Here is a 70867-nt window from a genome sequence, read left to right as displayed (position 1 = left end):
AAACAAACAGATTTTCACCAGCCATTCAAACAAACAGGCTGCAGTAGATGCACGAGGAATACACACACACGCACTCTCAGAGAGTCTAATACACTCCTGCAAATCAAAGCAATGAAGTCATTATCTCCTTAAAATAACTTTAATGACTGATGGTTGCTTAGTGTGGGGTTGATGTGGGGCACCACTCTGCTGTGGTGCTGCATCCCTGCAATCTGTATCAGTGTGTAATTAATGACTGTATTTACCTCTGCATGATTAAGAGTCCCAAAGGTGGCAAACCCCTTAAGATCAAAACATGGCCTGTAACACTTTCCCTGCATCTCGTGATAGTTGGTCTATCCATATGTGATGTTCAAAACAAACTTTTTTTAATGCACACTTTACTCACCTTGGTGTTCCCTGGCATTTAATTGCACACACTCTCGCACTCCAGCGTACAGGGACGCAGTGGCTTCCTCGCTGTCCTGTGTGGGCTTTGATCAGCTAATAAAGGGACATCTAAGGAGGAATCTGTTAATTGAAAAGAGTGAAGTTGTGAGAAAAGGCTGTTCCCTCCGGGGCAGAGGTGCTCGAAAGGGTGTGTCCATTTTGAGTCATGTCAGGCCCTGTGGCGGCACCACGAACAAAAATGATGTAGGGATAAGGGGCAGAGGGTTGGTGGGTGGGGTCAAACACCACCTCCTTGTTGCTAGGGATGTCTTCACTTAGTTTGTGTTGCTAGGCTGCCAATTCCCTCATGTTAAGTGGAAACGTTTCCCCCCTTCTCCTCCGTCCAGGCGCCTCGTCGCTCCCTCCCTCTCCTTCTCCTCTAAACCAAAATAACTTCACCAACCATCTGTCACTGGGCTCACAGGTCTACTGTTGCTTAGGAACAACTCAGACACTCACATTCATGTCTATAAGCATCATCATATGAATATATCTTCATATACAGTTATACTAACAATAACCACTGGTTAGAAACATATCTCTGCCTGTGACTGGTATATCAATCAAATGTACAGCATTCACAGCAAATCCTCAATCAGATGCCCCGAAGAGTGTGAAGTTAAAAATCAGCAACAGGTCCTTCAGTTTATGAAGCTTTCGAAGGGGAAAAACTTCTTGAAAGACATTGAATAGTGACGTGACACATTTGGATAATTACTTCCGAAGAGCAGCATGTTCATTGAAGTTTCCTCTTCCTTGACTTTGCAACCACTTTCTCCTCATTTGTTAAGTATTTGAAGTTTTGTAGTTTAAAGCCTCAGAGAGAAATTGTTTGGTTTTAACCACAGCGGAGGATTTACATATTGACAGAGAGATGAAGTGTAAGTACAAGCTACTTTCCATAATCACACTGCAATGAATAATACAACAGAATCAAATTACGCAGCATTGATTTACACGCTGCCAATTAATTTGCAGCAACCAAATCCAAAGACTAATGAGATTATTTGATCTTATTGTAGACAAAAGATACTCCTTGTTCTGTTGTTATCAGCCATTAATAAATAATCTGAAAGTAAACCACCTCCAGGCTTATGAAAGATATTTGTGGATGCTAATCATTGTTTGTACACATGCCTGTCGGTTGGTGGATGAAAGCTGCTTACCCAGACATCAGGAGCATCCCAAATTGAATTTCATGGCCTTTGTTTTTAGACAAACAGCAGATTAATTTGACATGCTCGACGTCTAGGGGAGTCGTATAAAAATGTTTGAGGCAGTTTTTTATTAACCTGTAGAAGTTCAACACTGCAACTGTTCAATTTTGAAATCCATGTAAGCACAACTGAGGAATTATAATAAAATAGGAAAAGGCTGTTTCTCTGCTGTATCTTTTGCAGCAGCTATAATCCTTTGGGATGAAATTAGATAATAAATATTAAATTGGTTCCCAGTCAGCCAAGATAGTTTAATAATTTCTAATTTGGTTATCGAACATCATTTCAGTGGTTTTAAGGTTCCTTCCTCCTCACATCAGTTACGTTTTCGTAAAAATCTACACAGATATTTTCACAAATTTAAAATTTTGAAATTTCACCTAGCTAGCCTAGCCTAGCCTAGCTAGAAATCTTATTTGTCAGATTATTTTCCCGTAGCACAAACTGGCCACTTTGGGTAACTCTCAAACCTACTGGCCGAGTATATCTCCATCTAGTATCAATCTGTGCTGAGTAGATACTTTTAGTCATCAGAAAAAAGGAGAACATGATGTCAGAATTCCCAAACGAGTTTCCTGTATGGATGGAAACCAGCTAAAATATTTATAAGTAATCTAATAATAAAATCATTGGAGTTATTTTAAATTACAGGCAGAATTACATTAAGACAAAATAACTGCTGACCTAAACAAATACAACAATACTACAAGTTTTTTTTGAGCAATTTATCCCAAACTGATTGCTATATGTAGAGATAATATTTGGTAATGTAGACTGTTAAACCAATAACACAACAAAAGGTAATTCAAAGGTAAATATAACATTATGGCATTTAAAGTATTAACATATTTTTCCACAAATCCAGCCCGTCAATACAATACTAATCAATAAACCCTCACATTATACATTCAGAAGGAGGTGAATGATGAGGGAGAATAACATTAGCTTCATATAGATAGAAAAATACTCTATTATTGTAATAAGAATAAATAATGATTTGAAACTTTTCACTTCATTCATGAAAGCTTTCCCAAGGCTCATATTGCTTTACAGATGAGGTTGCTGGGGTTTCACCTCCACCTGTTAGTGATAGTTACGCACAACACTTGAAAGACAAAGTGATATTTGAATAACACATTCCAATAAAAACACAGAGTTGTCTGCTGTTCAGGGGTTTCATTTCAGCCGCTGCCTAGGAAACCGCAGGCACAGTGAAAGCAAGGGAGCTAATATTTCTGATAAATATTTGCTATGGTTCAACCTTTTATTAATTCATGTCTTCAATTCTAAGTTATAGCTCGCCGTGCCTATATTGGTCTCTCTCTCTCAAGGCTCTCTATAAGTTACAGCGATAGTCTCCTCAGCAACAGGCGTTAAACTCTATAAATACCTCTCAAAGTTGCAGATGACAATCTGCGACTCATTCTGATTTTGATTGAACTGAATGTTTTCAGGTTTCATGAGAAGCCTTCAAAGTTAATGTAGGCTATGTCAGAATAAAGGCTTTCAGGCATTATTGATATACATAAATGCTCCTTTTGGTTTCAAGGGGCACTTAAAAAAATCCATGTTTATGAGTCATTTAGCCTCACTCATGAATGAAGCTAAATTAATTAAGGATTATGAGACTAACAGGAAGTACCACTTGTTTGAAATTCATTCATTTGTTGAAGGGTTTTTAGGAAACGTCTTACTACATAATTACACCACTGCTCCAGATAAATAGAAAATCTAATGCTAAATGTTTAGTTTGCATTAGAAACAGATCTAATTTTACTCCAGTGGCAGAGTAGACTAAGTAGAGTGAATGCTCAGAGATTATTTCTTTCTTTCGCTTTTTTTAACATCACAGGAGCAGCGCATTATCTGAGGCCATCTGACTACCTCCCCTGGTGGGGAGTGGTGGTGTGGTCCACGGGGAGCTCATCATCACTTTAAAACGCACCAGAGACTTGGCACAAAAGAAGCGTTCGCAGGCGAGCACAGGCGAAAAGGGACTGTCTCTTATTACACCAAAGGGAAACACGTTTTGCAGCTTTCACGCTGTCTAAGAAGACTCACTAAAAGTCAGAAAAACGTGGACTTTGAGTTGAAGAAACTTACTTTTGGCTGCACCTGGTGCGACGCTGTTTGACAGGAGCAACAGTCCGGTGGTGTGGATGTGGTCATTACGCACATTACTGAGGCAAAACTCGATGATTACCTGTAGACCTGGACTTTGAAAAGCCTACCTTGGTTTTGTTTTCTTCAGCTTATTTTTGTCTGAACAGTCACATGACGCAAACTGTTTGGGCAGCTTGGAGTCCAGGTTTTGTGGTGAGACTGTGTCGCGCGTCTATTTGCTGATAACCCGCAAGGAAACATGAACGTCTCCTTCTTCGACGTGACCCAGGGCGCACTGTTTAACGGGAGTCAGACCCTCGCTGGGACTCTGGCGACATATTCTGGCAATGGCACCGACAACGTGGTCACCGGCGACGGCGGAGGGTCCCTGGTGCTGGTGCAAGACGAGCGCAAACTCTTTGTCATGCGTGTGGTGCAAATCGCGGTGCTGTGCGTGTTGTCGCTCACCGTCGTGTTCGGTATATTTTTCCTCGGGTGCAACCTGATGATCAAATCGGAGAGCATGATTAACTTCCTGGTGAAGGACCGGAGACCGTCCAAAGACGTGGAGACGGTCATGATCGGGCTCAGCTAGAGCATGGTCAAGATCTGCATCTGCATGTACTTCTCAAAGACGCTCTCTCTCCGTGTCCTCGTGAGGAAAGATATGCAAAAACTTCACATTTCCTTCCGAAAAACGACCACAGGAAAATAGTCCAGCGACTAATGTTTGTGCGTAAAGTTTATGCGTAAAACACGGGCAATTGTTTACACGTGGGCCGATCTGTTGAATCTTTTGACTGAATTTGATGTTGCCAACTTGAACAAAGTGAAGAAAATGTTTACAAGCTGTTACCTCATTTTTTTGTTTAGTTTATCTTTTGTTTGTTTTTGTTTTTTTTGTAAATTTGAAATGATTGTTAGTGTGTGTTTTTAAAACAGTCAAAAAGCATGATTGTGAATTCTAATAGTTCCACGTCTGCCAGTGTACAATGTGGACGTGTTGGATATTTGCGTATTCTCTATACAAAGTATTTTTCTTGGTCTCGTTTGGTAAATACACTCTAAATACTGAACTCTTGCACGTCAACGAACTCCGTCTCAGCTTTATGGAGTGATTCTGGTCCTGTTTGGCATGCTCGCTAATTGATCTGTAAAGTGATTTTTGGACCCGTTTTGCACTTTTAAAATCACTGATGCTGCATGAATTATTTTGTACCAAAAAAATTGCAGCATGCAATTAAAACATTGAAATGACCACATTAAGCATTGTCATCTGTTAACATGACACATCATTTCAACATAGCTATGTATTCCACAATGTTTTGATAGATTAGGTTTCAGAAAATTACTTTTGCAGAGATATTTTACTTCCAATATTGTGTTTAAATCTGTCTGCTTAGAACTGAATCATTACTACAGCAATCTCTCATACTTGTGAAACGTGCTCTGATCCATCCCTCCCTTCACGTCTAATCAGATGTGATCTGACGAAAGCAAAGTAAACATATTAATACACCACAGTAGGTGCACTTTGATAGGATACTTGTTAAAGAAACTACACAGAAAATGATATTGTACATAATTGTAGCTTAAAATGAAGATAAAACCTTTGAAGCAGTAAGATCACGTGGCACTATCACACTTAATAGTTAATTACACAGTAAAAGCAGCATGGCATTTATTGCAGCTTTATAAAGAGAGGCGATGAGAGGCCAGGCTGAGTTATCCATCTTGTAGACAACCGGCCCGAGCTCATATTGGCTTCACAGCATTTAATCTGATCTCTCTGAAGAGTGACCAGCTGCAATCAAGAAGCATTCAGGCTCACCCTGACCACTTAACTTCCCAGCAGCCCCCTCTGCACCTCAAGAGTTTAAGTATGACATCCAGAGAACTTCATGCTCTTCTTTCTTTTGTGACACCAGAAAGTGTGAGAGAGCACAAATGTGAATAAGCAGTGAGAGAACCTATAAAGCCTCAACGCAGCTTTAGAGTGATTTCACAGAAAGCAGACATATAACGACATCCATGAATTGTCATTGTGCTTTAAGATATCATTACTCTTCCTGCCCCTTAGTGTCTGCACATTGCCCACACCTCTTTCTTTTCTCAAGAAAAAAAAACAAGTCTCCTACCTATTTCTATTTCAGAGAGACATAAAACCCACTGAAAGTTTCATTCTAGGTGTCAGATATTAGGTTTCCATTGTGTCCAGCTCAGCATTTTGGTTCGATTTCACTTCTATTTCTTCTCTATTTCTGTCTGCACCCCCTCCTCCTTCTCTCTCATGTGCCCCACTCAGAAGCAACCAATGTTCTCATTATTATTTCAGTACTTGTTAGGAGAGCTGGGGTAGATGAATCCTTACAAACACACCCATGCATCCACACATGTGCCCATTCACCATGCACACATTGGACACTGATGTGCGACAGACCAGAAAATTCTGACCTCAACCAAAAGTATCTCAGATAAACAACATGAATAAATAAAACTTATAAGATAATTAGACTTTAACGGCTGAGAACAACTCTACAATCTATTTCAGACACACATAGCGTGCATGCTTATGAAAAAAATTCAAACATGTTGACAGGGTAACTACTACAACCTCTACAATGTGATGTGCATTGTTATCACTTTTAATTTTCGGAGCATGGTTTTCAAAGATCAATGTTTAATGCCGGGAATATCATATTTTCATATATGAAACTTTACATTATACGCATTTGTATAAACAATAAGTCTGGGGATTTCACACAAATAAAAATTGTATACCAGATTTTATATAGAGAGGAGGTTAAGAGGTCAAGGTCTGCTGCAGTAAATGCAATCATTTTGGTGAAGAGACAATTTATTGCCTCTTGTTGTCTCTTATTTAAACAATGTATTGTATTATCCTTGCAAGACTCACCTTTTCTTCCAAAGCCAGTAACGTAATCCTCAGGGAAAGAAGAAATAAAATTGTGTGGTATTGTTCCGGTTTACCAGTGAATGCTTGTTGGAAACAAGGAAGCTGCAAGCTGTTTTTGGAGAAGATAGTTAATTGTTCAGTTATTAACTTGTTACACTGAAACTCAGTTTAAAAGATGTTGTACAGTAGGTCAGGCATTGCCTCAACAAAATCCCCACAGGGTGAGGTTAGACACTGACACTGACAGAGGTCCTGGAACATGGCAGGGTTTATACATGCATATTGTTTTGTTTTTATCAAGGGTTTCCAGACTTCTGAATTGGTGCACAGAGCTCTGATTTTTCAGCTATTCAAACTGATCTGGTGCTCATTGAGGCCTGTTTCCCAGCTGGAAAAACAACTGAGTCAACCAGAAAAGACAAGAATGGGAATGTCATCTTTCTTTGACAGCTCTAAAGATTTTTATAAGCTGACTTACAGAAATAACAACTCTTAAATTGGCACATTTCTTCAATCAACATGACAAGCGTTAACTGCTCGTAGCAGCCAGCACTGCTGACCACATCTGTATCCACTGAAAAGGGGGATTAAAATTTCATGTATGTCATATGACATTATGACTGCAACCATAGAAACATAGCAGCTCGCATCCTTTGCTTGTATACTCTGTTGCAGAACAGTGACTACTTCAAGGTAAACAAATCTGGTAACTTGATATTCAGCCTTTAACAAGGGCTCAGACATGTTGTGCTCTCCAAAACTCCTGAAACTAAAACTATAGAGTTTCTGTAAAGTCAATGTTTGTCTGCATTTGCAGTGCAAAGTGTTTCTTGACATTTTGACTATGGACTGGTTAACAATATATAACACATACAGTCTATGCGCAACTGATATTTCACTTGCAGTATAAGTAATATAACAGTATAACTTACAATTTATTTTGCATTAACTAAATATGAGACAGAAACCCAGGCTGCAGGAGCAAAAGGCTGATATGCCATCACAGCCTTACTTTACACTGCACTAAATGAACATGACAACTATTATTAGAATTGGCACTGAACGTTGCAGTTGAACACATTGCTAATGCAGAATTGTTGCATTCGAAAGCATTCAGGAGAATGCGGGATTTGAAAAAACACTAAAATTGGAATATCATGACCAAAATGTTGTTGGAGAATGCATTGAGCAGTTCAAAATGCATAATTTTTATCTGAGTCTTCTGTGTAAGAGTTGTTGCTTTAATACACAGAAGTCTCTTCCCTTGACTTGGCTGAAAGTCAATTAAAATTAGTCACCATTTTGCCTAAGATCCACTTAAAGTTCTTATTTTCTCACTTTGGAGGCATTACAAGTCGCCCACTACCACTGAGCATATGCTAAAGAGTTAGCATGGATCACGATCTATGTGACCACAATCTGTTGTGGACACATGGATTGTTATACTGCTTCTCTTCGCCAGTTGAATGATCTGCAATAATCATGGTTTATTCTTTTGAGAAGGAAGACATGTACTGTTGGACTACCTGACAAGGAGCCATTGTTATGATGAGTCAGACTGCACCAGCAAAGGTTGAGATGTAGTTAATTATGATAAGTGCATAGAGAGGATATTAATAGTCTAATGTTGCAGTGGTTGTGCAAGAACATGTAAACATGTTAACCCTTCACCCCAATCAACATGTGGGTCGTTGTGCAGGTTTGCTGTTTTTCAAGCTCTCTCTCAATGGAGTGACTCTACATTTGCTTGTCAGGAAGCGTCACCACTGACCTTTTGCAACAGAGACCTTACAGAAAATAATGAACCATGCACTGGACATGAAATCATGACAGAAATAATGGTGATTAAACCAGCAGTGGCATTCAGCAGTTAACTGTAATAAAGATAGCTCTCCCAAGAAGCTTGACTTTGAGTGAAAACACCTAATATATTGTTGTGAAGGTCTCTTGTTGTGCTTAGCTTTTCATTGGAAAAGTTTGACACGATACAGATTTGTCTGTGTAGGCGTCACTGTGAGAAAGCCATCTTTAATTCCCTCAGTATTTTTGATTAGAGGGCAAGATACACAAAAGATCTGTTTTCTATGCCGACGCAGGTCCCACAAGGATTAAGTGGCCTTTCTCAGCTCCATTCAATCTGTTTCTAATGGGATGTGTTGTATTCAAAGGAGGAAGCAATAACAATACATGCAATGAAGTTAAGGAATGGAAGCGGTATCTCATATCTCCCACAGGTGAGTGGATGTAAACACTCTTTTCTTTCTGTCCCTTCGGTCCACACATGCACACACATACACAACTGAAAGTGTTATGACTTGGCAATCATTTCAAAAGGTGTCACCATTGCCCCCACCTGGCATCTACACTTATTATTGCATATATTTGTATATTTGCCTGTTAAAGTTGGTTCACTTATGTTCTCACTAGAAACAGTGTTTCCCAAAATGCCTTGTTTTCTTAAAGCAATTATATTACTTTTTGTAGTTGCTGTGAGACCCCTCACAGGCTTGAGCCCATTGAAATTGGTTGAATTTCCAAAAACATTCAAAACACTATAAACATACAGGCATCCATGCACGAATGCACACACATACACAAACCTTTCCTCCACATCACCCCAGGAAAGTTGTGCTGCATCCATTTCAGCATGGAACCAATAGCCCTTGCATTTGAACTCATGACATTTTAAATAAATCTATTATGTGCAGGCAAATGACCAACAAACAACACAATTGTCTCATTCTTTCCATTACCCACAAATCCCTGAAGTTGAAAAGTTGGCGATTACACACACACACACAGATACAACTCAATTAACGCATTTCGAACTATCCACAAAATTACACACCTACATCATTTCACACTCACAAATGTGTTTCTGTGCTGCATATATTCTCAGTGTGAATGTGAGCATCATTTGCCAATGTGACTGTTGTTGATTTCATAATAACACTGAGCTGTCAGTTATAACCCTAAGGCATTCTTCAGTTTTTGGGTGATATGATGTGTCGCTGTGCTTTTTTACCTGCCTGGTCCTGAACAGTGTGTCCTCACTCCAGCAGCTCTGTCCCTTCCTCTCCTGACGCTTTCTATCAGTCTCCGCTCTCAAAAATGTCTCTTTCTCAGACACTACAAACCGGCAATGCCTTGAATTGAATTGAATACAAATACATGTTGTCATGTAATTATGGATGAAATTAGGAGATGATGAAGAACAACAAGAAGTTTGGCGGTGACAATACCGCAATGTTTGGTTTAAAAATAAATTAACGGGAAATGTGGCTCAGGGACATAAAAGGAAAATTAATTTGCCAGTGAAAATAGGGAATAACAAAAGCTTTATAGTTAAAAGAAATTAATTATCCTCCTTCTTATTCACATCTTAAAGGATGAGGGCACTTATTTTAACGTTAATTGCAACCATAACCTCAAAGAGGTAGTACTTTTACACTTTTAAAAGGAGGGACTCTTAAATCCAAACCCTAGTCCATTTTGTCATTACAAACGATATGCAAATAAATGCTTAGTATTCACAGGTTTAGCTCTCACGCGTGCTATTTTGTGTAAAGAGCTTAATAATATTCAGATGGAGCAGATGTCGGCAATAAAATGAAACAAACAGAGAGAAAGCCAGTGGTAGTGTGATCTTTAGCAGCACAGGTTGCCCCACAATCTGATTCTGCACGGAAGCTTTTATGCATTGAGAAAAAAAAGGCAGGTACATCAGTCTGTGATGAACTGTTATTGAGAATGACACGTTCTTTCCCCTGTGCCCAACCTCTCATTGAGGAAATCATAAACTATTCTAAATTAAATTATCTAATGAGCCTCCAACCCGAAGGAAAGTTTTAGATGGAGCATAATTCCGCAAAGGCTCATTGTCCGTGCAGGCCTTCGGCAGTAAGAGTAAATCTAATTCTCATGAGGGATGGCGAGTCATACGTTGCACTAAACCATCTTTCATCTCGGTTTCTGTATTTCATCGAGGATCAGGTCAATCCTGCATCTGGATACACACACAGATCCAGTCAGAGGGATGTCACATCAAAACAGAAGGAGGGAGCTTGGCACAGGTTGTGTCTGATTAAGTCAGCATTCAGAGAGGAGCACTGTAGAGAGGGAGTTGAGACACAATGACACCAGCTTGGCTGCCTTAGATGGAGACGATCGCCATGGGACTAATCAAGCCCACAATAAACGAAAAGCAAACATCCAGCAGAATGGGAACTTATTCTGTCTAAGGCGAATCTCTCTAATGACCACGTCCTCTCTAGGGGATGGTGGGTGTCTCATTCCATTGATTTCCACTGACAATCACTTGTATTGATCATAAACTGGTGCACTGTTCTGCAGCAACATTACAAACCTTTCCCATCGCGTACGACATACCTCCCCCAACCACTTACATTTAAATGGCCAAATGCAAGATAATTGGTGTCTGTGGCTAACTAGTTTATTATGTATTAATAAACTCAGAGTGTGCACAGAGACGTGTTAATTGGCTCGAGTTGGTGGTAGGCACCATACAAAGCTTGCCCATAGCCGGGGGAGGAGGTGGTGGTGGCGGGGAGCGTCTGTCAGTCAGCCCTCCTCCTTAGGGAGAAGAGAAAAAGAAGAGAGTGAGAGGAGATATATTCAAAGCCTTATCTCACAATGCTTCTCTGGCTCTCTTTCTACCTCATCCCTACATGCCAGACAGTGGAACGGCAGAGAGAGAATAACATCCAGCCTGTCTGCCCTGTCCTTCACTCTATTTTGGCTCTGTCGTGTCACTCTTGCGCTCTCGTCATTTCGAGATATAATCTCTTTTCATCTCTTCTTTTTTCATTTACCATTACAGAACATTGCTACTGCGAAAGCTCCAAACTTCTGCTTCCCTGAAGGGGTCGAGGTGACATTTGATGGCCCCTGATGACAAAGTAAAGCTTTTCTGACTGTCCAGTTGTTCTAATCAGGGGTTTAGGACTGGGTGGAGAAAGGGGACTGAGCATGCAGGACCCTCATGTGAGGAAGATACTGGAAAGAATAGCGATGGATGAGGGGAGGGGCCCATAGAGAATGCCTACAGGGTCCAGACTTTTGTGCAACGCCCCTGGTTCTAATCAGAGACTACACAGCCAGAGACGTATTACAAACCCACAAACATACACTAGACCGCATCATGTGAGCAATCATGAAACCATAACTTTGAATATCTATTGTAGAACGGTGTCTCTCTTGAGGCTGTGAGCAGCGCACGTTTATCGGTGACAGACAGCGAGACACCTTAAAAAAATTGATCCTACTCTTCGCTGACATTATCTAAACAAACCTCAGCACGCAATGCACATGCACAGGCACACACAGTCACACGTGATTGTGAACACACACGTACACACACTGCTACCACCACAGAAGGGCTGCAGGGTGGTGTTGCCATAGGAACGGGGAAAGGTAATGGCCATGTTCTTGAGCTGATGCCGCAGGGGGTGAAGGGCAAAAGAGGGGTGTATGGGGTGGGGGTGGGGGGGTTGAAAGTGAGCCAGACTTATGGACTAATGATAAGAGCTTCAACTTCAAATCTGCCATCTTACTGTCATCATCCCCGACCGATGACAACTCCAGAGAACATCACCGTACTAATAGGATAACATATGAAGAACGCAATAAGTTCTGGGCAACAGTGATGAGATGCTATTTGCTTTTAATTTGTCTCGCTAATTTAGATAATGCTGTTAGCTTTGATGCAGAGAGAACTGCTGGGCTTCTCCATTCAAGGCCTTCCCTCTCCACCCCTGAGGTATGAATAAATCATCCCTAATGCAAAGAGCCAACCCTTTCACCAACATTGATGACCATTTCTGTGTGTGTGTGTGTGTGTGTGTGTGTGTGTGTGTGTGTGTGTGTGTGTGTGTGTGATTAAATATTACTGAGAAGTGCAAATAATTAAATCATACCTCAGCAGCTCAGTCCCTATGCAGAGCTGTTTAAGCGCCAGCAAGCTCCGGGGTTTCATTCATATTTGACATATATCATATATGGATATATGGTTCCTGGCATGTCCTAATAATAACCTGTACTTCCTTATAGGGCTGGTTGATGTGGTTTAAATGAATATCTTGATATGTATGATGGTATGTAACTAAGTACATTCACTCAAGTATTGTACTTAACCCGTTTTTGGCCAAAGACCATTTTGAGGTACTTTGAGGTGTTGCACTTTTTACTCCACTACCTTTATTGAGTAGCAATAGTTAATTAGTTAGTTAGTTGTTAGTCAACAAACTTTTCAGATTACATACAAAACAATTTATACTATATATATATATATATATATATATATATATATATATATATATATATATATATATATATATATATGCATATTAATACATCAACAATAACGATCCATAATAATAATAATAATAATATATCACTGACATTTTGCATAATGAGTACTTTTACTTTTGACACTTTTGTTGCTAATACTTAAATGATACAAACTTTGTTTTACTTTTATACATTACATGAGACGAAACAATAGTTCAATAACCCATTTTATTAGCATTCACATGAGATGTGGATCACATTTCTGTGGTGATTTGTGAAGCACTTTTCTCTCTGTTCTTTTTGTTCCTATAAAAAACAATCTGTTGTTCCAAAGGAGTTGACGTGAGGTGCGTGGGCTGTACTGGATAACAGCATGAGAATTATCTTTAAGCTACTCTGCCAATTAAACATAGTTTATTAGTTTCCTCATCTCTCATAGAGTTGGTCATCACCTGCTGCTGCGGTTGTTCCAATCTCCCCCCTTCCTCCTTCTCCTCCTCCTCCTCCCCTTTCACCGCTTGATGCTTCCCTTTGTGTCACTTTACCCACACGATGACAGGGGGCTTTTAAAAATAGAGACGATCCACCCAGATTACAGCGTTTTAATTACAGAGCTTGAGATGCGTTGGGGGTGTAGAGGCCCCTTCCACTGACAGGGAGTGGGGAGGGTTGAGGAGGCAGAGTGGTACAGTGAATGTAAACTGTGTGCTAATTAGTGTCGTCTGCCATAGTGAAGCTCAGGCTGTAACCATCTATTATACACGCATTGTTGGCTGTGTCGCATTCTGAGCAGGCCATAAATTCACGCCGGTGGCCACATCACAGTTATTTTAAATATTAATACTAGAAAATCACCTGTGGGGAGACTGGGGGCAATTTAAAACAGGGCACCTGTGTCACACTCAGTTTCTACAATTAGGGAAAAACTAGAGTGATGGTTATTCATCATGTGCTCACTAGTGTTTTCTGTCAACCCGAGAAAAATACTTCATTTTAACAAATTTTACTGACTTTGAGGTATGAAAGTTTAAAAGTAGCCCTTTATCTTAACCCCCCTCGCATTCATTAGCAGTATAAACATAATAAGACACAACACTGTGGCTGTGGTGTTGAATCAGAATTAATCAGCTGCTTCATTAGGGGTTTAAATTGTTTGTATGAATATCTAAAAAACATAACCTTGTAGTTAGTTATTAGTTAAATTAATTATAATGTCCTGATATAGGTATTTCTTAAGAAAAATATGACTAACATCTGTGTCATCAAATATTCATTAACTGTTTATACACCAGTAATGGGTGGTTTATAGGAAGAGCAATAGTTTTTTAACAACTATAAGTGCAGTAACACATTTATAGAGCACAATATAAACTTACCTCCTCAACTATGTGCTATAAACCTTGTATTAACTGTTTTTATACTGCTACCGCTAAATGCTGGTGTTAGCCATTCTAGATGTACATTATTTTTGGAATCTAAACATGTGTTTAATCTCTAGGTTGTTGATTAAGGATGCAGTCTATGTTATCACCTGTTGTAATATTGTAGCCATCAGGCAGCTTATAAATATTTTATCATGTAACTGAGCCACATGCCATAATGTAAGCAACACCCTCTCTGTCTGTGTTCACATTAAAATGTTTCATACATACTTCATCACTGAATGAAATGCAATGGAAACATGTTTCGGTGTCCCAGTTGCACACTACATTTTAGTGCTTGAAAAATAAAATATTATACTTACAAAAGCCAGCATGCAGATTAAAATCACTCACCTTTTGAGTGTGTGTTTGTGTTGATGGACTCTATTGTCCCACACTTTACTATAACAACGAAAACGACACCAGTGAGTAGAAACAATTGTGGGCAGTGGTGCAACAGAAATAAACTAATTAATCTAACTAGGTTTTTTTAGTGTTTAAATGTCCAAATAGCTGAAGTGTTACAAAGCCGCAGTTTGACTGACCTCTGATTGACTCCACCACACACTTCCAGTGGGTCTTATATGATGATTGAGAGGGATTATTTTTGTATGAGTATGTACATTCATTCTGCCTTAGATTAGATTATGCATTTCCAGTTTTCTTGCTTGTTACATGAAATCAGTTTGGTAGATTTGATTAGTAATACTTATTAATTGGTTGTCGACTCATACACTTGAGTAAAACAAAATCTTACTTCATTTCAGATTATTAATATCCAGAATTTTTACCCAGGTTTCAATTTAAATTAAATTGTAGGTATTTTTTACTTTGACATTCAAGAGATCATAAAAAAACTCATTACATCCAACAGTAAAACATAAAAAGAGTCGACAGTGGGTGGATGCTTTTATAGGCAATGCATTATAGCTTTAGTTCTTTCTATGAGTTACCAGCTGCTCTGCTTTTGGCCTCCAAAGTGAGCTTCATTACACAAAGAACTTGTACTGCCTACTGTAGGTCAATGTAGTGATCACAGACGGAGGGAGTGTGTGTGGTTTGGTGTGTGTATGTGTTGTGTGGGTGAGTGTGCGCGCATATGCGTCTGCAGACTGTTGCTTGTGTTTTGGCACCTTGGCAACCTGCTACTGTGTGCCTTTGCATCTCAGCAAACAGGTTAGAATTACATACTGAGTATCTTGTAAATAATATCAGCTGAAGCTCTCACATATGGCGCGGACAGAAGATATTTATCCACACTTTGAGCCGTATGATCCACATGCTTTTCAGATATTTCCTGTAAGTCTGCATCATTTTAACTCGTTCTCTTCTGTGGTTATTAGGCTGTCAGCTAAAGCTCTTTATCCTAGCAACAACTAACCAACTGCTCTCTGTGTAGCTCAAAGAACAAACCCCATCACTGATCCTGAGTCTAATAATAATAATACAATCATTTCTAGTATTACAAGAAGTGATGTTTTTAATATTGTTTGCATAAGGGAAGATAATCCTCTTTCCCCTTCCTGTGGAGTGGAGCTTCACCTCCTGTATAGATAGATACTGCAGTTTATTCTCAGCCACTGTGCCTCCAGGCAGAGAGCCTCATTACAGTCCCATCTCCCCAGGCTCCTCAGCAGCCCACCGCTATCCTGCAACAGCTCCCAGCGACCATGATGCCTCCTCGCTCCGCTCCTTCCATTAGGCCTGGTGGTCACGTCAAGGAGGGTATGGCAGACTGTCACCACACACAAACTAAATCTCAGGATTTCACACTCACGACTGTTCTTGCCTGTCTGTCACACTACCAGCTTCCTAGCAAGCACTCAGATATATTATTTATGGTACTACTCTTGAGCTTGGACAATTTCATAAAATGTGTGTGCATAAGTTTGTGTGTGAAAGTGTGTGTTAAATTAATGTGCAAGAGCTGCAGCAGGTTTTGCCCTGTTTACAACCTCTATCATTAAATTATTGAAAATAAAGTTTTGAAAGTCAGTTGCATTTACTTCAGAGATAACAGCCTCTTTTTGTGACCAGTGCCCAGTTATTCTAAATATAATGTGTTCCAAAAACAACAAAACAATTGTTACTGTGCATATGAATTTTGTTTGTTTGAAATTCAGTTATAATGGCTGCCTAAGCCCAGCTACTGTGTCACTTTTAGTTTAGTCAGGTAATAAAACAATCCTGTGCTCTGACTGAAAGCCAAACATGTCATTCGGCACATATTGTAAGCTGCAACTTTGCATTTTGGTGCAAATTCTTGAAAATAATTTGATGATTTGTTGCCAGATTGCATATACCTCATTTCAATGAGTGCAAAAGGTAAATGGTTAAAGTAAAATTCTTCACAGGTTCATCCTGGTAAGTTTTCCTTTGATGGTTCACTCTTGTGACTGTAGGATGTTTTTCAGTTTTAGTATGTGTGCACTGAAAATGTCCTTACCTAACACCAAATTTTTATAAACTATAAATCTGCAGGGTCTCAATTATTGGAGTGCACTCTTCTCTGTTACTTCTCTGTAACTGCACTTGATGGCTGAGATAATCGGTCCATTCTACCTTTAACATTAATTGACTGCCAACTGTGTGAATTTGTTCGTCTCATTTGCTTTCATTTGTTGAGTAAAAAGTTTTGGGTTTATTAATATGGAGCAGTCATTCTGAACTTGTTCTGAATATCAACAGCACAATCAGTTACATTTTGAGAAGCCAGCAAAAAAGACAGAACATCGAATTTGACTTTAAATGATTTTCAGTTTTTAAAAAAATGTGGATAGATGGAAGGTGACAGTACTGGCAAAACAGAGGATACATAGCTGGATGTTATATGTAAGAAATGTGGAGGGCCAGGCTAACTCAGCCCAACCAGCCATCACATGTTTCAATGAGTCACGTGTTCTTTGCATGAATAGTCCTCAGACTTGCATTAGCTGACATTATTGCTATATTATTTATGATATTGACTTAACCCCTTCAAGATGGAGAAATATTGCACAGTTTGTGAAGTTACTGAGTGTTGTATCACTGAGCACAAACAACTGGTGCTCAGAGATATTCTTCATATTGCCTGGAAAGTGTTTAATAATTCATCAGGGTGACAAATATCCCCTAAAACTATAGCAGTTTTTAATGACTTGGAATTATAGTAACTTGAATAGACTTTCCTAAATCTTGGTCAGAAAGCGTATTTATATCGCTGGAAAGGAGTTAAATAATTTAGCGAGGTGAGTCACTGCCGAACAAATATTGAGTGACAACGAGGTGAGAAGATTGAGCTTGGCACCTCAGATTCACCACCTCGGTTTGACACAATGCGGGTTAATCACCTGGTCACCCAGAGGGAAGAGGGTAGAATAGCAGGCTGATGAAATAGATAAGACAATCAGAAGACCCTCAGATAGTGCTGATAGTGCTGTGTGTGTGTGTGTGTGTGTGTGTGTGTGTGTGTAATATTCTCAATATGCAGACCTTGTAGAGCTGATGATGATCCAGAATGCCCAGATGCACCAGGTCATCATGAACAACATGACCATGTCAGCTCTCAGCTCGTTCGGATACTCCAGCCCTCCGTCGGGCCCTGCGGTGGGTACCAGACAAGGATCAGGGTCAGTTCAGTAAATAGAGTCGAATTTGATTCAAATGGATTCTGATTCGAAATAAAAAATGAAACAGAAAATGAATTTGGTCGTAACATGTATCACCCTTATCTTGATATAATAAAATGTAAGAAAAAGTTGATTGAATTATATTTAGTCTTCCACTCCACATGAACAAACAAGCTCTGATTTCATTATAGCATCCCAAAGTTTCCTCCCAGCTCACTCAAACTCAACTTATCTTTGTTTCAAGATATCAGTAGTGCTTTGTGGGTGCTGTTGGGTGTTATAATAAAAACTATGTGGACATAGTTAGACAGTTATTGAACTAAAACTTTAACAGTGAAAACTTTGTAATGGTCTTAGTCTTGCACTCAGAAATAAAGCAGAGCTGTTTTTCTTTTTCACTTTGTCAGGCTCCCAGAGGTCTGGTTATAATTCAAGAGAATGAGGCTGACCCAGAGATATACCACCACTATTACCAGCCTGCCCCGTACCTGTCCTCCCCTGCATGTCTCCCGCGTGAGGCCACACTGGTCTACCAAGACCCCAACAAACCCACCTCTTCCCCACCACCACACAGAGACAGGTGATCAGAGCTCCTGCTTGTCCATTACATTGCATTTTAAAATTCATTACTGGCGATGCAGAGAAGTAACTGTCAGACAAAGTAAAAAGTCTAATGCACATTCATCATTCTGAAACAAACCGAAAACTAATCAGATCTACGTTCCTCTGCTGGCAGGCTGAGACGTTTTTATAGCAGGCACCAGAATGTAATTTAGACAGACAGAGCAAATCTATGAGGTTTCAATTAAAAGAGAAGGGACGTTTTCTGTACAGAGGCTCCACTGTGCGAGGCACATTCAACCAGTGTATTCTTCCATGAAAATCATTCCTAAAATAGCTCAAACTTACTCATGGTATGAAGATAATGGTTGTTGGGCAGGACCTTCCTTTAAGTGAATAGTTTTTAGCTGATTTTATTATCTTAATAGAGTGCAAAGATTAAGCAAAACTTGCTAGAAATCTATTTTGAGGACATTTCTATATACATTTCACATCAGATGAGCTTCCAGGGTGATTGTTTCAGCTTTTACTAATTTATCACCTTGATCAAATTATATCTTGACAGTGATTAGCGATTCCTGCAGAATAGATGAAATAGGTGTTTGGAAAGTGTGAAAGAGTGTGATATTAGCCTTGCAATACCTTAAGTTGAGGTTACAACTCATGTAACTCATAGTAACACATGAATTGTCAGTACGGCTCACCAGGACCTATTTTTATGAGACATTTTAGGATGAGAAGGAAGATGCACGTCTACTGGGCTGTGCTTGAAGAACCTGTTCTCACCAACAGTCAATACTATTAGAAAAAGTAGAAAAAGTAGCTGGAGGGAATTGTACAACCTTGAAAATCACTGCAACTAAGCTCCTTTCTCGCACACAAATGTAAGAGATCTGAATGCAGAGAAATACTTTCCATTCTCTCTCTGCTTAAGTTGTTTCCCTCCAGAAAAAGACTCAAAATCATCTCTATTTCATCACTCATTTCAATCACTTTTTATCATTGCTCATTCATAGCCGGTAGATAAAAGCATCCAGGAGACGTAACACACTGATTAGTATTTTTGTGTCTTGTGTGATCAGGCATGCTGTCCCTCCTCCTTGCCCACCCAGCGACACTGTGACTGTGGGAGCCAATGTCACTCCTGCAGCAGGTAAAACCAACCACATAGCAACACCCAGCCAACAGCTGATTAACACAATGTGATGTCATAGGGGCCTTCGAAGGGGGGTGCCAAGAGAGGTGACAGCATCAAGCTTCACTGTAATTATGATGAGAAGGGTACTGATTGGGGATTCTGCTAGTGATTGTGGTGCTGTTGATTGTGAATAGCTGAAGAGATGAGTTCATCAGATGCTTTAGATTTGTGTGATGTTTTATATTTTGCTTTTTTCATAGAGAACAACAGCGCTGCCGAGGCAGGAGCAGAGAGGAAGGGAGAGTGATTATTAATTCACTCACCAAACCACAATTTTATTCATCTTCACTCAAAGATCATGATTTCATTCTTATGTGTGATATTTTCTTGCATATTACAATTAAATGTCTTTTATTTTAATTTACAATATTTGAAACAGGCAAATAAATATGATATTGTGTGTTTGTTGTGTGTTTATGGCATTTTTATATCTTTACTTTGCATTACCCGACAACCTGCATTACCCAAATTATCCAGTAGGGAGCAGCAACAGATGTTTCGTAGGGTGACAAATCAACAAATAGACCACAAGCTGCACACTGTGTATTGACAAGCATCCACAGTGACTCTGCGTGCTATAGTGCTGATGTAGGCCCCATACATACCACTCTGGGCAACATGGCAAGAGTGCGACACCACATAAGATCTATTGCTGTGTAACGCTGTGTGACCTCGTCTTCAAATACACTGTGATGAGTACTCAGAAGGATAAGAAGCGGCACACTGTTCAACCCCTCAAACTCAGGTAAAGGAAAAAGTGTTGAGTTAATGTACAGTGAGACCCAATTTTTAAAGTTGGCGTTAACTTAGGTTGAGTTTGCCAAATCGGATAATACAGTGAGCACAGTGTAGCTGAGACAGCTGAGGCATAGGAAAGAATTCAATGTCAGTTTACTAGATTTGTCAGTGACAACACACACCATCTCAATTCCCACATTCACTGGCATCCACTGAAAATAGTTTCAGGGTTTGGAGTCTCATTTGGAGTTTTAAAACTGGATTGTACTGTGACAGTGCAGGGCAGGGAGCACAGGATTTCAGCAGCAGTGTGGGAGGGTAATTTTAAAGATAGGGAGTGAAGGCAGCACACCCAAATCTCTGATAAAACACAAGGATTAAGAGCTCAAATGGGAAGAACGTGCCAATACGGCTGTCTCTCCACTGTCTCCAGGGTAATTCCAATGTTTACCCAGCTATTAATATCAAACCACCACACGCTGCTTATCATAGAGACACAAGCAAGAGTGACGAGAGAGAGAGAGGGACAGTAGGTCAGAAGGGGTTAAAGAGACAAATATATTCAGAAGAGGAATGAGACTAATGAGATTAGAGAAGGGCAGTTTATGGCAGAACTAATAATTGATACATTAGATTGAGTAAATTGTAGATTCAGAGAGGAGGTGGTGCAGCGTTTCCATTGAAGCTCTGCACAGTAACAGGGGAACAGTGCGCTCGGAGGTGAAAGATAAATGAGGGACATAAAGTGGTGATGAGGGGATTGTTCAGAGGGTAGGGGACACTGTCACAGTATGTATGAACCCAAATTATGGTTGACATATACCCAGCTATTTATTTCAGCCTGTCTGGCAGATGGTCTTTATCATTTTGCCTCCTAAAATGCATTATTTTCCATATTGATCTGTGCCTTTCAATGTTTTCATTGTTTTTTATTCATCAGTATATTTTACTGCTGCTGCAGCTGCTGTGGTGATATTTATCCCATTTTCTCTTTGTTGTATCCAATTTTCTCCTGTCCACAACCCAATATCCCCAGGGATCAATAAAGTCTAATCCAATCTATTACACAGTGTTATACAGTGATGAACCTGCCTAAAGCTGTGAGATAGTGTTATTAGACTTATAACACTGTCCTTGCATCTTAGCTCAGCTGTTGCTGCCTGGTCACAATCCTTGTAAACCAGGTTACATTAAGCTTTGATTACTTATTTAGGTTTATATTCTAGCTTCATTTTTCTCTGTTGGCGTCATTTGATTCACTAAACCCTTTCTGTGCCACAAAGCTTTTTCCATCCACCATTAAATGTAATCAGATCATGTTGCATCCGAAAGAAAACACAGTGACAGAGGAGTGAAGAGCAGCTCAGCTTTTATTAATAAAAATAATAAATATCAAGGAAAAATATTTCAACATCATTGCACACCATTTACACCACTGTGTATTCTCAGCTAATACAGTATCTGTTCTTCTATCAGATATATATATATGAGCTGCCACTCAACCAACAAGGCAGATCAGTTAATACACAGTAAAGAACAGGTTATTAGTTTTCCTAAATCCTCTTGATTAGAAGTGTCAGCTGGCACACACACACACACAGACACACGTGCAGCTGCAGTGTGTGATCACACCAGAGCATTCTGTACTCTTCACAGAGATCAGAGACTGTCAAGGGCTTGTGGAGGCCTGGAAGTTGACCAACTCCAAGGCATGTTCCCTGACCCCTCACCCCTCCCCTTCCCCTCTGACGCTCCCTCTTTCTTTCCATCCCTCTTTATAGTTTAAAATCGGTCTCTTCCTTTTGCATTTTCCATCTGTCACTTTCTGCGTCACTGCATGCCTTCACCACCTATTACAAGTAACATCCATGAATCTGATATCCTCAAAAACACTTTCATTTACCTTACGAGGATATTTGCAGTTTTCAATACAAAATAAAGGCAAAAGAAATGTGCACGCAGCATGGTTAATGTGCATCACTGCATGCAATAGTTGGGTCGCAGTAATTCCGCTGAGAGATCAGCAGATATGGCGAGGCCAGCTGGCCAGCACCGGCATATCAGCCCATGGCACAGCTCAGAACACACACCCTGCCTCTCCTTCACAATACCAAGGCTTTCACATAACAATTTCTAATACCACTCACCACCAAATGCCAACGATGACAAAGTGTGACATTTACCTGGGGCTGTGCTCGCCAAGAAACACAGATAGAGATCTGCAGTATTTAGGGTTTTTGATGAATGTCACTAGAGCTAAATCTATTTACACCTTGTTATGCTCTTTCCTGACTCAATGACTATCCTTTCCCAACTGTCATCCTTCTCGTCTCTCCCTGACATCCCCTCTTTCTTTTACCCTCTCTGGGCCTCTTGGGACATGGAGCGACCCAGGACTTTGGGATCTTTGGCGAACTCCATGAGGGTTGGCTTGACAGGGGGGAGGTCTCTCGTGATCTCGTCCACAGTCCTCTTGCTGGGACAGGCTCCGTCTGGGGTGGGGAAGGGCTGCAGGTCCTCCTCTGTATGTGGGGCTCCACGTCCAAGCCTGACACCCAGCTCTGCAGGGGTGAAGATGGGCAAGGGGAGGGTTTTTCTCTTTGGCAGCAGCTGGTGCTCCCTCACCCCTCTTTCCATGGTTCCCACTCTGAAGACACCAGAGGGGCAGGTCTGCATCAGCGAACGGGCCTGCCACTGCCGGGACAGAGTCTCCCTGCGAGAGCTGTCATTTACGTTCATTGTCTGCCTGCAGGCATCAGAAAAAAAGTTGAAGTTAGAAACTGTGGGAGCGCTCACTGTGATTTACCGTAATTACTGTAATAACTGCCTTCCAATATGAGAACAGTTCTACCGAGAATGGACAAATAAATGAGCAAGTAGATCTTAATCCATGTCTGATGACGCTAAGGAAGATTTTAAATCACAGCCAAGATGTTATTAGTAGAAACAGAAACCTGTTTCCTCTTATTCACTGGCGACAGATACCACGTAAAGGGGACCTGCAGAACGTTATCTGGTCGGTCGATGAGCTCTCACCTGTCCTGAGGTTGAGTCTTGAGACTGACACTATGCCAGTCAGCGCAGTAGCTCTCCCTCTGAGCCTTATTGTCCTCCCGTACGCTGCAGGTAAGCTCAGCTCCCACCACCACACCGTTACGCTTCTCCAGGACAGTACAGATTGGCATCATCTCTGCTGTGTGAAGATGTGTCACAGATTTATCGTCTCAAATGGGTCTTGTTGAGTCTTAAGGTCTGGTGATTTGTCTGTGATGAAGCTTGTTTGTTCAGGGAAACAGGGATGCTTCAGCTGGCTGTATCTCCTGGCTTCCTCTTTGTGCTGGCTGTGTCTGGGCTCGGGTCTGTTCACGACTTTTATAGATGTTCTGTTGCTATTTCTGATCCATGTTGTCACTCTACAATCAGTGTGCACTGACATACGACACCAAGTGCTCCGTGTCTCATTTCCCAAGAGCTGGAAGCCGCTCTGAGAAGGGGTTGAGGGTAATTGGGCTGAAAATCCCCTGATTCTCAAATTGTATGCCTCTGTAATCACTCAGCCCAACACTTTCCACTTCAGCTGGGATCACAGTGTCTTAGAGGGGAAAGTATCATGGAGACACTGTATGGAGATTATATAAACATGTAGGCCGAGTTTAGTCTACAGAGAGGAATCTTAATAAGGTTTTTGTGTTGATGTACACAAAGTAGCAGCAGAAGCCGCACTAATGTGAAAAGATAACAAGGATGCAGCTGTTTTTGATACACGAAGGACGTTTCAGGCAAGTGAGTTAAATATGTATGGATCAGAAATAAAACATCTATCACTTGGAGATAAAAGGTGAAAAGCTAGAGAACTTTATGGAGTATCCTGCTGAATTTTAAATTTTAATACAGTTCAGAAGGAGTTTATACAACAGCTGTGCCTTGTGATAACATCAAACCCCCTCATTAGATGCCTTTACAGTGCACTGCCTCACAGTAGCAGTGAGAGCTCCATCCCCCGTGATTCATTACCTCGGTGACAGAGCACCACGCAAGCCATAATCAACTCAGGTTACAGACTGTGAAAGACACACACACGCGCACACACACACACACACACACACCTCTGACAGTTGTCTGCTGGTGTGATGTTACTACCAGTCCCTGTCTCTGACTCATTCATCCACATCAGGTACTGATATCATCAGCTAACAAATATCAGATATCTCACGCAGATCATAAAGTTTATAATGATTCTGATGAATCACTACATATATTCACGTTTAAGTCTAAATGACTGCCATTCCTTTCCACTGACTGTTCATGTCCCGTATATCTAATGCAACAGTTCAATTTTCCTTCTAGCTTGTCAAGGACGGCAATATTTCAATTTCCTCTCTGTAGCTTCTCAGCAGGGTGGCATTGCATATATAAATTATTGCTCAGTGTCAGAGAGAGCACCGTAGGCATCCCTGGGGTTACGCGTTCAGTCATATTATGACACCATGACGACCATGAAATGCCATATCAGAAACCTAGTAAGTCACTCAGTGTCCTCAGGTTCTTTAGTGTTGACAGTGTTGTCTTTTTAGAATCGACTCAACCCTGAGCAGTCTGATTGTAAACTAGAGCAGACAGAGCGAGGCTTTTACTGTTTTATTGTAATTTGGGTAGTCACCTGCTAAAAACGCAAGAGGACATCAAATGACTTCCTCTTTCCCGTTTATGAATGAGTCATGCTATGCTATTGAAGCCAAGGGTGTGGAGGTTCTGTAAAGGTGAACAGTGATGAGGTGAGCCCTGTCACAGTGATCACCCCCTTCGTCCTTGTCCTCCACCCGCACCAGGCCACGCCCCGGCCAGGAAGAACTCTGTGTTGCATAACAAAACCGCCGCAGCTGCTAGGAAGTGACATTTAAATGAGCTGTCACAGAGAAAGAGATGGGGAGTGGGAGGGAGAGAGGGAGGAGAAGGGCAATTGCAGGATAAAGTCTGGGCTTGTTGGGAGGTGGTACATGAGGCAAAATGTTATGAAGTTTAAGTGAGTTGGATTATTTTTGTTACCGAAGAATGAATTTGGGAGGACAGAGAGGAGCCTCCTACATTGATCAACCTGTGGTAGCTTAGCGGTAAGAAGAATTTTAGGGAAAGTTAACTTTATATTGATTCCTGCACACAATCTTCAACTTAACTCTAGTGCTTCATACCAGCACCACAAGTGTTCAAGTGCTATTTGTGTGTGTGTGTGTGCCAGCAGGCTGGCGCTGCGCTGTGCTCTCTCTTACTTAACAACAACAACAAAAAGCAGCTGACCACCAAAACACCATTATCACCATCCATCTTGCAACCCAGTCCGGTCCCAGCGGGACGCTCAGACGCCAAACCGCCAGGCCAGGATTTGTGGTATGTCTGCAGATCACAGTGTAAGCCAGCCATGGGTACACATAGGCCACATGAGGGCACAGGAACAGACTGATGAAGACTCTTATACTCTAGTTTAAAGGAATGTTGATCTTGTGCCACGGTTTCCGTGGAATCACTGCTCAATAATCACTTGACTTCCACGCAGAATATTCCATTTGAGTTTCAGATTGCAGATAGTCGTGCAAATTCCTCTTTCATTCTTTGTCATCTGTGTAATTTTTGCGTAACCAGAAACTCACATTACTTCATTTGAGGCAGCTCCGAGGAAGGCATCATACCAACATGTGACACTGTACGCATAACAGGCTTTAGGCTGGAGTTTTATTTCATCATGAACTGGACAACAGAACACATACACAAACTGCCACGAGAGTTTGGAAATCTTTCAAATTTTCAGTAAATTGCTGGAGGGAAAAAACACCCTGATGCATCACCTGAAAGTCACCTCAGTCACATACACAACCACTGTAAAAGTTCAACATACAGTACCAACTACATTGTATTTCCATCTGCTATTTTCCAAAATGTTTGAAGCCAAAGACTTTAATGAGTTAAAAGTTTCAAGTATACAAACACACATTCTTATGAAACTTATGAAAAATCTGACATCAGATTACTGGGCTATTTATTCAGAGTGGTTACCGATCATGTGATTGAACAAAAGTGCTGATAATCATAGGACAAGATATAAAGAGGCTCTTCTCAAAGGAACATCGCTACCCTGAAGGTTCACAACAGCTGAACAATGAACAGGGTAAGAACTTGATAAAACTCTATGGAAGACAGAGAAAACAGAACTAAAATTTCCAAGAAGTAGCAGTAACACTGTATGAGGCAACAGACACTTAAAGGTAATAGCTATGCAATCCTGTCACCCAGGTCTCCAGGGCTGATGACTACTGCCCCCTGCCTTGTGTCTATTATTATTGCAGCCAGCAGATCTTAGGATCTGTCACTCAAGTTTCCATCATCTCTTTCACTCTCGTCCTCTTCGTCGTCATCATTCGCTCGTCCGTTCATGGCCTCTACCCTGGCCAGCAGCAGTGGCAGGTTTATGGCAAGGCCTGGGATCTCTTCGTCAGAATCATCCATTGGAGGATAGAAGCGCCTTGCCTTTGCCAAAAAGTCTTCACCTATATCAAGGTACAGGAGACGATCCTATGAAGAGGTAAAGAAGGAGAAGAAGTGGTTAAAGCAGGGAAATCAAATGTGATTATTTATTATTATTTAATATGGGAATATGGTGTCAACATATGTCCTCCAGTGGCTGTGATATGAACCACTGGAAGAATCTTGATTCATTTTTCTTTTGACTAATGAAAAATTATAACTGTAACTGCAGAAAGATAATTAGAATCAACAAAAATTCAGGCACATCAACAATAACCGTATCTAAATTAGAAGTTATCTGTCTTGTCATGATGTAATGAACGCTGACCCTCTGTCCAACACACCCACCCTAAACTTAGTGTTAGCCATAATGTAAAGGGGTACAGTCTTGTCTTGTGTGAAGGACTGCTTCCTTCAAAGAACAGCCTGCCCAGTATAACATAGCAAGGACGCTCTCACTTGAGGCATTAGTATGAGTTCAAAATTCATTATCACTGTGATTTCCTCTGACAAACCCCTGCTCTCACCAGGATGAATAGATATCTTTCCGGTGGTGGTTCTCTGCTGCTAAAGATGGAAGTCTCAGAGTGGAGCGTATGGAGCATTTCACGTGCTGCTGGGGCATTACGCATGCGGTCATGTGAGCCTCCAGCAGACACCGTCAGCAGAGACTCTGCCTCCGCCATGAAACCTAGAAAAGAAGGCAAACCATTTCTGGTTACTCTGGATGTAGAAGTGAAAATCTATCCCACAGCTCATCTGTCCAACGTTACCTAAGTTCTCCAGGATTGTCTGCCATTTGTCTCTGACTTCTCGACGGGTATCTCTCATGGCCTCAATGTCAACACTCAGACGGCGGTAGCCCTAAACAAGAAAAGGACAAAGATTAAAAAACATATATTGTCTTTCAGCCTGGGGTCATTTCACTGGTCTACTCTCTGTCGTCCTGCTGACTCATAGCTGGTTTGAATAACCGATCATAATGATTTTATAAAGTTTAAGATGGCTTATCATTAATATTCTTTGCTCTTATTTGACAGTTTTGCACCTTATGTAAATCAATTTCCAGTTAGCGTCACCTAGAACTCTATTCCACTACTGTGCAAGTTGTAATTGGTTTCTTTTTTCTACTTCAGGTTAACATGACTGAATGAAGTCCTCCCTCACTTACCGTGGACCCCATGCGGGTCTTGTTCCTGGCCTGGAGCAGGCCGTAAAGGACCCGGTCGTCATCTCTCTCCGAGTGGCTCGGGTCTCCTGGCTCACTCCACAGGTTGGTCTCCTCATCTCGACGCTTCTGAACTTCACGGTTAAAATACTCCAGCGGATCCTGACTGTGTGGTCGGCCAACACACACAAGCACCCAGAAGCAGTTATTACACATGCATAGTGATTGTATATATATATATAAAATATCAGATGTGACACTATAAAAGACATTTTCGGTGGATTATATTCTTGTCTAGATGATAACTGTAACTGATATGTGGATGATAACGATAACAGTACTCATGTATTCAAGTGGTATGCAGTGATGAACCTTTCTGTTTCCTGGCTAATGTTTTCTTACGGTACTAAAGGCTGCTTTTCGTCGTCATCGTCTGCGTCACCGACACAGCAGCAGCAGCAGACCTGCATGCAGAACCTCTTAAAGGCTGAACCCATCGATTTAGAACAGAGTCAGTGAGTAGGTGTTCACAGTGGCAGGTAATCCAGATGGAAGCTGAGTTTCAGTTCTCTGAACGGCACAACAACTTCCTTTGTCCTTCAAGCTTGTGATGTGGATTTCAGAGGTGAGTCTGGTCTGATATGTATGAACTCAGCTGGTTTGCTTTAACTCCAAAATGCTGCTGTCCCTGTAGATGCTCCGAAGAGATTCCTCAGAAAATGGACCTTATTCACAGCCTATTAAAAAAAAAAAAAAAAAAAGATATGGTAAAGTAAGAAAAGGCAGCTGTCAGAACATTTATGTGGTCCACTAGAATGAATCTTATCAATCTGGTTTTGCTCTCAGAGGAAAAGCGTCTGGTAAAAATGATCAGAAAGAACAACAGGTCAATGATCCTCAAACTCTACCTAATAGCCAGCTTCCCATTTTTCAGGACTCCGCCACGGCTCCACATCCAGTAGAGGTTTGTCCTCCAGATCATTGGCCAGAGCCTGTCTGCGTAGAGAAGCTCGGGCAGATGGCAGCCCAAGGACTGGTTCTTCTCATCAGCCTTACATGTAAGATAATGAGAGCAGTGAGACACTCGCTCTCTCATCGGTTCAAAACACACATATTCACACACATTCATAGCCTCAGAAGATAGTCACAGCATAATCATGTGAGCTGCTCCATCTCTTGTCCTTAGCATTGTGTTTTGCCCCGAGGACAACACATCTCCTCTTCAACAGTAGGTCTAATTACACACTCTGTATCCAATCTACCACGGCTGAAATGATTTAAGGATAAATTAATTTCATTGTATGTGGTTAGTGGGATTACTTAACCAAGAAAAATAGAAAAATGTGGTTACACAAGAATCTTTGTTTGGATTGCTTTGACTTTCTGAAGAATCCAGATGGCTTCATGTCCATGGATTATTTATAGAAGTACTTAAAAGTCTGTCAGAGAAAAAACAAAACTCTGACAAAGCATTGTGAACATCATGAGGCTACTGGATAATAATGACCATAATGTTGAGGCTAATTCTACAGTTCAATTGTGGCCTTTTTACATCAGTAGTAATGACATACATGTGACATGGGCTCAAGTCACATGGTATTACTGCTCATGACATAAACACCCCCACTACCCAATGCTGGGAAATATGTGCCGAGAAACTACCGTAATACCTTGTTAAGTATGACAACATAATAACAACTGGTGTTGTCTGTAAATCAAATGAGGTTTTGAAGCTGGAATGAGTTCATATATTTTATTAGACATAAGACACTGGTTAAGACTCAAAACCTGTTGGTCAGTATTCCTGTGATAGCGTTAAATGAACATGTTTGATGAATGATACATACATTCAAAAACTATTATTAAAGAAACCAGAAACTGAAGTACTCTATGCAGGCTTGATATGCGTTCAGTATACTGTTGCTGAAGGAATTAAGTGTTGATTTAACAGCATAAAATAAATGCAAAGAAAAGGCTGGCATGTAATGTTGCTGTGATAAAGGCACCAAATTATTGATATCACTAATTACGTTCATTTGACTCTCCCTCTGTACAGTGTGTAGCTAAAATCAATCCTGACTAATTATCCAGTGAAATCTTGATAACCACTTTCTGACTTCATATGAAGGAATCATTTCAGACTGTGATTGCAGCATCCACAAATACCCGGGCTTACAAAGCAAAATGCCTCAAGGCAGTGCGGCCATGTTGTGATGTGAACAGTTACACCCATAAAAATGCTCCTTCAAAGTGTGAACAATTCAACAAAGTTGTTTCTTGCCTTATATTTCAATTGACTCTCTTTGGTTCAACTCCACAGTAATTTGAACCAACAGCCAGACTGCAGCCTTTTCCGCAGTTTCTGAGGTACATCACAACACTGAGGTGCAGACTTTGAAACAAAACTAAAACTTAACAAGCTCGATGCGACGTTTCTAAATGATTAAAAAGATAATGCTCCACGATGTAAAAAATAATAGGAAAACATCAGTCAGTGCCACATGTCAGAGCCTGAGGGGGGGGCAGTTCTATCATATCAGTACAGTAATAAAGTTTGATGACAAATAATGAGTTGAGCTATTTTACCACAAGGCCACTTGAGGTTAATGGCACAAAAGATAGCTTTAGTAAGTATACAGCATCCTAATTTATGAACATTATCATCTATCTTCATTTGACTTAACTGAGCTTGATCATGCATTCGCAACACAGACTAACAGACTCCTGATCTGACTCTTGGTTTGACCTCCTGGCAGATCCCAAATTGCGAAACTACAGCAGTATTAAAAACCATAAGTAATAGTTGATTAAATGTTAGCTAATAGATTTATGCATCCTGGGACAGATGATGATGTCAAACCGAGAGGCTTCCACTGTGTAGATCAGTGGCATTTCCCTGTAGTGGCGATTACACTGCGGGTGACTTCTTTCCCGATCGATCACAGTGTAAGTAAAGGAGAAGAAACTGCGTGGAAATAGCTTTAACCCATTCAAAATAAGTGTTTGTTTAAAATATGGCTGTGAAGCGTGGATTTGTTTTAGGGCAGGTGCACCAGAGAAACATATTTACGATGGTGCAGAGAAAACATACACAAAAATCTGAACAAAAAAAAAATCAAAAACAAAAAGCAGCAAGTCAAAGGCTAACGATGTGTGCGGTAAGATAAGGCTCAGAGAGACAGCTGCTTCATGCCACTGCACCAGTTCTTTTGTAACAAGCGAGACAGATGTCCACACAGTGAGAATCATCTTGTTTCAGTAATGTCCACCATGCCACGAGATGACTCGACAGGTTCAGGAAACAGTTCTCATTGCTCGGTGAGGGACACAGCACAACAATTACAGGTCCACATAAAAAAATATGCATGTGATCACACTTAAAAAACATCACTGAAGTTTAAGGATGAGGAGGAACATCGTCTTTGATAACCGGATTACTCCTCTTCTCCTGTGACTGAAATGTGGTGAATGCGTGGCCACATGTCTCACATCTCCTATGCTTGGAAGTGCAGTCTTACAGTAGCACATCCCTTCAGCATAGATGCATCACAAAGGTTCTGCTATGTCCATTTTTGGGGTTCACTGCAAGAAAACCGAAGTGACACCTCTAAACCGGCTGCAGGCGTCTCTCCTGTTTTAAGTGTGGTGGTGGGAGCGGAGAGAGGGCCGCAGCTCAGCGATGCGTTGGCGTAAATGGGTCATGAATTCAAACATGGTGGCGGCCAGACTCTGGTGGATGAGGTAGCGGGGCAATCGGCCCTGAGGAGACACAAAAACTGTGTGTTAATTGTGTATTTCCATTTATGCATTTTTTGTTTATTTTCACATCATTTTCAGCCACGTTAGCAGCATGGCTCTAAATGACAGTCTGTCGGTCCACCACACTGATCCGGATTGAAATACCTCAACAACAATACTGATGGATTGCTAAGATATTATTTACAGTCAGTCATGCTTTCTGACGTTAGCAGTTAGCTAAAAACGCTGCTATGACTCAGTACAGCCTCACAGAGTCAAGACCCTCAGTCTTGTTTACATATTTCAATTTTTTCTTTGTGTCAGTATGTTCCGTAATTCAAGTGTTCATACTTGATATTTATAAACATCTGTTAATGGATTATAGTATAATTACAGACTGAGTCATGTTTAAAACCCTCTATTTGCTCGAATCTCATTCTGTTTTTCTGCATCCTGTCACCATTTGTTGCTGCAACAACCCCTTTTATAAATGCAAATTCTACTAATCTTCAAGGCAAAGACTCTCCCATCTCACCTCAAATAACAGAAAATGGAAAAATAACTGCAATGTGTATCTTCTCACCTTCAAGTCTGTGTTGAGGACCCAGATGAAGGTGCAGACGGACGGGTTACTGCTGGATTTGAGGACCACAAATCCTCCTGGACCGTTCTCCCCCCTGAGGCCAGCAATAAAGGTAGAAGGGAAGACAGAGAAGTTAAAACAATTAAACTAACACAACTGCACTTTTATCAATCGATACGATGTTCTAATGTACTGGATCAGTGACAAGGAGCCCAGCAAGAGGCATGGTCTGACCTGACATAGCGACCGCTTGGAGGTTTGGCGTCGTGGTCGGTTGCCATGCCAGCAGACAGGTAGCAGTCTCGTTTGCGCTCCACCCGCCGGACATTAACAAAGTCCCTGAAGGAAGAAAAATCAATCAGTCAGTCAATTTACTTTATTTCAGACCTGCAGTCCGCATGAGAATAAGATAAAAAGAAAATGGGAAGGAAAGATGACAGATAAGAAAAAGCCACATATTGAAGCGGCTGTATGCTGATGTACCTCGCAGACACAACTCCCCCTGCTGCTCCAGAGGAGACATCATATGACACTAGAGTGTTGTCGTCAACCCTCTGAAGGACCTGTGGAGAGGGCACGAAGCACTGTTAGGCACAACACAACTAAACAACGAATAATATCCAAAAAGAAAGATGAGTAAAATACATCAAAGTTGTCACCTGGCAGGCGGAAACGGTTCGGTTCCACTGGACCATCTTCTCTGGTTGCAGAATCACCTCCTGATACACGAGCTCAGCAGGACACTGCATGAAGGCCTGAACAAAAACCACAACACACATCAAAAGCAAGTAAGTCAACAGCTGTGTTTCAGCATTGAAATCCAATACAACATGCACGAGACAGAAAATAGTGTGGAAAAATATGGGACATTTGACAAAAATAACAACAACAATAACAATAATAATAATAATAATAAATATATATATACATATACACACACACAGGATTGGGTTGTAAGCCCTCCAGCCTATTTTCACCATTTCTCTCAGAACTGATAAATAATGATAAATCTAACCAAATTTGTTGTTTATTTATTTATTTTTTTAAACAATTGTAGCCTGTGACGGCTGTTTCAAAACCAGCAGTCATGAGTGTTTACGATGGAAAACCCAATGTTGTATTTTCTTCTGCATCTTAACAAGGCATCTTCAGTGCATCCTTCTTGTTTTAATGACTGTGAAAATAAACACACTGCTGATCCTCTGAATTAACCAGCTAGCTGTTGCCGCTTTGATGTTGAAGTAATAACTAAGGCCCCCAAACCTGCCTCGCTAGTTAGCTGGCAGCGAGGTAGCAGCTAACTAATTAGTCATAAAGCTTTGTTGATACGTTTTTGCTGTGTTTATTTGCAGCAGAAGCTTGTTGGTTGATTTTTATTTACTTTGTGATTGTTTTGTTGCTGCTCTAGCTGACAGAAGCTAACTAACTGGCTAAACAAATGTGGTAGCAGTTGTTGAGCTTGCTAAAAGAGGACATGTGACTTAAGGGTGCAGGGAAGGCGTCAATTCCACCGTCATGAAAGGTGCAATGAAAGAACAGTGTAATTGTCTTAAAGTGTCCTATTTGTTTATGTACTACTGAACACTTTGGGGCTTCATACCCTGAGGAGGTTTTGATATATTTTGAAGAGCAGGCTTCCTCTGACTCCAGTGGGTCTGAAGTTAGTGGAACAGCACCAGGAAGCCTCTTTAATATGCGATCTAATTTAACACCCCATTAGTCACAATTATTTCATCACGATGCCGTTTAGAGGTTGTTCAAATACACACATGCCCATCGGCTACAAAGTGTACTTAATTCAGTCTTGGCGGGGAGTTAAAAGGGATTGCTCTTTACTGTTACAGCTACAGTGATGTGGTGCAGGGCAAAATCCCTCATGAACATTAAATATGGCATTAAACAGCTTCTGTGTTAACATTGATATTCATGTAAAATGGCTCAAAAATCAATTACTATATGAAGTGTCTAAACATGATGAACAAATATAGTGTTATGGGTCTAAATATGATCCATTTAGATCACTACCGGAGGACATGTGATGAGACACAGTTTCACAATGAATACACAAAGAGCTGCTGTACCTTGAGAATGAAAGTCTTTCCATGGAAGGGAATCTCCAGTGTGTAGACAGAGTCTCCCATGTCCTGAAACACAATACTGTATTATGTAATACTGTAGTATTATGATGCTTTCTCTTTCATTTCAGTGTTCATTTATTAGCAAAGAACTGCGTACAAAACATTTAATTAACGACATAGCAAATCCTACCCTTCCATATGGCTGGTAGCTTGTAGTTTGGGATTTTGGTTGCTTAAACCATTAGAGAGTCTAACACTTTGTCTACACTGGCCTCATAGCAAAAGCAGCACGTTAGCAGCGCAGCTTCAGTCCTTCGTCGGTCCCTCAAATGCTTTTTAGCAGCACTCGCAACCAAATACTCACTGCAGTAATGCGCATAAGCAGAAAAAAAATACACTTAAAACCTAAAAAGATGTTTCAGGTCACATTTACACCCATAAAGGACTGTTGAAACGTGAGCTGTTAGGTGTTGCTGTGCAGACAGCTGGATTAATTAAAAACAAAGCACTTGAGAGAATGACAGCGTGAGGTGTACACTCACATTGTTTTTTTCAAATTTCCAGTTGTCCTCCTGCGCTAGGATCTGTTCCACCACAGACATGGCCTCACGACCCTGTCTGACATACTCCTTCTCCTGAGAAGAGGAAAGAAAGAGAAAATCACAGTCATGATCAGGTGAGGAGCAGTGAGTATGAAGACTCCTCAGACTGAGGCAGGTACCTGTGCAGTGACAGCTCTGCGTCCAAGGCCCTCCTCATCCAGATCCTCTTCAGAGCCTACACACAAGTTCAGAGCCAAAACTCAATTTGTGGCTCAAATGGTAAACGAACAAACATGGTGGAAAGAAAATGTCCCACTAAGACAGACACACACACACACACACACACACACACACACACACACACACACACACACACACACACACACACACACACACTGTACTAGATCTATGGAGACCAGCAGACATCACCTGCGACGGATTCAGGTGGAGAGTAGAACTGTCCGTCTGAAACAGCCCGGGGGTAGATCATGGGGGCTCGCTCGCAGGCTGCGTTCACGGCTGCGAGGTAGGCTGAGGTCAAAAGGAGAAAAATTGTTATAAAAAGGAGAAACTGATTTTTGTAGAGTCGTGTTCAAACTTGTCAGGAATCTTTCTCTCACCTCTCTCATCATCGGCCTCCTGAGTGAGCACCTTGAAGTCAAGGAACCAGGTCTCCAGCCAGGCCACCACAAACGAAGTAATAGGTATCACGTAGCCAAAGGCATTCTGGGACAGCAGCTGTGTAGAGACAGAAACCATGTCATCCTGAAGCTGCGGGGTATTAAAAGTACTACAAGTAACATTACAATTTCCATAACAGAAGTGGCAGTTGTATTTTGTGGTGGTTTACGTCCCCATTGTTGAATGTAAGAAAGTCTGATATAAAGCACTTGATACTAAACGCAGAGGAGAACATGTCTTTGATCCTCTGCGCTGCATAAAACAGTAAAATCATAAAAACTCTTATCAGCTCATCGTCCGCTCAGACAGCACATTACTGGCATTAATGCAGAAGTGAAAAGGTTTCAGTGGTTTCAACCGATATGCTTGCAACACACACACTCACACACACACTGTGAAAGTGTAGAGGTGGCAGGAGGAGGAAACTCACATTAGATATAATGACCTTAACAACCAGGAAGACGCTGGTCACTAAAGTGGTAACCTGTGGAGGAAGCAGGATTTAGATTTGTGTTATAATTCATGTCCAGACCTGCTAATAAAACATTGTATTATTACTATTGTTGAAATCAGTGTGTGTGTTTTACTGCAGCTGGGTTCACTTACTGCAATAACCCACCAGTGCTTCAACCTAAAAACAGCGTAACCCACTTGTAGACACAGGAAACGAAACACGGCAAGGAGCTGAGACAAGGAGGAAGGAACAGAAAAGAAAAACGTGTTGACTTAGGCTAACATTTTCTCCGCTTGTGTCAATAAATGCAGCCATGTGACCAACCTTGACGGCTCATTCAGATACTATAAATCAGGTGATATAACAATATAAGCCTGTTCTCTTTGAAACACTAGAATTCAATTACAAGAGCAGGACTGACATGAGTATCTGCTCATTAATGAGTGACCATTGAGAGGTCAGAGCTTTCCAAACACCATCAGGATTACACACTAATACAATGCCTCGATTCTACATTGAAATCAAGTGAAATGTACTGAGACTTGGATTGACCCACTTACAAAGATGTCAAAGAAGGAAGACCTGTAGTTATAATGGACGACCTCATTTTCTAAGCTGTGCCAGATTGTGCTGTCGATCTGCAGGAAAACAGAGCACCAGAGTCAACCTGAGTCTCACTCATCACTGCTGCGGCAAAAGACAGTGAACAGAACACAAACCATGTTGAACACAACCCAACGCTCACATTCAGCTCAATTATCCACAGGAGGGAGATGAAGAGCAGGTCAAATGTCACGAAGAGACAGAAGGTGCGGCGGACGTCAGAGATGGCCTTGCGCTCTGCGGGTGGAACCAGCAGGTAAGGAGAAGGGAGGGACAGTGACGTTGAGTAGGAAGCGTTCAGGGAGGCAATGGCAGGGAGGCTGGCCCCGAGCTCCCCATACTCTCCACCCGGCATTCCTGCGGTGAGACAGGAAACTCCCCCTGCAACAAGGGAGATAAAGTTGACGGACTGTGTTGGTCTGAACAATAAAATATGTATCATGGTTTTCATTAAGGACTGCTAATGACATTTAGATTCTGAATATCAAAACATACTGCACGGAGCTAACTGGTAGGCTTAAAGCTCATATATTAGAGCTATGATATTATACAGTGATAATTTAAACAATCAAGTGATTACATAAGAAGGCATCGTTGAGGGTCAGATAAAGCAGTGAATCTGGATGAAAACATGCTTCACAACTCTTCTTTAGCACACTTCATCCTAATGTTGGCAAGGGAGCCAAAAACATTTCATGAATAAACCATGTTGCACTACAGAGGAGTTACGCAGCATGATTTAATTTTGATAGACTTGCGTATACCAGTCTGCAACATGTGTGTGTGTGCATTTGCAAAAAATAAAAATATAAATTTAACAGGAGAGGATAAATATCCTTCACTACTCTCGCTGCTCTGCATGCAATCTCATGACCGGTCATTTCATCAGGTTTACAAGCTAAAAATACAAGATTCATTTATTATATTTTGATGCTTGTACAAATGTACAATTCATTTAGATAGCGGCGGTTATGATACACAGCTTATGACGGGGTATTACAGGTAACATTGTTAGCTTATTGCCTCTCTACATAAAGAACAGTCTAACAGTCATCTACCTACTGAACATAAAAAGTGCCATAAGAAACACAGCTCCATGGCACTGAGACTAAGGCTGCAATCTGGACTTCACAGAATCCTGTGTATCTTCTGTGTGGACAAACTTTTTGCAGGCTCAGATCTCCAGACTCAGTAAGGCGTTCAATGTCATTTTGAAAGGTATATTTAACTGTGAGTATAGTTTAGTGCTGGAGTATTCATTGAAGGCTGCTCGCACTTTCACATCAGATTTTTGGCAGAATAATTATTTGTTTACCATCAGGTCTGACCATTGGACCATTGTTAAACCAGTGAATCACGATCAGCCACTGCTGAGTGACTTTCCCTTGAGTCTTGATCTAATCGTAGACAATGAACTTAATGTTAACATGTACCATGGGTCATCTCTGGTTTATCTACTAACCTAGAAAACCTACATTAATCAGCGTTTGGATAGGACATCTTTAAATCTTAAAAGTTCAGATTACATGTAGTTTTAGTGACTTCAGACTCCATGACTCACTTCTGCTAAAAAACAAACAACTATCTAACGGCATGTTGCTTCAGTATCTGTCAGGCAAGCTAGCAGGCTAACTAACCCCTGTGCACCAGCGTTCAAAAACGTGACAGACAAGTTATCACTAGGATCGCTGGTACACGTTTATAGTTAACTCTCGTAAACAGGCACTGATCAAACCATGATTAGCTAGCTAACTAGCCACCGATGTTAGCTACCGCGGCTAGCTCACACCAGCTAACTTACCTTCGGTTGTAAGCAAGTAACTCTCGTTTGCTAATTGTTACAGAAGAAAAATAATACACTGACATTGTGTCTCAAGTGAACAGCGACAGGAAGTTATGCTATGAGACAATACAATGGCGGTAACGCAATTCCACAATTAATTATTTCATAAAAAACAAACTTTAAAGCATAAAACTCACTTGGTTTACCGCATCATCATCGCCTGCCAAGTCTTCCGGGCTGATCTTTCAAAGACTAAGTATCGCGGCAAGATGTATCACTGCCTCGCTCCAACACGCCGAAAATCACGCGACCTCCATCACTGTGCGTATCCACACGTTCCTAATTAGAACCTTTTAGTTTGAAAGTATTTACCGGATGTCTTACTAAGCTATTATGTCTGACTTGACGTTCACGGAGTTGTGAGTGTATATTCAATGTTTAACACAATCTCAGACGAAAACCATTTACTTTACTAAGAATCGGCGAACAATGTCAGAGCATGTCACAGCCTGAGGGGAAACTAGCAGAACAACACATGAAACAGTACTGAATTCCTTCTAAATCTGCCCTCTATTTCCAGAAAATTATTATGAGTAGTATTATTATTATTAGTAGTAGTAGTCGTAGTAGTTGTTGTTGTAATAGTAGCTGTAGGAGTATTACTATGTCTGCTACATTTAATAGAGCTGAAGGTTGTAATTAAAGCGTTTCTGATCACGAGTAAACACTGCCCTCTTGTGGACACAGAGCATAACTACATCACGTCTTTTAAAAGTTTTATTTTTAAATATATAACCGGAAGTGGCACTATGCTATTATGTCTAGCTTGACGCTAACGAAATGTAGTTACTCAACGTAAACGTAAAAGCTTTCAAATAGAAGTGTACATATACACCATTTTACGGGAATATAAATATTACGCTCGAAACACTAAGGCCATTTTAAAACAGAGGTGCCATAGCAAGATGTATCAACGGCTCAAATTAACAGGCCAAAATAACTGGACGACCGCTAACTGTGTCCAAGAGAGTACACTGATTTGTACTTCCGGTTCCGTTAGAAAACAGAATATGGCATTAAAAAAGCTTTAAGCTTCACCTATGGACTATAAAATATATATAAGTCCTCCAAAATGTAATATTTCTTTACACTTCACCAACAAAGTGTTAAAATACGTTTTCACAATAAGTTCTAAAAGAGTCGTTTTTACGTGCTTTACTCATAAAGGATATATATTAACTTAATAAAGGTTTAGATACCATCTGAGAAATAGCACTAAGTCATGTGTTTTGTTTGTAGTTCTTGATAATCAAGTTTTAGATTATATTAACAATATGGTTAACAAAAAAACAAAACCACTCAATGCAGGAAAAGCTTAAAAGCAACTACAAATGAACAAATAAACATCTGTTCAAAACCTTTTACTTTAGCAGGTGCAAAACAATTGCACATGTAGGATTTACTTGAGCCAGTTTTGTATAACTAATAAAAAATAACTTTATGTGTGTGTAAAATAAGTACAGGTAGGCTTTTAACTACTTCCTGGTTCACTTTGCACCTGATTTCACATCAGAATGAATCTAAGATAAAACCAAGTGACTGACTAATGTTCTCCTATATTTTATGGTGATCTGTTTCTGTATGTTAAATAAACAGTACTAATCGAGCTTTGATAAACAGCACAACACAATACTTTTTTCAGTGTTTGTGTATTATGGAGGACAGTGATTGGAGAGGGATTTGTGCAGTCTGATTTCACACACACAAAACATACAGATCAGTTTAAAGGAGAAAAGGAAAAACTATTTATTTTGATATCATATTGTTGCTCACTTTAAAACAACCACATCACAACAAGAGAATGGAAAAAATGAAATAAAAATAAAGACAGAATAAGCATAAGAGTTCATACATGTCTTTCCATGGTTGTTTTCTTCTGTCCCGGGAGGAGACGGGAGGTGGACAGAGAGCGGAGGAGGGAGGACAGCGTCGGACGCAGAGCCTCAACACACACAACCTGCTCATCCAGTCACCCCACAATTTGTGTCAGGTCAGAGGTTAAAAAAACGTTTCACACAGTTTTTATATACAAACCGCAGCCCAGATGAGACAAACAGCAAGATCTATTCATCCTGTGGCACAACTGGAGACGGTCTTACACACCAGATCCTGTATCTTCAGTTAAACTGGAAATAAAATTCGATAGATGCTGACTAAAAACATTTAAAAAGTGTTGGCGACTCCAAGAAAAGAGAGACCAAGTGAATATCTGTGGTAAAAAGACTGCAGAAAGTATGCGCAGTGACCATTTTGCTCAAATGTCAGTCATACAGTAACCGCAGTTGGTTTTAGGCTTTCTGTGCTGCATGCTATACGCAGGCGTGTGAGCTGGATATAGACAGTAGAAACAGGACAGAGCTGAGCTACTAGCTTAGAAAAATACAACAGATCCATGAGTCAACAATTCAAAAGATGACAATAGAAAAGTGTTCACATACAAAAGGGAATCTGTGAGCACTGAGAAATCCCAAATGAGTGAACAGTTTTGGAGAAGATTTTAAATGACATGTTTTGATTCCTTAAGATGGCGTCAGTTCACAATGAATCGAGTTCAAACGTTTGATGCATGGAGGCAACGGTTCTGTATCTCAAACAAATTAGAGGTAGCTTTGCCCTTTAAAGAGTCATTTGAAGTATACTCAAATATGAAAAGTGTGGTGTGAAACAGCCACACACATACACTCACATGCTCATGGATGTATCACAGTTATAGACACACAACATTGTGGTGCTTCTTATTGAGTGATACATGCAGTGATACTCCACCCCAACATATTTTCAGTATCTATATTTTTATTATAGACTCACTGGCTCTGGATTGACTGTTTGGAAAATATTACAAATAGAAATAGATTATGATACAGAAGACACCTTTCAAGCTTTCAAGACGTTAAAGTTAAAATCCAAAAGATTTCAGTCCTGGTTGATTTGTGCTTAGGTAGGCATTGAATCCCACATGGGAATGGCAGACCCCGCCACTAACAGTGAGAAAAACAACTACTGTTTAGAGATGCAATTAAAGAATGTGAATACAATGAATGGCTATTGCTGAACAAAATCATAAAAGGCATTAAAACTGGTTTTCATTCCATGAAAACATTAAGGATTATAACTTTAAGTACTTGATAAAAGCTAGATGTTGGCTGGAGTAGCACTTTAAACATCGTTTCTACTTTCTACCACAAGGTGGCAGTACGTGCCCATTTAATCACAGGGCTAAACATTGAATTGAATAGGCAGCAAATCAGAACATGATGTAGGCCGTGGTTTCAAAATAAAGTGGAACATACAGTGTACCGCACACACTTAAAGACTTTCAGATGGGTCATATAAGAGACAATCTTTGTTAACAATGAGCCCAAGACAGTTTACATGCGTGTGTGTGTGTGTGATTATTGTGGTAATTATTACCCTCTTTAAAGGAACATTTAGCTCTGTGCAGAAGCATCAAGGTAGAGGGAGGGACTGGTCTTACAGGGTAATCGGTCATGTTGACCTTGGCCCGTCCACTCTCATTATAAACAAAGGGACATTAGGGCCAAAGTGGCGTCTGTAGTCTGCTCTGTCAGTACGTCGCTCCTCACCTGCTCATAAGGGCTGACCCCTAACACTCAAACTCCCTCTCTCCCTCTCCTTAATCCACCTCACTCGTTAGAGGTGAAATCTTTGCTCACTCACATGTTTGCATTGGAAGTATCTTTCATTCGGTCGACCAAAGCTCTCATCCTCACTGACATCCACGAAACAGCTCACCTCATCCTCATCTCCTGACTTCTTCAGATTTTAACCATTTGACCAAAAACACCTTCACTCTCCCCACTTCTTCCCTCCAAATGTTTGCCCCGCTCTCTCTCTCTCTTTCTCAGTTACTCCCCCGACTGTTCTCCTCTGTCGTTTCCTTGATTTTGTCCCCCTCCTCATCCTCTTCCTCCTCCTCCTCCTCTTCCTCCTGTGCTGCTTGGATCTGCTTGGCCGTCTCTCTCACGCTGGAAAATTTCACTGACTGCTCAGAGGTCGCCGTCTCTTGGTGATCTGAGGAGACAAAGACTGATGTCAAGAGAAGCAAAAACCACAACACCAAGTTTGGCTTTTGGTCATTTTAACAACAACAGCCAAACTTTCCCAGCTTCAAGCCTGTCAAATGTGAATATTTGCACGTTTTCTTTGTCTCCTATGATAGTAAACCGAGTCTGTTTGAGTTTTGGACTGCGGGTCAGACGCTGACACTATTTATCAAAGAATAATTATCGAGAATCGATTTCTTGAGAAAATATTGGCAGATAAATTGATAAAGAAAATAATCGTTAACTGACAGATTTTACTGTCTGTACTTGAAGACAAAAGTTGTGTGTTTCTTGTCATGATTGCATTTTTAGTGTTATTGAGAAGATTGATGCACAATCGATTCAGGAATGGGAGTATTTGGGAAGATGGTGCTGCTCTATATAGAAATGTTATAAAAGTTATATTTCTGGTGATTTTACATGCATTTGTGTTCCTTTCTAAGCTGCAAACCCACTTCAGAAATTCAGCAACACACTGGATGAGACTGAGAAGGAGACTCTCAGGCTTATGACGAACAGCGACATGATTAAATAACGTGTTTTCCTTGATTCATCTTCTGTCGCTGAACTCAAAGAACAGGTGAACCGTAATCAAAGGACCCAGTCAGGATCTTTCAACATCCTGTTTGGGCACTTTGTGTTTCACCAGGCTTCCACAAAGGGATTTATTGAGAGAGCCTGTCATCTGGGCCGACAGAGCGGTAATTCTGAATGAAATGCCACTGTTCTCATGTGATATAATGGAGATTAAAAACAAATAATTTTGCAGCATAAAACAAAATAATAAGGGGTTGTATATGCAAAAAAGAAAGTTCACACAACTTGATTTTGTGTGCTATTTGTTCAGTTTAGTTTTGCTGGTGATCAAACGTGCACAGATATTTTGTTGCAGCACATAATTCAGACTCAGTCAAAAGGTTTTGTCTGGTCTGCTCTCTGTGCTCATTAATCCTCCTGGCTGCTCTGACTAATATGACCCTGGTGCTGTCTCTCACCACGCAGAGCTCCACCTGTGCTGCTGGTCGTCACCACAGACGAGCTTACAGAGCAGCTCCGTTTTACTGGGAACCAATAGGGTTTTTATATTCTTAAGTTTTATATCACATTTGCTGTGGGAGCAAATGACTTCACGGCAGATTACAGAATATACACGTTGAAGATGTAAACAAAACCATCATATTGTGGTTAACCAGACTGCAGGCGTTCCCCCTCTTACCTCTGCCTACTTTATGTAATTACATTCATTTATTTTTCCACATTTGTAAAACACAAACTTGATGGTCAGAATTTGGAAATTGTTGCTTCCTAAAGTTTGTTATGTTATAAAGTTTCTAGTCTGGTAGAGACTTTTTCAGGTGATTAGTGAGTGTAATATAATGCAGCTACCTGAATGAAAACACTCATCTCTGACACAGTGAAATGATAATAAGACAGAAACTTTTGTTGAGACACATTATCTATCTTTTCTGTAAAACATGTTTCTCTCACTGTGTAAGGAAGATTATCAACGATGGTTTCTTGTAATGTGAAATGTGTGCAGACACCATCAGGATAGATATAAAGGAAAAGGGCAAATTGGACCATTCACACAAACCCGAAGGAAAAATACACCTTTAGAGACGTTAACACTGCATATAGCACCAGACTGTGAAGTCAACTACATTATTTCTCGACTGTAGTGACATCGAACCATTTACCTTAACTTCACTTTTCTTAAGCAGATAAGAAAAAGAAACGCCACCAAACCAAACAACCAAACCAAACAACCAAACCAGGCCTTTTAGCAGTGTTAAATTGTCTCAAGGTGTATTTGTCTTTAAAACAACAACGACAGTGTCGTCCCTGCTGCCGCTGTGTGCAGTGTTGTTGCTGCTGCTCTCAGCCTCCATCTCACCAGCAGCTTTGGTGGGAGATGTGTCCTCTCCCTCCTGTTCCTGCAAGTAGTCCTCATCCTCCTCCCCTTCACAAGGGTCTTCCAAAGGGGGGTAGACACCTAGGTTCTGCATATGTGCTTCAGCCATCTTCTGCACAGCTACACACAGGTAAACACAGCGCACACACACACACACACACACACACACACACACACACACACAGGGAGACGGCCACACAAACACATGGACACAGACAAAGGGATAGAGGGATATGTTGTTTTGGTTTTACCACGCTTCAACACTCAGTCAGTTTTTATCAAGCTGCGCAGGGTTGTTTTTAATACATGCCAGGCAGGAAGCCAATTAAACACATGCACTGACAGACAGACAGGCAGGCAACTGCAAAACGGTATCCCACACTGATTTTTACAGGAGAGCCTCCGCTGTTGTTTTCTATCCCTTCTCTCACCCTGTTCTCCCATCTGTTTGTTTGTACCCTCGTCTTTCCTCGACTGCCCGTCCTCCTTTGCGCTCTCGCTTGGCAGTGCTGACTCACACTCTTTTCCCTCCCTCCCTATACACTCTCCTCTCTTTTGTGATATTACCCCCCTCCCCACTTCCTCTGGGTCACCTTGGCTTCTCTCTCTTTCACTCTTTCACACCCTCAGATACACAGTGCGGCACTGAGAGGCAGGTCACTTATTCTAGCTTGAGGTAGGTTACGTAATTATACCGAGGTAGCTCTCTCTGTCACTCTCTGCGTCTGAGCTGATGAAGGACAGATTTCTGATGCAGGAACGAGGCTTCCTGGCTCATTATATCATCACTCGACATGCAACACACACCCAGAAATCCCCAGTAAATGAAGCTCTGCTGACAACCGCTGAAATGCAGAATTTTGCTCCTATAACGACCAAATGCAACAAGCAAGAAGCTACATCTACGAAGACGCAAAAGAAAGTACATGTTTGTGTTCATGTATGCATTTCTATCCTGCCTATATGTGTGTGTGTTCATGCCTGTGTGTGTGTGTGTGCCACAGCTGTATACACAACTGACTGTAATCCTGGATGATCCAGACTTTCCTAGACTCACACTCAGTGTCTCACAGCTGTCACACTCTAATCTCTCTCTTTCTCCCTTTCTCTCTATCTGTCACACAAAAATATACGGACCTTGTTGTTGTGTGTATACTAAGAGCAGAGACAAATAGAGACATGCCTATGTATATCACATATGCGCATGCACAGAAAAAAAAAAGGAAATAAGGGCTTTTAATGCATATCTACCCATCTGTCACATGCATTTTTTCCTTTGTCAGCTATCACGAAGCATGGAAAGCAAGGAGGAAATTGACTGCAGCGAAGCACGGTAGAACAAAAAGGACTTAAGGATGAATCACAACACACAACCACCACTTGTAGTATGAATACTGCTCACATCTACCTTTGAGTGATGGAGGCTGATACACGTTTGGATTGACACGTTTTGGTTTGAGCACTCCGTTCTCTCCTACGACCCACTGCAAACAAAGAGAGAGAAACATTAGCGCAGATTGTCCTCATAGGTTTCTCTTTAAAATTCCCCTCCAGACATGTTGTAAGACATGAAAATACTGTTCTGTGAAATAAAATGTGTGACTAAAATCCAGACGTGTCAGTTCTCAGTGTATGTACACTGGAGACTTTTCACACCACACTTGTGTAAGTTGCATACTGAACAATATTTGGCTCTAAACAAGTTGTGATAAACTTTTCCCCTTCAGCAGATGAATGTCAAAACAGCCTTCTAGTGTCAAACTCTGCACATAAACCATAGTGAAGCTCAAACATCCAAGTGAAGTAAGAATTTAAAAAACTATATGCAAGAAACATTTATATATATATATATATTTATATATATCTTTGTTGCAAAACTGCACAGAAAAGGGCAAGTTATGTAATTTATTATATAGCACATTTCATATACAGTGGCAAATCACATAAAAGATGACGAATCAGAAACATATTCAAACCCAAAACGTCATGTTTTTTACGGCTGCACCTTTACATCAAATGAAAACATCCTGTATGTCTCACTCTCCCTTTATTTCTATGGCATGGTCACTACATGTGCTCGTCAGGCATGCCATGCAATATTTCAAAGACAGGTTTTTGTTCAGAAACGTCAGTATTTGCCATGTGAGTGCTACTACATATGTGCAGGGATACTTATTTCGATGCAGCCTCCGTAGTGAACCTTTCTCCAAAGTACTGCCTGCCATATCTCATCATTCGACATGTCAGGATCTTCACTGGAGTTTAAATTTTGGCCTTCCTCCGTGGATAAGAATGTTTTGTGAAACTGCTATTTCTAAAGTCAAGAATGAAGCTTCAAGCCGAGGGAATTTAAAATGTTCAAAAGTCTGAATTAAAAAGGTCTTGGGTTTGAACAATAGTTAACCACACAACATGAGTTTGTGATGGCGGACGCTTCGGAGGATCCAACAAGTAAATACCAGTTGGGAGCTGATATTTGTACGAGGCAGACAGAAGATAATAGAAAAACACAGCGTTATGTTGTTAACAATGAAATGGCAGAATCCAAAATGAACTATGTATGTAGTTCATGGGATTGAGCGGGAAAGAAATGGAGGGCAGATGAGAGTGCACTGATTATAGAAAAATGTTTCGACTTCACCTTTACCTGATGGGTGGATTGATCATCCTCAGGAGATGATTGGTCTGCTACTCTGAACAGCGTAGCAGGTGTGGGCCTCCTGCGCCGGATCTATAAACACACACACACACAAACATAAATGGCAGTCATAAATAAATGAATAATTAAACTGGCCAACACTGTATTATTAATAATGCTCAGCACAAAGCCTCGTCAATCAGAAGGAAAATGTTGACAGTCCATGCTGGTGAAGGGCATGCTGGGGCCTCGCTCGCTTCATTAGTGCTGCTGCCCAGGTGGCTGATGGGTCGACAGCTAACAGCAACTTTCAGCACTTTCCCGTAGCACTGGTCAGGTCAGAGCACATGCCACAGTCAGTAGAGCAGAGGAAGACTCATTATGTAACTTTCTGATTTCATTTATAGACACAGTGAACAGTGAGAGGCGTGCTGTGGAGAATAAATAGATGCTTGTTGCTCAAGATTGAAATGATCCAGCATTTAAGAAGTGTTAAAGCTTTTGATACAGGATTTATCTGAACTGAATCACACAGCTCACATGTTGTAAGTGTGTTTGATCACCTAAGAGCCCCGTGTACGGTCATATACACCGTGTCATACAGAGGGACCATGGAAAAGAGCATTTTAGACTAAGTGAGCCCCAGAAATCAGCCCGGACACCCCCCCCCCCCCCTTCACTGTCCAGTCTCCCTCTCCAACCCCACACACTGTTCCCTGCAGACTCAAGCCAGCCAGGCGGTCTGCACTTCCTCTAGCAGAAGTCACTGTATATACAGTGAACTCTCTGTCCTTATGGGAACAAATGCCCGGCTGTGCCCCTCCAGCTCACCAATATCATGCTCTGCCTGTGGGACTGCACTCTCACAGGAATTTCTTTTGACAACAACTCTGTTGATGCTGATAGTTTGGTCCTTTTAAAGTCATACCCCACCAAAAATCTATCTTCTGAGTATCAAACACTCACCCCCTGTAGAGTTGAAAGGAGGGTTAACAGGGTTGTACATGATCACTGGGATGGAAGTCGTTTAGATATACTTTGGCATGTTTGGAACATTTTCAGCATTTTCAGGTTTTGGACTCTTGGAACTTGCTTTGGGAATTCTGATGGACATTTTATGATTGTTTTCTGACATTTTAAAGACTAAGTGGTGATCATATCAGAAAAATAGTCTACAGATTCATCAGTGAATAATCAGTAGTTGCCACCTTTCAAGCAAACAGGAAGTGACTGTTTGATATTCAAAAGATAAGATTGGGGTGGCATATCACTTTAACTTTAACTGAAATACCCTGAGCAGAATGTGTCGGGTCTTTGCTTCATAGAGAAAGATTTACATGCAGAGCTCAATACTTTGACTCATTTTCCCACAATTCCAGAGGACTAATAGCTGGCATCTACAAATCTGCCTTCTGGAAAAATGTTGGATAAAATAAAATGCGCTGAGAATAAAAGCAGTGCAGCTAAGTGGACTTGGCTGGTCAGACAAACAAGGTACTGAAAAGTGTCCTCTGTGGAGCAAGCCAACCTTGGCCATGACATGAACCTTGGCACTGCTGTTTACGGCACCACATAACATCACAGGAAGAGAGTTAAGTAGCCTGGCTCTATTTTGCGTAAAACTGCTCCATACGGAGGGATGTGTTTGTGTTCGGTTCCTCTCCATCTTGTTAGGGGAGGTGTGCGTCATCACAGTGAGGCACATGTTGCCAAAGCAGAGGCTTGCTGGGCCGTGTGGTGGAAAGCTGCCACCATCAAACACAACAACATGGAGTAATCGAGCGTGGATTTCACCCTCATTTATGACACCAGACACACATTTTAATCTCGTCACGCAACTTCCAGCTTCCCTGTCTTCCCTGGATCTCTCCCACAATCTGTCTGTCTCTCTTTCTCTCTCTCTCACCTTTCATTTCCATCTCACTTGATCCTCTGCTTCCTCTGTCCTGTTTACTACCATATTCATCATTCATTGATTGACAGTGACATTTCTGTCACTTCCCTCCTCCCCGTCCTCTCCATCACCAGAATGTGTCATAACTGAAGTCATATTATTATCCTTTTGTTTGCTGCCTTGTCTGTCCTTTCCTTTCCTCAACTGATCTCTCTCTTTCTCTCTTGATTGGCAGGGAACATCCACACCTTTGAGTCCCCTCTGTCTCCCCCATCTCTCCCCCTGGCGAGGTGTGGAGGCCTGGGGCTCCATGAAGCTGTGAACCCTGCTGCCTCTGCCTGCCTGACACCTGCTACCAGCCTTGCAGGGCCGCCTGAGGAGGGTCACACAGAGGACCACAAGAGAGAGCAGACACCAGATGTTGCCATGACCAAGCCTATGCCCAAGTCCTGTGGCATTAAAGCAATTAAACTGGGAAAACCACTAGATTGATTCTCTAGTCATGCAGACATTGTATTTGTAAGGCGTATTTGTAAGGTTATGGTGAGGAAGGTACAAGTGACAACCCGATGGTTCTGCTAAGTTATGCACCATGCCAACAGATTCTCACAGGTCCACATTAGACGGGTCTACAGGAAAATAATCTGCAACTGTTTTGATAACTGTTTGGTGTCATTTTTCAAGCAAAAAATTTATAGCTTCTCAAATGTGAATATCTGCTGCTTTTCTCTGTTTTATGCCGTTTTAAACTGAACATCTTTCAGTTTTGGACTATTGGTCAGAACAAACAAGACAACTGAAGAGGTCATCTTGGACTGTGAGAATCTGGGATGGACATTTTTCACTATTTTCTGACATTTCATAGACTAACCAATAATTGATAAATCGGGACAATAATCAGCAGATTGATGGATAATGAAAACAATTGTTAGCTGCAGCCCTGATGAACTCTTCAGTATCATGGCTTACAAAACTTAACTTCCCCATTTTACATTTTACTTTCCTAAATTTCTAGTTTAGTTTAAAATAGCTGTCACAACTCTTCTTTTAGTTTTACTTCTGTTTTCTGAAGTATGTTACATTATTCTGGTTAAAGTGATGGTTAAGTTTTGGTCATTGCTCTCTTTCCAGGAAAATACAGACTTGCTCCTTTTAATAAATAAAGGAAAGCTACACATTTCCAAAGTGATGTATGTAATATCCCAGTCCCATGTCTGTGTAGTGAAAACTATGAAAGAAAAGCAAAAACCAAAAAAGTGGTCAAAGCTCCCATCTAATAAGGTGTCATTGAAAGAGACAGTTGCAGAATCAAAGAGGAAAAGATTAAAAACTGCAGAGTCCAGTTTCATTTATTCAGATGGAGATAAAAATAGGAATGTGAGATGAAAGGAAGGTAAAATGATTGTGTGGGATAATTGAGGTCACTGAGAAGCATAATCTGATGATCTATTTACCTGAATGTGTGCTCATATGCAGTGTGTGTGTGTGTGTGTGTGTGTGGGGGGGGGGGGGGTGGGGGGGGTGTAGATGACTGTCCTCCTAATGCCACCATCATGTAATCATCATGGTGGTCTTGTGAAATGCCAAGGCATGACCCCCTAAACCAGGAAAAAGACAACAGCCAACCTTGCAGCTAAATTGTGAAACAGGTTCTAAAGTAGACGAAATGACAAAACAATGAAACCATTGACTCAACAAACATAAATGCATTTGCAGCCAGCAAACACAGGTGTCTCTTTCTCTCTTTCAGGCACATTTACACACACACACACAGTGATGGTGGCATTGGTGGTAGCAGTGACGTGCTGCTGTATGACATTGGCAATGCCAGCTGACATAAACACATACCGTAGCTCTAGTAAATTTCCAGCCTTAAAACCACCCCACTCTCCCCGAGTTACATAATATGTATGTGACTTCCTCATTTACGCCAACACTGGGGCACAGCGTGTGAGATTACTCCCGCTACACTTTATCCCTCCCCTCCTCCCACCTCTACTTCTCTAAACCCCCTGCCCCCAATCTCCCAAACCCTCTCCTCCGCCGGCAGCCATTGTTTTTGTACCAAGATCAGTCGAGCTGCTGTGGACTTGCACTGAGGGGCTCGAAGCGGGCTGCTGCGTTGGCCTTTCAGCGGCTCCACAGGTGTACGCCTGCAGGCTTCCCCGAGAGGCAGCAGCACCTCACTAGCTTTCACACAGAGCTTTGGTCTCAATAAAAACATTGGCTGATGGATCATAGCAGAGAGAGGAGATGCATCAGTTTATACATAAAGCTGATGACTGAATTTGAATAATGTGTTGACTCTGCAGTGTGTGACAGATAAAGGCGGTAGAGAGAGAGAGCAGATTCATTGAAAGGTGGCACGGCATGTCTTTAAACGTCCACAAAGCTCTTTGGATGTATGTTTTGAGACGTGTCATATAAATAAAAATCTTATTAACAATTTGTATTTTTATAAGTCTGTAAAGTGTAATTGGAGGTAAGCAGGCTAAGTTGCCAGGACTCTAATATAGGACTACAATACCTCACTCTGTGCTGTGTGGGGTCCATGAGTCATTGGTAAATGTTGACTTCGCACATGTGTGCATATGTGCACAGGTATGTGTGTGTGTTGGCTCAGCACTGTCTTGCGTAGCAGCCTGGGTGCAGATCGGCTGATATGGGTCTGCTCCCCAGAGGCCGTCCTCTAAGCTGGTGCTCTCGTGGCCGGGCTTATAAAAAGCAGCAGCAGTACAGCATAAACTAGATCGGAGGCGTCTCTTGGGGCTCTGTGGGATGAGACAGAAAGGCTCTAAAAGCGCTAACAGTCGAGCATCTCGGGGGGAGTCAGCCGTGCAGATCTGGCGTCAACGCAAAGACAACGCAGAGAGAAACACACCTCAGATCTCTTTCCCTATCAGCTAACATCTCTTGTGTCCAGCGGCACTGCGTCACATCAGGCCATCCTATTAAGCAGTGTGTGCCAACTCCCTCTGATAGAGGTGGGAGCATAACTCAGGTCCACATGAAGCTTCTCTGACTCTCGCTCTCTCCCTCATGGCCCAGCTGTAACCCAGCTCCGGATGGATAGATATGGATTTGTAAAAGATTGATTTGCAGTTATGGCATCTGCCCACAGGCACATGCCACTACATCACTCAGAAATAAGCACTTGTGTATGTGCATGGCATACAGTACACCAATGGGAGCCTTCTCAAAATGTTCAACCAGAAACTATGGGGAGGCATATGGAGTAACTTTGTTCAATTAAAGAAATGCAGAGAAATCTTGTGTCTGTTCCCCCTTTGAATAGTGTTTCTGAGTGTTGTAGCTCGGCTGTTCTTCCCAAAGAAGATGAATGATATTTTTGGTTCGTGATCCTTCATTTCTTTGCATTTCTTCAATTGTAGACCATTTACTCCATGGGGCAGCACATACATCATTCATCCAAACAATGTCTCCTCCTTCCAACCTCAGGTACGTCTACTGAATACAAAGTTCCCTCTCTCTCCTCTTGATGCCACTCATCTCTGTCCATCAGTGGGTGCGAGGTGCTCTGCTGCAGTTTCGTCGCCTGTTTCTTGTACCGTGCTCTTTAACCGGTTTCAACTCTGAAGACCAACTCAATTAAACAGAGTCGTGATGTCGCACATTTCCTCTGAGGCCCCCCCCCCAGTGAGCCTTTTAAAACGAAGTGGCAGAACCCCATGTGATGCTCTGATGCTCTGAGTGCAATCTAGCAATGAGTTCAATAACACGATAAGGTGAAAAATGATTCCTCTCAGCATGGGCTGAGGGTTTTTTCTGTTTGAAAACACATGTTTTATGGATAAGTTTGTTGGATTTTACAAATTACAAATGGTGGAACAAAATTATATCAACCTTGCAGGTTTAACTATTCCAAAAATGTTTAAACATGAATGCATTTTTTGCTAATGCAAGAGTGCAATAGTTAAGTGGAAATTCAGGTTTTGCAAATTTAAAAGACACAGATACAAAGATAAAGATGTTGTTGCCTGTATCTTATCTGGTTCGTGTGAATAGCGGCATATTTACTTAGATTTTGTTGGTGGGAGGCTAAAAGATAACACACCAAACTGTTTTTGAGCTCTAAGATGCAAAATAGTAGTATATTCTTACTGGAATCTAAGGAATTAGACTGTTATAGGTTTTGTGTTTTGCTCAAAGAATTGGACACACTGTTGGCTGTTGTCAGGATTAAACCAAAAGACCAGGCCACCCTGCCCCTTCCTGACAAAGCTGGCACACAGAATGTCTCTGTAAGCATGACAAATACACAACCAAAGGCCAGTGATCAGATCTATCATGTGACAAACGGCTCTGTCAGACATATTCAGGCTATACCCAGTCATCACTAATAGACAGTGCTGCCAGGCAGTTTCAACAAGGCTTCACTGAGTAACACCCGCTTGTTGAGTTTCCAGCTGTTTCAAAGAGGGTCAAGGACGTGGCTACGCAAATTACAACCCCAACTGCAGCTCAGTGAGCTCAACTGCAGCTCAATGAGCACCATGCATTTGAATAGGAATGAGCACACCATGCATATCTGACAGACCTCGGACCGATTCAAATGAACGGCATCATGAAATTCCCATAAGTCTGAGAGGCATATTCACATAACACTTTTGCTTTGACCTTTGGCCCCACCACTGGCTAACTGAATAAACAGATGGGCTGGAGATAGCATCTGGAGGGGCTCTCCAATGACCCCAAAATAGGAAATGTAATTACACTGTACCCACTGGCAAAATGATATCATACTCAGACAACCCCCCACCCCACCTCTCTCCTTCTCCTTTGTTTCACAGTACCCCCCCCAGCATTTATGTAATTAGCTGTTTGGCCTGTCGTTCCAGAGACTGTTGGAAGAAAGGTTTACCATCACAACGCAATGGAGATAATGTGCCAATGGCTGATGAGTGACAGGAAGCCACCTGCCAGGCCACAGTGCACACAGGAGCAACACACAGAGCGAGGTGACAACAGGGGAGGTGCCAATCAAAGCTTCCACGGAAACGATGGCATTGCTAACAGCCTGCAAACACTAGGATAATTCTGCTTTTCTTGTTCATGCACTCAAATTCAGTGGCGTCACATTGTGCAGCTGACAAAGACCAGTTCCAGAGGTCAACAGGCAGGTACAAACACAGGACAGAGTAGCCATAGTTACTCATCTGCAACGTCATATGTACCCACAGGTGATAAATGAAAAAAAGGCTACTGCTGATGGTTACTATCCAGATTACAGGTCATTGCTTGGACGCAAAAGGCATTTATAAACTCACCTAAGTGTAAAATTTCAACTTCACTAAAGAGTGTAATAAAGATTTGTTAGCATTAAGTTGTTGGTTCAAACAACTAAAAACACCTTTATTTATTATGCGATTGCGTAAATTTGTTTCTCAGGAAGACAACCCATTTGTTTCCGTGATACTTTCTGCTTTGGGCCATTCCCCCTAAACATATTGAAGATGACCTGGTGTGCTCCGGTTCAAGCTCGTTACGTTTCTGGCAGATAAACATGAAAAAAAATCTCAAGCGCTGTGACGAAAATCAGAGATTACAACAGGAACAGCAGCAATAACATAATGCCATGTCTTTTTTATGTTGATGAAACAGGGATCGAGACCAATCCCATTTGTTTTGAGTCATACCTCAGTGCTCTCTCAATATGCCGACATCAGTCTGACCATCATCTTCCCTCTACAGGAAGGGCCAGAGCCGTCTCTATTTTCTGAGGCGGCTGAGGTCCTTCAACATCTGCCGGACTATGCTGAGGATGTTTTATGAGTCTGTGGTGGCCAGTGCCATCCTCTACGCTGCTGCATGCTGGGGCAGCAGGCTGAGGGTGGCGGACTCCAACAGACTCAACAAACTGATCCGCAGGGCCAGTGACGTTGTTGGGGTGGAGTTGCAGTTCTGGGTCCAGATACTGTCACAGTTACTATGAACATACTGATGTCTGACAACAAGTCAGCTCCAAATCCTCCAAACCCAGCCCTTATCCCCTACCCCCATTTCTCTCCCTGCTGTGCTGCCGTTCTAATCCTCCTCTCATCATAGATATGATTGCTGCTGTTGTTGCTAAAAGATGAAGGACTTCAGATGCACTGTGATTTCCCTGCACCGTCACAGATAGAAAAAAAAGATGAATGAATGTATATTAGGGGGCTGTTTCTCTTCATGCCCCGACGACAGCCTGACTTGTTTTGATTAACGATGATCCCTGAAGCGACAAGTGAGTGACTGAGAGGGATAATGACACCAACTGACAACAGAGGATTTGTTGACCATAACGTGAAAGGCTAAGAGGGCGTATTGCAGCATTGCAGGCCTCCATCAGTTTCTGTACAGTGCCCGTGCATGCCTGAGGTGCAGCGGGCATTATGGCACATTTTCAACTCACTGTGTACAGTGTCATCAGGCGACAAATCACTCTACCCATGCTCAATATTTATGTTATTTAACTGTTTACACATTACACACATCCATGCGCACAGGAGCCGACATAAGATGATATATTGTTCAGTTAATGTTATCATTTAGACTAGAATAGAATAAACAGGCTTTTGTGCACAGAAGGTACACTGCTAAAACAAGGTGGAAAAAGAACATGAAAGGAAACTTTGTGCTGTTGACAGATACAGGCCATGAAAATGTTGCTGTAGAGTCATTAACTCATCAAAACGCCTGGACTGTCAAAAATAGGGAGGAACAAACACATACACACTACAGAAGACAGAGACCCATTGATTGTCTCCAAACTGTAATTACAATCTGTGGTTTCCAGCAAGGCAATTCATCTTTTTTTAAATAATTTCTTTCCCAATTAGCTTTTGCCACTACAAACAGCAACAACTGCTGACGGCAGGCAACTTTGAAAGGAACATGAAGACTAATTTTCATGATCACGTCATTGGGCGAACTGAGTCACACCACTACAGTGACATTCTTGACTGTCCACATGCAAAGGAAAGATCACTGCACCCTCTTGCCCAGTCCCAGCATGCTTTTTGCCATTCAACAAGATGTTCTTTCTGAGAGTGCATGTTGACAGTCCCCACAGACTGCTAATGTTTGCCCACAAACACATGCTGCATCAAAGGTCGCTGTTTGACGTTTAACCCAGAGACTGGACTAGGTAGGATGACGGGGGGTGGGGGGTGGGGAGAGTGGGCGAGGCAGGGGAACCTAAATCATGCCCTCCATCACCCCTTTAGGTCTAATACAGATTAATGTAGAAATGTTTGATATTCCCTTTGATATTCTAATTCACAGGATCAACATGAGATCAGATCAGGTGGAGTTGAGAGGAGACACATAGAGAGATGTCTGCTTGTTGAGTCCACTGGGAGGCAGACTTGGAGGGAATCAGGGGTGCAGCGTCTGCACCATGACCCTAATCTCTGTCCATTATGCACATTACCCTACATCACTTGCAAAGCACGCAGGATTTGTGTGTGTGTGTGTTTGTGTGTGTGTGTGTGTGTGTGGAGTGGGGGTAGGGGTGGTAAACACAGCCATGTGCTTTCTCTGTGTTGTTGTCGACAACCACAACTTTGCTCATGACCTCTCAATGTGACGAATGATCATCTTAAAAAGAGGTTTATTCGAGGAGGATTTCAAGAAGATACAAGGAGCGCCAGAGACATGCCAGGGATGGCATTGGAAAACGAGAGCGGACATTTAACCATGACGAATGTGTTTTTGAAAAATTGTGGTGATTGTGAAGACCTTTACTTGGAAGGGCTTACACAGTGATTTGGTCGTACTAACTGAATTTGTTTCAGAACAAGTGGGGGGGGAAGCATCTCTTGTCACTTGTCCAAATTCTATTCCAGTGACATTCAGGTTGCTTTGGATAATGTGCAGAACACACTGAGGACAGTTTTTAGAGGTTGGTAGAATTCTGCTCAGAGGGAGGTCAGTGGATTATCCTGCGTAGGAGGGACATTGTTATTTGAGGTTAATTTTTCAACGATTTTAACACCATAAACAAAATCCCATTCACCTTCAATGTACTGAAGAAGATGCAAGCAACAAATGTCTCAAAACTTGGTTAAATAACACCGAGACAATCTGCTAAAAACCAATGGGGGTAAATAAGAGATGTTTTTTGTTGTTATTTGGTTAATCTCTTTTATGGTAGACCATGCAGATATTAAAGTAGAATATATTCCTTCAGAGTAAACATTCACAGGTGAGAATATCTTATACCTTTGACACATGTACTGCTGTTTTCTCCCACAATGTGCAATATTTCACTGAGTGGGAGGTATGGACGTGTCTCTCACATTAGCACCCAACCCATTAAAGAGCATTCACACATGCATATCTACAAACATGTAAAAGCACCGATGTAAACAGCCTATCAGACAGACAGAGCTGTCCATTAAAGTTGACCTTTTAGATGCCAACTGTGGGGGAGCTTTGGGCGACATAGTTGTGCAGCCCGTCTCCATAGTAACAAGGCCCCAGCAGTTCAGTCGATAGCGGTTTTTGGGGTTTAAATGCCATCGGAAACAGTAAACAGTAAACAGTAAGGAGTTACCGGTTGTGTAACAAGTGTGGAAGAATGGTATAGTCATTGCAACTCATTAGCAAAGATGGACTTGTTGGCGACAGTAATTGCTGTGGGAGGGGAAGGGAATGAAATGATTGTCGTTAACCGTTACCCCTGCCCACCCACGCCTCCCTGGAGACTCCCATCAGCCCCGGGTAGATGCTATCTGCTTTAAACACACATAAACACATCCTCCCCTGAACACCCTTTGGTTTCCTTCAGCACATTCGTTGCTTTGTTGTAACACTCAGCATTCATCCACCTGCACACACAATCACATACACACAACCTCTAGAGTATCATCAACAAACCAACCTGAGGCTTTATATTCTTTATGCTCTTGAAACATCTACATGCCATGAGGTGCCATGCCATTTGAGTAAATTGGAATCCAAACAGAAGAACCAAGCTCACAGAAGCTTTAGCACACACAACCTAGGTAAAGCCCAGGGCCGGCCTGCTGGAGGAGAGCCAACCAACAAGTCTAATTATAGCTGATCACTGTTTGACCATAAGGTGATTGAGTAATAAGGTCCTCCCCAAAACAGAAGGAAGTGAGATTTTTTTTTTTAAATGAAGGAACAGCTCACATATGGTAGATCGCTATCCTGTGGTTTTCTTGGAAGAGACGATAGGGATCAGAGTGTGATGACAGGGCATGAGAGATAGAGAAAGTAACAGTGGGGGGAGAAGAGCAAGTGTACATGTGTAAATGTGAGTGAAAGTCTTGCAAAGCATTGCAAAACATTTACACTTTATAGAGTCATTTAGTCTATAATTCAGTATTAGTGTCTCAAATGAGAATGTGAGATGAGACAACTTGTTTTGTGACAAGAAATATCCTAAAAGCTGCTAATTCCAGGCAAACCTGATTCAAGAAAAGCCTGAAAAAAAAGTGCAATTATCACACTTTGTCGCACTATCGAACAAACCTGTTATGAGAGTATATGATGATTAGTCAGGGGATAGATGGAGCATGACTGCAGGTCACTCGAGTTCATAAAAAGTCCCTTTTATGCAGCTGTGAAACAAGGACAGTTACTGAGGGATCTGACCCCAGACAGGTGAACCCAGAGATTAGGTTGTGTGTCTTTCTCTATCTGCTTTCCTTCATATAGCACATCTCTCTCTTGCTTTGCCGCCCCATCTTTCCTCGAGCTCTCAGGAGAAATGAGCCATTGGCCTCGATCTACCTCGGCACCAAACGGCTCCTACTTTGGCCCACTTTCCCCTGCTCTAAAATAAGAGCCACCAGAATTTGAGCCAAAAAAAAAGACAGATCAAAGTTGTCCTGTCAAAAAGGAGCATTTCATGAGATGATACAGGCCACGCTGAGTCAGTCATAAGACTGAACGATTGCACCAACAAACGTTTAAATGACAGAGGTCACTCACATGCAGAAAGAGTGGCAAGGAACCAAAGATGAAAAAGACAGTAATTATTAACAGTAGCAGCTACGTGACCAACTAAATGTCAAGGGCTTGTTGTTGCTGCTGAGTTACAAAAGAGTGAACTGGCTTCATACGCAAGATAATGACTTTCGTGTCAATGTCACATTGTTGAACAAGTCAAGATGACATGAGACAGCAAGGCACTGATCTCATGAGGAAACAGAGAGAGGGAAATGTCATCATAATTTCTCAAACGTGTGGCAGACAGACCCGACAAACCCAGCCCTGCATGAGGAACTTGTCAAAAATGAAATAAAGCAGAGAGAAAAGGTGATGCATGATGAAGATGTTCTGGGAGACATTTGGCCAGTAAAGGAACAGCACTTCATAGCTACACTACACAATGCTACCCCTCCCTTGAATGACTGGATGGAAGACGGGGGGGGGGGTTAAATGAGAAATTCAGCTGTGAAACACTTCAAATTTAAATCAAACACAAAAACAAGTCAGATACGGCTAAAACAGAATCTTTAGAAACACAACATTTATCTTTCCTTGGGTCAAACACCAATCTGTCCACCGCCTGCTCACCATCTCCACTTGCCGAGGGTCAAGGTTGGTGGGCGCAGAGGCCGGCACAGCAAACTGGATTTTCTTCCTCTCCTTGGACTCCCCCTCGACCTCAGACGACACGGAGGGCTCCATGGCTCTGGATTCTGGGGGTCTGACTCCCAGCGGAGAGGAGGGGTCGCTGCCGAAGATTACTATAACCTCCCTGGAGAAACCTCCCACTGCTGGGTAGTCCCGCTCCTGAAGACTTGTCTTCTCTCTCCTACCTCACTCCTCCACACCCTGACTCCCTTCTTCTCTTAAAAACAATAAACTGAACAAACTCTCTCTTTTTCACCTCCTGTCCTCTTTCCCTCTCCAGCAGTTGCTAATATTCTCTTCTACCTCTCCTGTTCTCTCTTTCACTCTTTCTCCCCTCCCTCACAACCTGTGCTGCTGGAGTGAATGAGGCAAGTCCTTAGATCTGGCTGTGAGGGAGAGAGTGGGTGGGTAGAGGGTGGAGGGGAGGGGCCAAGGTCCAAAAGAAGGTGGAGATATTGTAGGAAAGAGGGGAGGAGCCAGAGCAAAAAGGGGAGGAGAGGAAAGAGGATGTAACAGGGGATGGAGGGGGAGTGGCTGTGTTTTTCTATCTATCTAAGCTGAGGATGATTTGTAATCAGAAAAAAATATATAATCTCATCACATCAGCTGAGCCTCTTTTGGCCTCTATTTGTGAATGAGAGATTTATGCTGAGAGAGGGAGGGAGGGAGCGGGGAGTGCAAGGAGGGATAAACAAGAAGAGAGATGTGTGGAGTTTGGGAATGTACATGGGGATCCAACAGCTAAGCCAATGCTACTGACATCACTAGATTTATTAGGCTGGGTGGTGTTATACGTGACGCTATGATCAATGATTTTCAATGAAAGCCACATTATAGTTACAGTGAAATGCTCGGCCGTCCATTTGTCTTCCACCCTGTCGAGATTCATCAATAACTGAGACAAATCCCATTAAAATGTTTTTAACCTCCTTAACTAAATAATAATAAAACAATGGAATAAAAGGTGTCAGTGTTTTAAGAGAGCAGAGAGACCAAACAACATGACAGAGAGGAATTAGAAGAAATGGGACATCAGGATCTTTAAATGAAATATACAGACAGACGATGATGGACGTAGAGGCAGAAGGAGAGAGGAGGAAGATTGTTGGTGGCGACGTAAAGGGAGAGAGAAGGGCAGCTCCAATGCTATTTTCAGGGCCTTGCTGTTATTTCACAGGCAGGGGGATTTGGATAGTGAAGAGCAGTGGATCTGGCCTCACGGCAGTTGAGCTTTGGCATGGGCTGAAATGAAAGAGATAGCTGTTGTGGTGGTGGTGGTGAGGAAGGAGGAGGAAGAGTGTGGTGGCTGGAGGGGCTTGGAGGGCAGAACAGAGAAGAAGGTCAAGGTGTATATAGCAAGCTAGGAGCACAACTGCCGTCTACAGAGTCCAGAAACACAAACAGTCAACTGAGTGTTTATCCCGCCGGTCAGAGCAATCCGAACATGCCAGCATGTTATTTATTCACTGTTTCCGTGTGGAGGTGGACGAGAGGGGTGGGGGTTTGATTTTTAAAGGGTTTGTCTAGGTGTTTGACTCTGTTACAAAGCCACTCCTGTCTAAAGCAGAGCACCACCTCCACATGCCTCATTATTGCATCTCTTCATATACAAGTCTGAAAGGTTGCAGTTTAGGTTTATGACAAGCTAGAAAAAACACAGACTGTCTAAGTAGTTGCTGAATGCTTCTGAAGAAATTAAACCTTTTTCAGTCACCCGCTGCCATTTGATTTTGTTCCAGAGTGGTTGCATAAGTTCGGCAGGGATTGCGCAACATTTCAGGAGGAATGTGTAATAGGCTCTGTTTAAGAGACCGGCTCACTCCAAGCTGCAGAATTCCAGCATTTTTAATTAAACCAGTGATTGAGTAATTGTCAAATTAACTATTAAACTAACTTATATTTTTTGTTTAAAAGCCTGGCCAATCAGGCATGAGGAGCAGAGAAGCCTCATAGTCTTGATGGCTCTATGTCTGAGCAAGATGTAATAAACACAGCTGCAGCCGGTGCCTTGGTTCTTCATCTAAACAAATAAGATACTGATTCAGGATTGAATCAGATCTGTACTGAACTCTTGTTCTTGGTTTGAGGGCACTGCACGTAGAGAAAACTGTGATACTAACATCATGGAAAAGAGCTGATTAGCTGGTGTCAGGTCAGCATTGTGGTCATTAATGCCAGCAAGACAAAAGGCTCAAGATCAGAGGAGCCCCCTCGTCTCTCTTCCCCTGCAAGAGGAACAGTTTGACAATTCTAAACTCTTTATTGTTTTACAGCTATGGCATTAGAAAATTATTTAGGAACTGGTTCATTAAAGATTACAGGAAGGTATCTTGCCTTTTCACATCTTACACTGCTGTAACACTCTTTAGGCTAAAAATGAGGGAATTTTGGCAACAATTGTAAAAAGGACTGTGAGATGAGGACAAGCCAAGATAAAACTGGAAAGAACATGAAAATAGTCTAAAGACTAAACAAACAAGTGCAAGGCTGGCACAGTAAATATGAACTGGATGATCAGCTGTGATCTGAGTCTCCAATATAAGATGGGGCATTTAATCTCCAAAAATAATCACAATTCCCTGGCAAAATAAATGTGTCTTTCAGTCTTGGTTTGCGGATTTAGTGAGGAAAGTAACTGCAAGATGATTTCAAAAAAGAGAATAAAAATCAAATCAGTGACCTAATTACAATTGGTCAGAAAGGAGGGTGTTACACATAAACCTCAGAGACAGCACTGTTGTTTACAGACAAGAAAATAGTTAACTAAAACAAAGTTCAATGCATATAAAAGTATTTATAGAAAAGGATATTAGCACATGTATACTTACACAGCAAGTGACCTTATTGTATTTTACTCAAGGTTGACTGAGAACAGAGGCTGCATAATACATACTGGCTGGATTAGAGCACCAGAAAATCAGATTTAGGGCACCAGTAAATCAGATTTTTTTAAATTCAGACGACACATTCTGTTCTTTGGCAAATCCAACAATATTTACTCCTGGGGGGGAGGCTCTGCCCTGTCAGCTCGTCATCTACAGCTCCACAAGAGCAGTTGGGGTTATGTTAGATTAAAATGTGAAGCTGTTTGGCTTTGTGCAATATGGAGAAGGTAAACACTTCAACAAACATCACTATGTCAAAGCAATAAACAATGAAAAGTATGAAATGTTGCGCCACTAACACGAGCAGCCTCCCCCTCTGCTGTGTGGATTACTAGAGAGACAAATTGTCAGGTAAGCTTTCAAATCTATGAACACAGAAGTGTCAGAGCAGCCAGGCATTGTAAAATCCTCGGGCCGTCTGTCATATTAACAAAATTACTCCACATTGCTGACACACTGACAAGTAGAACAAATTGCTCTAATTGGAAACCACATGGATATTTTTTCAGTATATGAAGTCATTTGCACATTAAATGGATTAACACAGAAAATCACCTCAAAGAAAAAACGTCTCTACTCTGAGTTTTATGTGTGTACCTCAGTTGATCTTGATATTTCCAATGTCTTGATGCTATGCCACTTTAATTCATTTGTTAACATCTGATCTGTTATTTGTATATAGTTATGTAACAACCGCTTGCCTCTCTACAATGTTTGTGGGTTCAAATACCTCTAGGGGGTATCTGTATTTGTTTGTACCTCTAATTAAGCCTGATTAGTCACTTGCTCTACTCGTGATGCTGCTATGTGTATTTGCAGACATTGGCTAAACCCATCTATATGTAGACCCACATGTGCCTGCCTCCATTTTTATTGCACGTCACTGTGTCATTAAATCACTGTGCTGGCAGAACCAGAGGAAAAACCTCTGGAAGATAGAACACACTCACGAAGCGTGATGTTAACTGCAGCAGTAAGCAGGGACATGCTGTACAAAATGTGTGACATGTAAACTGTACACACACACACACACACACACACACTGGAGACCCTCCAAGCCAGCTACAAAGACAGATTAGGAAAAAGTGTGTAATTCTATCTGCTCCTAAACAGGTCATCTGTACCATGTGACAGTCAGTGAAGCAAGAGCTGACAAAAACCTCCCTGTTATGAAAGCAATTCACTGGCCCCTCAGACCCCCTACAGATGATATCCGACCTGCTATAAAGACCAAATGTATTCTGGGTATGTATTCCGAATGAAGCTAAAAGCAAAAGGAACAAGCAAGAATTGAAGAAGAAGAAAAAACGAGGGAGACAAAAATGTAACAAATATGGTTACTAGAGTCTACCTGCCAGGTGCTCTGGCAGTAATAAGCTGATACCCTCACAGGGGATTTCAGGGACAAACATCTCTGTAAAAGGTGAGATATTCCATTAATCAGGATCACAGAGAGGCTTTGTACCATCATAGCAGGTGTCCTGGTAATTCTGTTGAGGGGCACAGAGAAGCACTGCCTGTCAGTCAACACCTCACTTGACTCCCCACTCATCCCCCTCCATCCAGTTATATAACATACCATCACACAATAAACAGGTACTGTTCAAATCCATAGTCACAGTCACAGTAACACACACCTGGGAAAGCTGCCCTTCCCGGCAGTTTTAGTTCCAGATATAGTTGTGTTGGTGATGAGGGATGCTTGTGCACCATCTGCTGTCCTGTTTGTGTAATTACGATTTAGAATGACGTGAATGATGACTAAATGTTATTGATTATTTTGTTCTCTCTCTTGTATCCAGAGGTCAGAGGTCAGACACGGCTACAGAACTTTTCTCAAAAGCGTTTCATTAATCTTCCTGTTGTTTTGATTTGTTTATTTAACACTCTTTCTGGTCTTTTGCTTAAATAGATGTACGTATGAATTTTCTTGTTTAAATGATTCTTTTTTGCATGTACTTTTTTTATTTAACAATGAAGAACTTTGCAACCCAGTACTATACAATTTTACATACTATTTCATCAGGGTGGATGATTGAAGGAGGCTTTGTTCAACCACTAGGTCCCCTCTGCAGAAGGCCTTGTCCAAAATGGTGCACTGAGTACTGTCCATGAAAACATGACAGAAAAACAGAGGGACAGGAAGGGGATTACCTCCTCAGCTTGTTGTCATTGCAACGTCAGACGCCAGGGAACCAATATCCATCTGGAATGTGTTGGGACAACATAGCAAATGATGGGATAATCCCTGAGAATTTAGAGAGTAACAGGAATAAGGAGAGAGGAGATATAAGAAAATAAACTCAGAGAGGTGGAAGATAAGAATCTAGAATAGTGTATCAATGTGGAAGATTGAACAGAAAGTAAAAATGTGGTTCCCAAACTGGGGCCTTAAGACCACCAGAAGACCTTGTTGGGACAGAATTGGGGTCTATTTGGTGGTCTTTAACGTGAAAGAGGGCTGACTGGGTGTAAATCACTTTAAAAATCACTGCTTTTCTTCTTAAGGACACAAGAAAAAATGTAATGCATTACTTTTCAACCATTAATTTATTTGGTATCATTTCAGCCTTTTACAATATATTTTGGTCAGTTTAATGTTAAACAGAGTTGCTGTCAACTCAAAATGAAGTGGTATTTTTGCTAGTGTAAGGACAGACAACACAGTGTGAGTTTATATCTGCTGAATGGTTGTAAGGAAATGATAATGATGACAATTATGAATAAATTCCAGTAGATGGCAGCCTTTTGTTACATTTGGCTCTTAGAAAGGCTCATCCCATGTTAACTGGAAAGAGCTTTCCAAATGAGGGTTGGAATTGAAACTGAGGTGCTCATTTAAGATGAAAGCTAATTTAAAGCGTGTCACCACTGAGGGATATTGAATAGATGTACCACTATCAACAGGATGTGGCAGTATGCAAATCGACATACTATGGAGAAAAATCTTCTGATGGAACCCAAGAAGGTGAGATTCCTGAAAAGGTAAGGACAGTTTGCTGACTGGAAGACTGGAAGACATTTTTACACTTTGATTTGGAGACTTCAGTGAGGTGGACCTGGGTAAAAAAACAAACAAACAGCAGACAGAAAAACAAAGATAGACATGACAAAAGACAACAGAGGTATGAGTGAGAGAGTGTGTGAGTGTCAATATGTGTGTGTATATGTGTGGGTGTGAGGAGTAAAGTAGGGTGGGGTGTTGGAGATGTAGCAGGTGGAAGACATGGTGGAGGCAGAGACAGAGGAGGACGTGGCAGTAGGGCAGTGATTTAATTAGCACCCTCTACCCCCTCCAGCCCTTCACTCATAGCATCAATAATGCATGGCCCCTTGTTTCCACTGCCATAATTAATCCTCTCTTACTATAATTAAAAGCCAAAAATCCCACAAGATGGTTCAGCTTGGCCAGGCACGGGTTGGGTTGGCACGGGAACTGATGAAAAACTCCAGAGCTTCACACACACCCTGTGGACCGACAGATCGACAGACAGACAGACAGACAGACAGAGAGACATGTTGACAGAGAGATCAATAGTCAACCCAGCTCCAACACAAGCAGAGTGAATGAGGCATGAAGGCAAGCTGAAATACAAGGAAAATGAGACATGCAGGCAAATTAAATGAATGAATTTGACAGACTGACGACATGAACCGCTCCTTGAAAATCTGCTTTTGAGTGAGAACGTGAGGGAAGAGCGAGCCAAGCACAAATCTACCAAACCCCAGTTCCACTCCCAAGAAAGGAGGACGGATGTACAATTCACACACACACACACCTACACACACATACTTACACAGGCATCCTGCTCCCAGATGAGGTTTGTCTCCGCTGCAGCCAAGTCAGACGAGAAAGAGAGGTGGAGCTTTCTGATGCTGCAATTAGGACCACACTGTCTGAGCGAGCAAACAAGAATGAATATTTCAGTCCGGAGATCTCCATGGGCACCTATGGCGGGGGCCTGGCACACCTACAGGCACACAGAGAGAGAGAGAGAGACACCGACACACATATAGACAGATACACAACTTACCACGACTGCCAGATTTATTCACCTCCCAATCACAGATTCCACAATTATCACATCAGTATCACACGCGTAAATTATGCCAACTGTTATGCTCATTGAACTATTGTACAAGGTTTACAATATCAGTATAAATATGCATCAGTAGGAGCAGACATGGTATGTAACTGATGGTTTCTCCTTTGTGAAAAAAGGTGCAACGAGCATCCAAGCTTGGCCACATGCCAGGAAACAACACAGTTGGTAGAGCAGAGGTCACATCTCATATGCAACCTAGATTTCTTCTCCTCTCTCTCTCTACCTTTCTCACTTCCTCTTTCAGACAGAGAGTACTCACCTCGTTCAGTCACTTCTTCAGGCTCTCCAGCATTTTTAAACGGTACTTCACTTCAGAAGCTCCAGTGTGCACATCCTCTCCACAGCACACTCCCAGTCACACACAGGACTTGTACAATAGGAGCACTCCCTCTGGTGTGGGTTCATTGTCGATGCTCCGCGCAGCCCTCCTCCTGCCCCGCCGTCCTCTGCCCCATCTCCACTTGATTTATCGCTCTAAAATACCACTGCACTAATTAGTCAAGTAATTAATTAATAGGCATTTGCATTTGTGCATATGCAATCAGGGGGCTGGAGAGAGGAGAGTGCAGATGGGGTCCGGGAGTCTGGTGGGGGTGGGAGGGTGTGTGTGTGTGTGTGTGTGTGTGTGTGTGTGTGTGCTGTATTTCATATTTGTGCCAGCAGAAGTTTGCACTTCTTCCAGAAAGACAAGTGAAGTGCAGGTCATCACCTCACATGTCTGACAGTGAGAAAAGGAGGAAGGGAGGGGGAAGATGACAAAGGTACGGAGGTGTGGCTTGATGACTTTGAAAGGCTATTGGGTGTCATTTGACCATAGAGGGGGAAGAGTGATGGAGAATTTGATATCTTAAAGGGAAAGGGCTTCAATTTTGCATTTTGATAACAGGCATTTGGCCTACGAAAAAGCACAGCAGGTGGCCCTTACTTAAGACTAATCCACATACAAACACGATGCAAAGTCATTCTAAAATATCATAATTCCAAACAAGCTCTCCTCCGGCGTTTCAATATCAGATCAAAGCCTCCCTGATTGGAGTCGCCTCTAGCCCGGCGCTGGCTAAAGCCACGCTGTTGACATTTAGCATTTATTTTGGCAAGGTGACCTGAAGGTTGTTTGGGACTTGTTGAGAAGCATCAGCCTCCCCCCATGGCCGCAGCCCTTGCATCCCCCCCCCTCCTCAGTGCAGCTGAGGAAGGATAGGGCACAGATTTGGCTGGCAGTGAAGCTCGATGCCCCTCTACCCCCCACACACTGACACAATCACCCCACCATGGTTTGGGGTAGTGCCAGGTTACCATCCCATAAGGGATGAGACACATTAGTGAATGTGCGGCATCACGGCTCCCTAGCCACAGCTGCCACACTACTGGTGACCCCAGGGATGACCCCGCAACCCCCCAAAAGCTCCCTCAGTTCTGGCTGTGTAGGAGATGTAGGGGGTGATCCAGGCCCAAGGACATGATGAGCTTCTATCAGCTATTTCTCAGCATCCAGGTCCCTGTCCCCTCAGTTCGGCGGGTGTCTTTGTGCCAAATTGGACTTGGTGGTCATCGAGCTCATTTCTCCCACATTAACTCCACTAATGTCTGCTAAATAGAGAGATCTCGAAAGCTGGGATGGACACAATGCAGTGAAGCAGACATACTGAAGGGACCAGGATGCTGGTGGCGAGGAATTCTTGCATCTATGCCACTAATGTGCCAACATGCCTCCTCCTAAATCTTGGGCACCTCTGCCAGCTCTTACCAGCACCAATTCCCTGTCATCTACAACAACACCCCCCTTCCTCCTCATTTTTCATACAACCCTAGTGAGCCTGCACACCTGGGTCTCACTCTCTCTCTCTCTCCCCTCCTCTCACTGTGTGTATATGTCTCTTTCCCCCTGTCTGTCTGATGTTCACCCCTGCAGGCGCCCCTCACTCAGCACTGCTCGCTGGAAACACCAGCAGCAGCTCTGGCAAACCTCACATATTCGGACACAGCTACCAGTAAACATTTGATCTTCCACTTAACCACATGAGCACCAGTCCACACTCACACACACACCATGCATGCAGCAGAAGCCTATGTAATATTATACCTTTTATTCTGACTCATTTGCAGCTTTGGCAAGTGGGTCATCCGCACCCGATGTTGTGCCCACAAGAGTCAGGACAAATCACAATTGGTTTTGGTTGTCGTTCCTCTGAATACATTGAAGCATAATTTGATCCAATTAGGTAAATAAATAAACAATATGCCTTCTGTTCCACGGCCTTAATGCACTTATAATGCATCCCCATCCCCCTACCCCCACCCTGCTTCTGAACCAGAGATGTGATGGAGGGTAAAGCATGTAACTAAACCCAGTTTACCCACCTTTCATTTGCTGAAGAGTTAATTGATGTAATTTTATAATAGGCTTCATAGAGTATTATTGTATTATCTTCTTAAATTGATAATGTGTATTATGAGAATAGAGTATTTTAAAGAGGTTAATTGATTGGGGTCATAGCTGCATTGTCACTAAATGCATATTACACTGCAATATTATGGCTTAGACACTTCATGGGCAACCCTGAGGAGTAATCACTGTAACATGATTGGGAGACCTTATCATAATTGTATATTTACTTCCTATAATATCACTATAATCTCCTTTATTGTGACTGCTGGATGAATTGCATTAAACGTTGATTAGTGAGTTTTGCAGGTGAATAAGAAAATTCTCAGATAAAAAAATAAAAAAATACCCTTCATCCCTTGAAGCAGCAGCACAGGTCAACAATGATGAGTTTTGTTGTTCCACCATTTTATTTTCTCCCTCTCTCTTCTGTTTTTCCTCCTTTTTTCTGGCTGTGTGAGCTCTAGCGCGGTGACAGATGGCTGAGCCCTCCTCCTCCTCCACCACCACCACCACCTCCTACCTCCTCCTCCTCCTCCTCCTTCTCTCTCTCTCTCTCTCTCTCTCTGGGTCTCTCTTCCCCCGCGGGCAAATCTCTGCGAATGCGGGCGCATGTCAATCACCGGGCTCTCATGTGATGGCTCTTGCCGGTGACGTGCCAGCCATATGGGCGCTGGCATCACAGCCTTAGCTGGTATGTAACCCCGTCCCCGGTAGCTCACGGTTGCCACACGCGCACTCACACACACATACACACACATACATACATGCATGCATGCTCACTTCCTCACTCACACATACACACACAGACACGCCAAGACGCACGTTCGTTCACAAGCTCCGGTTATTCGAGTGCGCGCGCTGGGAGAGAAGCACCCCCAAACAACCCATCCGCGCCAGTGAAAGAGCCGAGCGCCGCCTGCACCCATACACTGACAGGGAGCGTTGCTTCGCTCACTCGTGCGGTCCCTGAAGATGGTCTGAAACTCGCGCGTGTTTTTTCCCTCCCATCCCCTGTGAAGAGCTCGAGCCGAGGTAAGTTGGAACATAAACAACAACAATAGAGAAAAACAAAACCCTGGATCCGTCCAATATGGAGGAGAAAATGTTTCCAATAACAAGACGAACAGATGTCTATTAATACGTCTTATAATCTATATCTAATGTGCTGTCATTGGCCTGTCTCGGTGAATTAAAGCATCTTTGTCGCTTACAGTTTGCGGGGTAAAAGACTAATCTACTGGCATGAAATGTGATGTATAGTCGCCTTCTCTGTCTGTGACTTTGCTCTGGTATCGATCCACCGTACGTAGCCTGTTTAAATCTGGTGGTGGCACACTTTGAAATCCATTCTAACCCCCCAAAAAATGTCATAAATGGATATACAAGGCATTTCCATGTCTGTGGTTTTATTAGATTTCCGTATGAGCGCGCTTGCACCAACACCTCCTCACTCCCCCGCTCTCCCTCTGCGTGCCCTTCAACTTTTGACATCCAAATCTACCTGGATTATAAGAGCTAAAACCAAATACCAAGCTCGAGTCAAAAGGCAAGCGTCTCCCGTTCCGGATTTCGCTCCGCCAGGATCGTTTATAAGGAGCCGTCCTGAGGGTTGGAGCAGCCCCTTACAGCAGCGCACATGCTGTAAATACATCATATCGGACACT

At 41.9% G+C, this 70867-nt stretch overlaps 7 protein-coding genes across 9 annotated transcripts in view; 3 read left to right on the top strand and 4 right to left on the bottom strand.

Moving 5' to 3' along the window:
- The first annotated feature begins 4008 nt into the window (after positions 1-4008).
- Positions 4009-4344, top strand: rprml (reprimo-like). The gene has a single exon (XM_070922950.1). It carries the CDS (start codon positions 4009-4011, stop codon positions 4342-4344), a length of 336 nt encoding a protein of 111 aa, XP_070779051.1.
- Positions 4345-15626: 11282 nt separating this feature from the next.
- On the top strand, positions 15627-20010 carry LOC139300024 (proline-rich protein 29-like). The gene is made up of 6 exons (XM_070922991.1): positions 15627-15695; positions 15989-16121; positions 17866-17981; positions 18412-18584; positions 19648-19718; positions 19964-20010. Exons 1-6 carry the CDS (start codon positions 15627-15629, stop codon positions 20008-20010), a joined length of 609 nt encoding a protein of 202 aa, XP_070779092.1.
- Positions 20011-21853: 1843 nt separating this feature from the next.
- Positions 21854-23830, bottom strand: tcap (titin-cap (telethonin)). The gene is made up of 2 exons (XM_070922948.1): positions 23538-23830; positions 21854-23247 (listed from the first exon to the last, which is right to left on the bottom strand). Exons 1-2 carry the CDS (start codon positions 23687-23689, stop codon positions 22857-22859), a joined length of 543 nt encoding a protein of 180 aa, XP_070779049.1. The 5' UTR covers positions 23690-23830; the 3' UTR covers positions 21854-22856.
- A 3019-nt stretch (positions 23831-26849) lies between these two features.
- Positions 26850-28682, bottom strand: mreg (melanoregulin). Its single transcript, XM_070922943.1, has 5 exons — positions 28588-28682; positions 28189-28351; positions 27791-27881; positions 27545-27708; positions 26850-27065 (listed from the first exon to the last, which is right to left on the bottom strand). The coding sequence occupies exons 1-5, from the start codon at positions 28680-28682 to the stop codon at positions 26850-26852; spliced, it is 729 nt and encodes a 242-aa protein (XP_070779044.1).
- Positions 28683-31796: 3114 nt separating this feature from the next.
- Positions 31797-37644, bottom strand: stard3 (StAR related lipid transfer domain containing 3). The gene is made up of 15 exons (XM_070922932.1): positions 37623-37644; positions 37007-37245; positions 36822-36899; positions 36414-36491; positions 36238-36291; positions 35747-35864; positions 35556-35657; positions 35306-35361; positions 35127-35219; positions 34588-34650; positions 33166-33261; positions 32990-33069; positions 32741-32845; positions 32507-32600; positions 31797-31944 (listed from the first exon to the last, which is right to left on the bottom strand). The coding sequence occupies exons 1-15, from the start codon at positions 37639-37641 to the stop codon at positions 31822-31824; spliced, it is 1398 nt and encodes a 465-aa protein (XP_070779033.1). The 5' UTR covers positions 37642-37644; the 3' UTR covers positions 31797-31821.
- Positions 37645-40428: 2784 nt separating this feature from the next.
- Positions 40429-60183, bottom strand: ppp1r1b (protein phosphatase 1, regulatory (inhibitor) subunit 1B). Of its 3 annotated transcripts, none has more exons than XM_070922944.1 (5): positions 59764-60183; positions 47325-47414; positions 46092-46167; positions 44666-44803; positions 40429-42739 (listed from the first exon to the last, which is right to left on the bottom strand). In XM_070922944.1, exons 1-5 carry the CDS (start codon positions 59875-59877, stop codon positions 42570-42572), a joined length of 588 nt encoding a protein of 195 aa, XP_070779045.1. In that variant the 5' UTR covers positions 59878-60183; the 3' UTR covers positions 40429-42569. The 3 variants fall into 3 exon arrangements, with proteins under 3 accessions (XP_070779045.1, XP_070779047.1, XP_070779048.1); XM_070922946.1 differs by having other exon boundaries at positions 47331-47414; XM_070922947.1 differs by lacking the exon at positions 44666-44803 and having other exon boundaries at positions 47331-47414.
- Positions 60184-69794: 9611 nt separating this feature from the next.
- The window catches only part of LOC139299976 (neurogenic differentiation factor 2-like), a 3919-nt gene continuing 2846 nt past the window's right edge, over positions 69795-70867 (top strand). The window contains exon 1 of the mRNA XM_070922939.1: positions 69795-69898. The gene's annotated coding sequence lies outside the window, so the exon portion shown is untranslated. The remainder of the gene's footprint in view (positions 69899-70867) is intronic.

The sequence above is a fragment of the Enoplosus armatus genome, chromosome 17, assembly GCF_043641665.1.
Source record: "Enoplosus armatus isolate fEnoArm2 chromosome 17, fEnoArm2.hap1, whole genome shotgun sequence".
NCBI classification, from domain to species: Eukaryota; Metazoa; Chordata; class Actinopteri; order Centrarchiformes; family Enoplosidae; genus Enoplosus; species Enoplosus armatus.
Note: the sequence above shows the minus strand (reverse complement) of the source record. Positions and strands in the feature narration are given on the sequence as shown.

Excerpts from the sequence above, each read along its gene's own strand:
- rprml (XM_070922950.1), top strand. The coding sequence starts at position 4,009 with ATGAACGTCTCCTTCTTCGACGTGACCCAGGGCGCACTGTTTAACGGG.
- LOC139300024 (XM_070922991.1), top strand. The coding sequence starts at position 15,627 with ATGGCGCGGACAGAAGATATTTATCCACACTTTGAGCCGTATGATCCA. Across the intron at positions 16,122-17,865 it reads TGGTGGTCACGTCAAGGAGG|ACCTTGTAGAGCTGATGATG; the intron begins GTATGGCAGACT and ends CTCAATATGCAG. Across the intron at positions 18,585-19,647 it reads CCACCACCACACAGAGACAG|GCATGCTGTCCCTCCTCCTT; the intron begins GTGATCAGAGCT and ends TTGTGTGATCAG.
- tcap (XM_070922948.1), bottom strand. The coding sequence starts at position 23,689 with ATGATGCCAATCTGTACTGTCCTGGAGAAGCGTAACGGTGTGGTGGTG. Across the intron at positions 23,248-23,537 it reads AAGACTCAACCTCAGGACAG|GCAGACAATGAACGTAAATG; the intron begins GTGAGAGCTCAT and ends TGATGCCTGCAG.
- mreg (XM_070922943.1), bottom strand. The coding sequence starts at position 28,682 with ATGGGTTCAGCCTTTAAGAGGTTCTGCATGCAGGTCTGCTGCTGCTGC. Across the intron at positions 28,352-28,587 it reads GAAAAGCAGCCTTTAGTACC|TCAGGATCCGCTGGAGTATT; the intron begins GTAAGAAAACAT and ends CCGACCACACAG. Across the intron at positions 27,709-27,790 it reads GACAATCCTGGAGAACTTAG|GTTTCATGGCGGAGGCAGAG; the intron begins GTAACGTTGGAC and ends CTTCTTTTCTAG.
- stard3 (XM_070922932.1), bottom strand. Across the intron at positions 36,492-36,821 it reads CTTCCTTCTTTGACATCTTT|CTCCTTGCCGTGTTTCGTTT; the intron begins GTAAGTGGGTCA and ends TCCTTGTCTCAG. Across the intron at positions 35,658-35,746 it reads GGAGGCCGATGATGAGAGAG|CCTACCTCGCAGCCGTGAAC; the intron begins GTGAGAGAAAGA and ends TTTTGACCTCAG.
- ppp1r1b (XM_070922944.1), bottom strand. The coding sequence starts at position 59,877 with ATGGAGCCCTCCGTGTCGTCTGAGGTCGAGGGGGAGTCCAAGGAGAGG. Across the intron at positions 47,415-59,763 it reads ACCCTCGGCAAGTGGAGATG|ATCCGGCGCAGGAGGCCCAC; the intron begins GTGAGCAGGCGG and ends GTGTGTTTATAG. Across the intron at positions 44,804-46,091 it reads TCAGCCTCCATCACTCAAAG|CTGTGCAGAAGATGGCTGAA; the intron begins GTAGATGTGAGC and ends ACCTGTGTGTAG.